Source organism: Helianthus annuus, chromosome 16, assembly GCF_002127325.2.
Source record: "Helianthus annuus cultivar XRQ/B chromosome 16, HanXRQr2.0-SUNRISE, whole genome shotgun sequence".
In the NCBI taxonomy this organism is placed as follows: Eukaryota; Viridiplantae; Streptophyta; class Magnoliopsida; order Asterales; family Asteraceae; genus Helianthus; species Helianthus annuus.
Genome location: NC_035448.2, coordinates 107471656 through 107525052, shown reverse-complemented (window position 1 = coordinate 107525052; position 53397 = coordinate 107471656). Strand labels below are relative to the sequence as shown.

Here is a 53397-nt window from a genome sequence, read left to right as displayed (position 1 = left end):
TTAAGTATAATTAAGTTTTCACTAATAACTCTTCACACCCTCAATTATTCTATTTTACAAAGGTACACCATCTCAATCAATTTCACAGTTTCACCACCAAGTTCACATATTTGACAAGTCTATCACAATTAACAAACAACCACGCAAAGTCACACAACACACTTCATTGTCTCAAAACATATACAATTTCATAACAACTAACTGTGAAATCAGTCAACTAAATAATACAAGAACGTGCAATAAATACGAAATAGAATCTTGGAAATTCGAGTTGTCACATTATCCCCAACTTGAAAGAAATTTCGTCCCGAAATTTGGTACGCACTCACTGAGGAAGCTAGGTAAGTTATATCGTTCACTGGTTTTCCTGGGGTGTCACATCATCCCCCCGTTGATTTGGAATTTCGTCCCGAAATTCAGTAGTAGTAGCTTCAGCCTCAGTAGTGGTTGCATTGGTTTCGAATAACTGGGGTACTTTTCTGTCATCTGGTCTTCGCGTTCCCAGGTGTACTCTGGGCCACGTCGGGAGTTCCAACGAACTCGAACAAGAGGGATTCTCTTGTGTTTGAGGACCTTAACATCCCGGTCCGTGATTCCAACTGGCTCCTCGACGAACTGCAACCGCTCGTCGATAGTAAGTTCCTTAAAAGGAACTGTGAGGGTCTCATCTGACAGGCACTTCTTCAGATTCGACACGTGAAATACATTGTGAACTGCACCGAGTTCAGCTGGTAGGTTCAGTCTGTAGGCTACTGGGCCTATTCTTTCAGTGATTTCGAACGGTCCAACATACCGTGGATTGAGTTTGCCTCGTTTTCCAAAACGAACCACACCCTTCCAGGGTGAGACTTTTAATAAAACCCGGTCCCCGACCTGAAATTCCAAAGGCTTGCTACGCTTGTCTGCGTAGGCTTTTTGACGGTCGTGTGCTGCCGCCATGCGTTGCCGTATCTGTGCAATCTTTTCCGTGGCGTCCACTACAATCTCTGGACCCGTAATCTGACTATCCCCCACCTCTGCCCAACAGAGAGGTGACCGGCATTTACGTTCGTACAATGCCTCGAATGGAGCGGCTTGTATGCTGGTGTGATAACTGTTGTTATACGAAAACTCCACCAAAGGAAGATGCTTTTCCCAGCCGTTGCCGAAATCGATAACGTATGCCCGAAGCATGTCTTTAAGAGTTTGGATCGTTCGCTCAGACTGTCCATCCGTCTGAGGATGATATGCTGTGCTCATGTCTAATCGTGAGCCGGAAGATTTGTGCATCGCCTGCCATAGTTCTGACGTGAATCGTGCATCCCGATCCGAAATAATGGAGGTGGGCACCCCGTGCCTCGAAACAACTTCTTTAAGATAGATGTCTGCGAGAGTTGAGAACTTATCTGTTTCCTTTATAGCCAGGAAGTGTGCAGACTTGGTGAGTCGATCCACGATCACTCATATAGTATCTTTCCCACGCTGGGATCTGGGTAGGCCTGTAACGAAATCCATGGAAATTTCTTCCCATTTCCATTGTGGTATCCTGGGTTGCTGAAGTAGTCTGAGGGTTTCTGGTACTCTGTCTTGACTCTCGCACAAGCCAATCATTTGCAATGTGGGCCTTCATGCTAGGCCACCAATATGTAGTTCTAATGTCGTGGTACATTTTATCCGACCCTGAATGTACCGAGTAGCGAGACTTGTGTGCTTCATCCATCACAAGTTCGCGTAGATCGCCATAGGGTAGGACCCAATACGTCCTGTTACATAGTAGGCGCCGTCTTCCTTTTGTTCTAACCGTTGCCTCGAGCCGCGTAAGGCTTCAGCCTTGACGTTTTCTGGTTTCAATGCTTCTACCTGAGCATTTCGTATCCGTGCAGGAAGATCAGACTAAATAGTGAGCTACAGAGCTCGTACACGCCTAGGTAAAGTGTCTTTTCGACTGAGGGCGTCGGTCACAACATTGGCTTTGCCTGGATGATACTTTATAGCGCATTCGTAATCGTTAAGCAGTTCGATCCATCGTCGTTGACGCATGTTCAACTCCTTCTGCTTGAAGATATGCTCGAGACTCCTGTGATCGGTGTAAATTGCGCACTTGGTACCGTACACGTAGTGTCGCCATATCTTGAGTGCGAAAACAACAGCTCCCAGCTCTAAATTGTGCGTCGAGTAGTTCCGTTCATGAATCTTGAGTTGTCGCGAGCGTAAGCAATAACCTTATCGCGCTGCATCTACACACATCCAAGACCCTGGATGGATGCATCACAGTATACTACAAAATCGTCCGTGCCCTCTGGCAATGAGAGGATAGGTGCACTGCAAAGTCTATCCTTTAAGTGCTGAAAAGCGGTCTCTTGGGAATCTCCCCAACGGTAGGTGACACCTTTCTGTGTCAACATTGTGAGCGGCTGAGCGATCTTCGAGAAGTCTTTGATGAATCGCCTGTAGTAACCCGCCAAACCCAAGAATTGGCGTATTTCTGTCGGTATACGCGGAGCTGGCCAGTTCCTGATCGAATCTTCTTTGGATGGATCAACATGGATCCCGTCCTCGTTCACTACGTGGCCTAAGAAGTGGACTTCACGAAGCCAGAAGTCGCATGCTGAAAACTTTGCGTACAGTTGCTCCTTTCGAAGAAGTTCCAAGATAAGACGTAAGTGCTGCTCGTGCTCCTCCTGACTCTTGGAGTAGATCAGAATGTCGTCGATGAAGACAATGACGAATTTGTCCAGGTAGGGTTTGCACACCCCTGTTCGTAAGGTCCATAAATACGGCAGGTGCGTTCAATAATATCAAACCACCCATCATATCAAACATAAAGTATAGTAGTTAAAAATAATCCATAAAACCCAATACATTTGATGTTCAAACCAAACTTTGTTTGTGTAGCGGAAACATAATAATAAAAACCCAAAATAAGTTATAAATTTAAATATCGTTCATTGCGTCTCCTCGTCCTAACACGAAAGCTTGACCTCTTGCCTCGGTTCCATTGTTGTTGTTGTTTCCCCTGTTGTTGTTGTTGTTGTTGTTGTTCCCGTTGCCCTGGTTATTGTTGTGGTTCTGGTTCAACTGAGGACAATCGCGTTTGTAATGACCTTCTGCCCCACACTGGAAACATCCCCGGTTTCCCCGCTGTGGTTGCTGCTGCTGGTTCTGTGGAGCTGGCGGTGGGAGTTGCTGGTTCTGATTTGCTGGTCGAGAGCTTCTACAATCCTTAGCCTCATGACCCATCTTGAGGCATCTTTGACATTGTTCCCTGCGACATCTTCCGCTGTGGTGTCTGTTGCACTTATTACACAGGGGGTGAATTCCCCGATATCCACCCTGCCCCTGACTGCCAGATGGTTGCTGACTCGGATTCTGGTAGTCATTTGTCTTGCGCTGCTGAGACTGAACAGTAACCGATCCGTTGCTGGAATCCCCCTCCCATTTCCTCTTGTTGTCACTGGGAGTAGTAGAAGTAGTGACAGCAGTAGCAGTAGCCTTGACACGCTTTGGCAGTCTGTTCTGATCCACTGCCTGATCTGTAATACGGTGAGCGAGGCGCTGAATAGCCTGAATGTTGTCAAGATTGGCCGATGTCACATGGCTCTGGATCTCTGGCGCCAATCCCTTGAGATACATCTCAATGCGCTTGTACGGAGGGTCTACCATAGTTGGACACAGCACGGCCAGCTCATTCGACCGTTTAGTATACGCTTCGATCTCTGACCCAACCATTTTCAAATTATACAGCTCATCTTCCAACTTGTGAATATCTTCACGCGTGCAATATTCCCTTTTGATAAGTTCCTTAAAATCGTTCCAGGGTGTGGCGTTAGCAGCTGCCAACCCTAAGATCTGTACTTGCGCGTTCCACCAAGTCAACGCGATTCCTTCCAAAGTGCCAGTGGCGTACTTGACCTTGCGAGCCTCAGGGCACTCGCACATTTCGAATACTGACTCTAGCTTTTCAAACCAATGGAGGAGTCCCACTGCCCCCTCGGTGCCACTGAAAGAATTTGGACGACAGTCCATGAAGTTCTTGAAAGTGCAGACAGGCTGCTGCGCGTGTTGACCTGCTTGAGCCGCAGCAACTGCCGCAGCAACTTGAGCTTGAACGAAAGCCTCTAGCTGGGCTTGTGTCATGCTAATTCTTCCAGACATGATCTTCATGGTAAAAGTAATGTAAGTGAGAGTGGTTCGCGAGTAGGGCGATGACAGAAAAGTGTAAGCACGTAGGTGTTCTCAAGCAATAACAAGTAGTGAGCAAAGTAATGTAAGCATACTACGAGCAAAGTTCTATGCAGTTCTAGCAAGCAGGTAATAAACATAAACCCTATTACCTAGGATGTCGAGTCTTGCACGTGGAGCGAAGCGTCGTTGTGGATCGTTGAGAGCACTGTTCTGGTTATAGTCTGGTTTTAATAAAAACGTTTTCCCGTATTAAAACCAAGTTCTCTATAACCAATGGCTCTGATACCAATCTGTCACACCCCCAAAATCCACCTGCGGAGTATCACCGCTTGGGAGCGTGACTGACCAGGATCAAGCCACCAATCATATCGAACATGTAAGTAATATCAAATATAATAAATGTAAACCAATCATTCAATATGATAGGTGTTCAAAACATAATCATAGTTTATAAGTATAGCGGAAGCATAAGTACGAAAGCCCAAATGTGTAACATAAGTTCAATAAGTTCAAAACATAATCCATGCTCCACAACGACCTGCTCCTCCCTGTGCAAGCTCCATAAATATCTAACGACCTGCAAGGCATGTAACAGAGGATCAACAAACTAGTTGAGCGAGTTCACAGTTAACTGTTCAGTAATAGTACAGTGTGAGTAGTAGTATGTTCGTTCGTTATGTCGTGTATCGTATTAGTTTCCATCGCGGCCTCCCAGGCAGGTATGCGAAGATATTAGGGGATGTTCATCCCGAGTATTCTAGACTAGGTTTATCTGTATCGCGGCCTACCAGGCTGGTGTGCGAAGATTAGTAAGTTCAGTTCACGGCCTTCCAAAGGCAGGTATGCGAAGTCAGTCATAATATCGCGGCCAACCCTTGGCAGGTGTGCGAAGATCAGTTCAATAAGTGTTACTAGTCTAGTCGTAGTTCTATCAGCTGCGTAGGTACAATAGTTCATCAAATCACTTCACTACGTTCCAGTATAGATAAGTACCAGTAAATAATCAACCCCATTCCCACCCTGGGAACCCCATGCCTTGGCTGTGTGAACTCACCTTGGTTTGCTCGGTATGTTATTGCTTCTGGGGTTAGTTAAATGTATAGGTCCGCTACACACGACCTAGGATGCATTGCACGTGATTCAATGTAAGTGTTACATTTAAGTAGGGTTTACATGTTACTTATGTCTAAACAGTTGTGATCTGTGTGAGGGTTGTGTACAGGATGAGATGATAAGAATTGTTCGCACATATAAGATCATGTAGTACCATTCAATAGCATATAGTCACATATAGTACATGCAGTAAGCTTTAACTGTTTGTCCTAACTCAAGTTACACGTCACTTATAAAGTTCAGACAACATTATTTAAGGTCGTGTGTTCATCATCATCAAATTCGTTATTGATTATTAGCAGTTTATTATAATCATTTACTGCATGCATATCATGAAACCGTATATATATATGTATATATATCATTCAGTATTCGATCATCAGAACAATCACACAACATCAGACAATTACACATCAGACAAGTGTGGGGGGGGGTCTCCCCTGTTCAAAACTCGGATAACACATGATATATCATACAAATTCGGTCATGAGATCAACATACAAACTCAGACATAGATTCTCATATTAATTCGGACATGGGTGAGCATATTAATCTCAGTCCACCATTAATCTATTAAACTCGGATCCAAGGTGATCCATTAAACTCGGACCCAAGGTGATCCACTAAACTCGGATCAAAGGTGATCCATTAAACTCGGATCAAAGGTGATCCATTAAACTCGGACCCCTTTAATCATTCAATAAACTCGGACATTCAATTATCAATAAACTCGGACATGGGGGATTTATAAACTCGGTCCACTTTTACTTCATAAACTCGGTCCAAACACATTACATAAACTCGGTCCAAACACATTACTCGGACCATTTGACTTTATTAAACTCGGGCCATTATAAATCAAGAAACTCGGATCATGTTAATAAGCATACAAACTCGGTCATGTGTTAATCAATAAGCTCAGACACATGTTTTATAAATAAATTCAGACATTCAACTATGCGTGCATTCCAAACATTCCACATACTCAACAAGATCAAAGCAGTTACGTTCTGATGTTCATACAATCAACCCTACTTCATACGTTCACAACAGAAATCAATTAAACGATTCACATGCTCATCACATCAAACGGATTGGCATTAGGCAGTCGATCAATCATACAACCATAATCATTTCATAATAAATCAGAATAAACAGGAATCAATCAAAGCTCATAACTATCACATAAAGAATTAGGGTTTTTATGAAACACATAATCAAGATTTGATACAATCAACAATCAATTAACAATGATTACACAATTACCTTGAATGATTCTAGAGAAAGAGGAATCAAGTGTGATGATTATCTTGTGCCAATGATGATGGTGATGATGCTTGCTAGAGGATTAGAGAGTTACAAGTACGTGTTTTGATTTTGAGAGAATGATTAGTGAAAAGGAGATTAGGGTTAAGTATAATTAAGTTTTCACTAATAACTCTTCACACCCTCAATTATTCTATTTTACAAAGGTACACCATCTCAATCAATTTCACAGTTTCACCACCAAGTTCACATATTTGACAAGTCTATCACAATTAACAAACAACCACGCAAAGTCACACAACACACTTCATTGTCTCAAAACATATACAATTTCATAACAACTAACTGTGAAATCAGTCAACTAAATAATACAAGAATGTGCAATAAATACGAAATAGAATCTTGGAAATTCGAGTTGTCACACTGAGTGTCATGGTCGATTTCAGAATTCTTCGGTTATAGTCTGGTTTTATGAAAACGTTTTAAAACCAAGTTCACTATAACCAGTGGCTCTGATACCAAACTGTCACACCCCCAAAATACCACCTAGAGAGTGTCCCTATTAGGCGTGTGACGTACCAACAATGAGCCACTAATCACATTGAACCCATACAAATTTCTAAATAATGTTCTCAATCATTAACAAGTTTAAATGAAAATCCATATGTTCAGCGGAAGCAAATATTAAACCAACTTGAACTGGTTCAAAACCGAAGTATAGTATAAAGAAATCAATCATATAAATCCTTCCAGTCGACCCATGACCACTCCAACTACTCCAGACAGCAAGTTCCCAAGTCCAAGATATCTAACGACCTGCGAGCATGCAACAAGTGTATCAGACAACGCTGGTGAGTTCATAGTTTTGCGAAAACGTTGATTACCAAATGTTTAGTTTAATCCATTGAATTTAATTCCGAAAGTAATGTTGATAATATCTCGATACTGAACAAGACGGCTCCTGATGTATGTTTTGCCCGTTCCCCAGTGCTCCTATCAAAGCACTGGGCCCGACTGGGTCATTAGTTCACACCCGCCCTCTCTCAGGAACGAGGTGAGGATGCCAAACCTAAGTAGCGCTACCAACTAATACCCCGCTACCACCCACGATAGCAAAAGATGGGACTTAAGAGATAGAGAGTGAGAATATTATCCAACATCCCAGTTTACCCAAAAGATTTATCCCTCCCCGGGATACCCACTGACTGTCCCAAACCACCGGGACGCATGCTTAAAAGTAATGAACTCACCTTCGGTTTGCTCGTTTAGACTAAGTGCTTGTTTAACAGTTAACCAATCAATCCTACCGGGTTAACAAAGACGGTTAGTTCCGTGAATTCACGCATTTATTCACATGTAATGCTCAAACAGTAACCATGAAACATATATTGTCACGTATGTCATGCAAGTATTCTGATCATAGTTTATTCACTATACCAGTTAACATAACACACCAATTCACATTCGGATCATATGGGTTTCGTGTTGCCACATCACTGACAAACAACACAATGTATTATTTAGACTCGACCCATTCCGTAGCTCCCAAACCAATCGGCCCAGCCATTAAATCCGTTCGGTCCATCATAAAAAATAACCCAGTTCCCTTTAGATGATCGGTTGGGCCATTCAACTCTTTTAACCCCATCGGCCTAGTACATAAAGTGTTTTGCGGCCCACATTTTAATTATCCTGTTTGATTTAGGTGGCCCGATTATTGGATCTGTTAACATAAGTAATCCATTAACATGGAAGGCCTACTAAATAAGCATATAATTATTAACACACACTTAGTTAACACCAACATATAACCCACTGTTATGTTTTATGAAAATTATTGGTTATTTGATTATGTCCCTGGTGGATTTCATTCCATTTACCCAAACCATGGTACCCGGCCCATTAAACCAACCCAACGGATCAAAGTACTGGATTTGTTTAGGACACACTTCATCATCAATGGCCATATAATATACACAACGATTATGCACAACTGATAACACATTAACACAGAATTATCTACTAACATAATAACAAATCAACCAACATGATCCTGCAATGTCAATCCTTAAACTCGTAAGCATTAACAGTTTCCCTAAGTGCTTATGTCCCATCCATACATGATATAATAACATAAATTAGCCCATCTATAAAATCCATATGTATTCTAGTCTTATCAAAAAGCACATGCAATCTGACACTTCACATGCATTCATTTATGGTCAACAATCACTTTACATGCAGACTGAATTCACAATTACAATGTCACATGCAAGAATAAGAACAAATACAAGGTGATTCTGCCGTATCTCTTGTTTACATCATCTTCTCGAAATAACATTCACATGGGTTGCCAATCATTACTAGTTGTTTATCCAACATAATACTTATTATACCCTTGACTTTCAATGACAACATTATTGGAATACTCAATTGATTTGAATAGGTCAAGACTACACATGGGCCGCCATTTTTATACAAGTTTAGCAACTTTGTCAGTCCACTTTCCTTCAAATGTATTGGACCACAATAGGCTATTGATATATCATAATCAGTTTGCTTGACTTTTTGTGAATTTAGTGGACAAGCATTCCATATTTTCGGTCACTTATAATTTGGCAGCTTACTAAAATGTTAAACAATTATTCAATTCAAATCAGTAACGTATTCAGGCTTCAATCATTTACAATTCATATTTAATAGACGAGTTCCTTATCATGAAGGTAAACTCATCAGCATCTAATAATACATAACCCTAATTCATCGACCATTACTCATCATACACATCCTTCTACATTCATTGCGATACAATCCATATGATCACACAACACTTCAATATATACTATCATTACCCAAAACAATTATTCACACAGGTTAATACACTCACAACATGAACAATGAATATTCAAATTCCACATCATGGGCATACTCACAACATACAATTTAATAAGCGATAATTATAAAAGCATAAACAATTTAGATATAGATCATACCACATGAGTATCCATGCACACTAAATTGAAAAAGGAATGTAACTCCCAAGGCCACCACTACCGTCAATATTGAAAAGGGAAGAATTGTTTTCTTCTTCTTTTTTTTTTGTTTTGTTTGTGCCTCCATTGGGAACAAAACCAACAAAATCCACACCCTAATATGCATATATGCGTTCAAGAGAATGGAATGGGCCGAGCCCACCTGGACTCGAGAAGGGAAGGCAGTTAGACTCGCCACCAATGGGCCCGCCTTCCTTCTTTGGGCTCACATAGATTACGTCAAAGAGAGAGAGTGGTCGAGGAGGGGTGTGCGACCCGAAGATCTTGTGCGATTGGACATGTGACACTAATTCACTTATGTCATTCGAGCAATTCGAACATATATCTAGTACATACAATTTAGTTTACATAATAGCCATCAAATCACAACGTACAACGAAACACAACGCTCAGCGAAACATGAAAAGATCAGTAAAAGAAAGGTTTGGAAATACGAGTTGTCACAGCTATAGTCCCCAACTTTTGCACTTTCGTTCTCAGATAGTCTCTGGCCTGGATGAGAGTTAGTTTTCTTAGTTAAGTTGGTATGAAATGACTATAATGCCCTTACTATTAAAAAATTAATAAATAAAACATTAAAAGATTAAAAAAAATACATGTGGCCCCACTTATCCACCTACCTACCCCACTCCTACCCCGTGTCTTCTTCCCATTTCTTTCTCTTTAACCTGCAATCGAAAGCAGCCAGTTACTTCCGTTGAACCGCACTACGTTTCTGAACATTATTCACATGGATGGTGGTGTTAATTGTCACAACCCCAAATTACCACATGCAGATTTCACCGCGAGGTGTGTGACGTACCAGGATCTAGCCACTAATCACGTTGAACTAATAGTAAAATATTATTAAACACAAACGTCATGTTCAATGATGTGCGTTAGGTGTGATATATTTTAGGTGTATATTTTAAGCCCTTTACACTTTTTAGCCAAGTTTTAAATTTATAAAACACGATATTTACTAACACTAAACACACATATGGGCAAGTGCACCCATTGTGGACGTAGTATAGTGTTGGTAAGATACCGAGGTCGTCCAAGGACACAAGAGCTTTTAATACCGGTTTATCCTCAACGTCTAATCAAATCAAAAAGTTAGAAAAAGGTTTTTAAACTAGAAAAATAAAACTAACTAAAATGCTGAAAAGTAAAATAAAAGTAAAACAGATAGACAAGATGAATCACTTGGATCTGACTCGTGTGTAGTGTATCCTTTGATTATTTCCGCACTTTTGCACTTGTTTAAGAGATTATCTTAGTTATTGTAGTAGGCCCCTCTTTTGAAGGTGACGTTACCCTCAACCTAGTAGTTTGAGTCAGCAAGGATACAATCCTAAAGGGTCGGATTATTGAAAGATAATTAATTAAGTTATTAATGCATAATGTGGTAGGCCCCTCTTTTGAAGGTGACGTTACCCTCGGCTAAGTAGTCTGAGTCAGCAGGGATACAATCCTAAGTAGCCGGGTTAAAGTTTTAATAGTAGTTTAACTTATGAGGGGATCAAAGAGTTTTCCCCGCCATCCAATACCGGTGGGTATTGAAGGAGGTCCTACTAAATTTGACCCAGGTCCTTTGCAGGATCTATACACTGAACAATGGCAAGACTCTTACCAAACCGTTCCCTTAACCCCCGACCAGGTAGCCAACATACCTCCATATAGACCGTGGAGATATGAATGGTGAAAATCTTTTATTTTATATAGACAGTAAAATAATGCCAAGACACCACGGACAAACGATAAGGAGGAATCACCGTCAACATAAGAAACTATTTATTAAAGTCATTAATACATAACCAATTAAAAAGTGCGAAAAGATAAAAAAATAAAAAGTATTACACTAAACACTTGTCTTCACCAAGTGATGTAAGAGACTTAGGCAAACATGGCCTTTGATTGTCAAGAACTCTTACGATCAATCTTGGATCCCGAGACGACTCACACACTCTATGATGGACAATGGATGATGGTGGTGGATGATGATGTTGTGATGGTGGTGGGTGAAGTGTGAGAGAGGTGGTGTGCCAAGGGATGAGTTGCAAGAGCTCCAAGCACTCCTATTTATAGGCTGAACAGAAGCTCGGGCACGGCCCCGTGTCCATTGGGCATGGCACCGTGTCCATCCTCCTCTCTTTATTCATTAATTGCAGTTTGTCTGCATTAGTTGGCCACGCCCCCGTGTCCGCTGAGCACGACCCCGTGTGCAGAAGCATATCTGTACTATCAAGATTTGCCTGGATTCCGCGAATCTTATAGTTGACCACGGCCCCGTGTCCGCTGAGCACGGCCCCGTGGTGGGCGATGGAAGCTTCTACAACTTTGTCTTTTCTGCTGACACTTGGGCACGCCCCCGTGCTCATTGAGCACGGGGCGTGTTCAGCCTTCTGTTCTCTTGTTTTGCTAGGGAAGATGCTGTCGCGAGGTCGGGCATGCCACGTTTGTTCCTTTTCTTGTATTTATGTTAGATTTAGCTGCCTTTTTGCTTCTTTTGTTTATTTGAGCTCATTTAATCCTGAAAATAGAAAAGGAAGACAAAAGCAAACTTTTTCCAACATTAATACTAAAAAAGGGTTAGTTTTAGGCCACAATTGATGTAATTTATATGTTGCATTTTGTGCACATCAAATACCCCCACACTTGAATCTTTGCTTGTCCTCAAGCAAAACTCCTTATAATGTGGCTTTTTCACTCCCAAATGGAATGGGTAGAAGAGAAGGTTTTTGGGCTTGTCACAGAGTGTCAGGATTTCCAAGATTCTTTATTAAGTTTTATTTTTATTTATTTACAATCCTATTCGTCATAATTTATTAAAAACATTACATAAGATAAATTACTTATTAGGGCATAACATGCCTTCTTTAAAAATTTCATTTATATACAAGTTCAGACACCTCACGGGGAATCACTCAACACTCGGCCGAAGATGTATTATAGTGAATCACTTGAGAGCGGCATGGAATTTACTCCTACCATAAGCTTGCCAAGCAATCAATCCTCCTCCTTTTAACTATATACATTTGTAAATATCAAGAGGACTTTTTGGGTGAAGGGTTATGCTTGGGCTAAAGGTGGGTGGTTGGGTTAGTGGTTAGTAAAAGGGTGAAAAGCGTAAAAAGCATCGGTTTTTGAAAGACTTTTTATTTTTGACAATTTATTTTATTTCGATGAACCATTTCTTTCAAACAAAGTTATTTTTGATAAACTTGTTTGTTTATTTGGTTTCATCATATATATATATATATATATATATATATATATGTTCATAAGTCATAAGAAAAACCGAGCTTTGTTACTAAAAGAAAGGGTTAAAATGAAAAAGGGTTTAGGTGGGTAAAAAAGGTGTTTGTTTTGGGTTAAGAAATGAAAAGGTTTAGGCTCAAACGGGTTAACTAGGGGGATTTTGGGTAGGTGGTAAAAAAAAAGAAAAATAATGGTGTAGAAAGAAAAAAGGTTAGTCCTAATGCCTCCATCATTTACTTACTCGGGTTTAAGTTGGTAAGGACCGGGAATGCATTGTCGTGGCAAGTTCTAGAATTGTAAGAACCAAGCGGCTATTCACACAAGAAACGAAAAATGAGCATTTAGTGTAAAGATATGTATTTGTATGCTCAATAAAGGCTCAAAACTCACTTTTGTGGGAATGGGTTTTTATGTGATCAAGTATATATAATCAAATTTTAACTAAGTTTGTCATACCGTTTCATAATTTTCTTATGTTGGTTCTTTTTATCACGACGCTATCGGTTGTAAATTTGTAAAAATATAACCTTTTTAGAACTTGAAATTCCCAAATTAAACTTAGACAAGTAAAAAAATGAAAATTTTTGAAAAAATTTGGGGTGATTAGCGGTTCCAATGGAGTTTTGTGTAAGGCTTGTTGATTAGGACTTGCAAGATTCAAAGTTTTAGCATCCCCCCACACTTAAATTACACATTGTCCTCAATGTGTCCCAAAAATAAGTTTTTAGGTTGATTGAATGTGTAAAAAGGGTGTTAAAAAGCAAAATTTTGTGTTACTGGTGATCGATGTCGTAAGGTCGGTCAAAAATATAATTAAAAAGTGTCCTATTCACCTTTTACTAGTAAAGGGCAAGTAGGGTGTCGAGTCCACGGGGAATCAGTGGAAAGTGTAAAAGCTCGTTGTTTTAATTATCATCTACGTCTAAACTAATTGCTCTTTGCAGTTTTGAGAACGATTGTGAAAACAAAAATAAATTAAAGTTGTAAACAGTTGTGAGACGAGGACCAATCTCCGGGTTTTCAAGTTATGCAGAAAATCAGGTTACTTAGTTACTACTATTTGGAAATCACATAGACATGATTTGATAAACTTGTTTTGATAAATAATTAACGGACAATATATTTGATTGCAATGATCTACGATCGAAACCGAAAGATTGATGCAAATGAATAGTAGTCCAATTAATTACCAATTTCAGATTTCATAAACATTAACAGATTCAATGATTAAAGGTTTAAAACAATGACATCCTAGAATTTAATCCAGGTTGTTGATGAACAAACCAAATAATTGATGAACTAGAATGATTACGATAATCAAATACTGTTTAATCAAAACAAAAACAATAGGAACGATAACCGAATGATTAACCAAATCCTAATCCAAAAGTCGTAACAATAAGTAAACCAAAAGTTCAAACATTAACCCTATTCCCGGAGACGGTCACGGGACGATTAGCCGCTCATGATGTGCGTGCAATCTTCAAAGGCTTGAAAGAATGATGAAGACATGATGATTCGGCTGGTGGTGGATGGATGATGATGTTCTTCGATGATCAGGATGATGAAGGAGCCAAAAAGAATGATGTAGGGCTGCTAAAAGTCGATGGATCAATGATAATGTTACTGCCAAAATAAGTCGATGGGATGATGATATTGGGCCATGAGTGGGGAGCCCAACATAATTAATGTTGGCTGCCCCTCTCGTATGATGCTTTTAAATCAATCCACAACAATCATCATGTGCAGCCCAGCCGTAAATCCTAATTGAATCCGTAAGCCTCATGTAGAAGTTTCTGTTTCTTTTTTTCTTTGTCTTTTGCATGAGCTCTTGCTCACATGTAGATGCAGCCTTTTATCCAATGTTCCCCACTAATGACTTTTAATGTGATTGGACATTAAACAACTTTCCCTCACATGTGCATGTGTCTTTCAAAACCTTGTATATCGGTTCCCTAAGAATCCATGTGATTCTTTATTGTTGTGATGATGAATAATTATTCACATATTATATGGCTACCAATAGAATAATAATAATGGTTCTCAATTAATGCTCCATTGGCTCCCTTTTTACGTGTGATGTTATTTGCATTTAATGTGTTCACATTATAAACTACACTTTGCACCCTGAAAGTTAGATATGAACCGTAAACCCAGACTAACCACCGTAAGCCACAAGTGAAAGTCCCTGTTTCTTTTTGTGAAGGCCTAACCGAAACTGTAAGTTATGGTTTTGAGACCGTAACCGATGGCGCATTTAGCCGCCTTGCTTCCTCCTCACAAATCCACTTTCTCTTTAAACCCCGTAACTTCACTGAATTACATGGTTTACCTGCAAAGAACACAAACACTCGCAGTAAACCAATTCCAAGCATATAATCATATAAAACCGCACAAAACACGTAAGATACGCACTTAAACACTCATGTTTCACACTCTCCATCAACTGGGCGCCTGGACACGGCCCCGTGTCGGGTAGACACGACCCCGTGTTCAGGTGCCAGTAACGAAAACTTACAGAAGGTGGACACGTGGGCGTGTTGGCTGGACACGGCCCCGTGTCTGGCAAAAATGTGCAGAAATAAACAAACAACAGGTCTGGGGGAGTGGGCACGGGGGCGTGTCGACTGGACACGACCCCATGTCGACAAACTGCAAGGTTGAAAAACAGGTTTCTGACTTCGGTTTTCCTGTCCCGGCTTTAGTAGTACTAATATTTCGTACTCTAAGCCTCGTATGTACTTGTCTTATCAATAAACACCATACCAAACCATCACAAACATCCTAAATTACCAAAGTTTATCATCCACATCACAAGGTTAAAAATAAAAACAAATGCAGAAAAATAAAAAGAGTTAGGGAAAGTAAATTGTTCAACACTTCGGCACGCAGGCCGGAAATTGTTTGATAGAAAAGAGGGATTAACCTGTGGGATTACCAACCAGCTGCTCCTGCTCCTACTCCACCCACCTAGTCCATGTCTTCATCATCGTCATCACCTCCTCCTCCATGCCCCGCCATGTACTCCCGGATGTTCCCGATGTCATCTTGAATATCAGAGATGTTTCTCTCAATGGCTCCGACCCGGTTATACGTGTTGTTGGCGAGGTTGTATGTGTTCCTAGTGCACATGAGGTTTTCCTGCAATAAATCATGTAAACTTTGGAAGTTAGGAAAACCACCTCTTTGTGAGGAGGATTGGCCAGGATCACCGTGAGGCTGGTACTGGTAATGATGAGGTTGTTGAACTTGTGGAGCGTGAAGGACTAGCGCCTCTTGCGGGTTCCATGCATGACCTTGCATCCTCTGGAAGCTAACCGACCCATCTTCCGCCTCATAGATTAGGTTCATGGAGCGGCAGATGTGTACATCCACTCTTCCCGACCATGGGCTCCTTTCGAAAGACCTAGGTATGTTCACGAAGTGCTTGAAGAGACGGTATATCCATCCCCCGAAGAAGATAGGGGTTGGTGCACTAGCAAGCCGGTTCCAATGCATGTTTCGGAGCAGGAGATAAGGAACATCGAGGGGTCTTCGGGTATGAATGCAGTGAAGGACTATCAAATCTCTCAACCCAACAACGCCACCGCTATCATGCCTTTGGCTATGAGAGTAACCAAGGACCCTATGGATGTATCGGTAGAGTGGGTCCCTCAACTTAGTTTTAGTGCTGCTTGGGTTGTAGTGCCCTTCACCAATCTGAGCCCACGCGGCTTGGCGTTCGTTCTCATCCAAATCTCGCACCCCTCCGGTGTTCTCTTCATTACCCGAAGCTTCCTCCGTATACAGCCCAACTATTGACCCAAATTGTGCCATTGAGATCGAGTACTTCGTTCCACCGCATCGGAATGTCACCCCATCATTGTCGAAAGGCTTGCACCTTGAATTGAACGTGAAGGTGCTATAGAACTCCATAGTGCACTCGTGGACAGAGCGAAGTCGAGTGGTTAGGGCAATCCTCAGCGGGCCGGTAACGAGGTTGTTAAACCGGTCAAGTTGGTTCACCATGGCTAAGAGATCCGTGCACACTTGTCTTGGGTATTCTTCCGGTCTTGTTTGAAGTACATCATATTTTGCTCTAGCATCGAGCTCATTTGTGTTGAACCTCGTGAACTTCTTCGACATCTGAAAGAATACACCAAAAGTTAGCACGAAATAATGAAATTTTTGAAGAAAACTGAAAACAGTGGTGTCACACCCCGACCGCGTGTAACGTGCAACCGCGGCGGAAACGCCGGGGAGTGTTGTGGACAGAATTAATTGTTTCATAACCATGGAAACCAAAGTTACATTTTATTTATTTAACAAGCGTAATACATTGTCTTAAACAGGAAAACAAAGAGTTCAGAACATAACTAAACTAGTCTATCTTCATTTTTATTCTCTAAGGCACAGGTCCGCCCTAGTGTCATGATCATCATCCTATGGAACAGCTCCTGAAAACACATGTGAAAGTAGGTATGTCAGCATAAAAATGCCTGTGAGATACATAGTTTTTGTGAAAATGGGATTCATGACTTGAGTTTAAAGAAATGTTTAATAACAGTCAGTCATGAACCTTGTAATTTGTCTTGCTTTGTAAACCATTTGAAAAACGATAATATCTGATGATATGTAAACTAAATGTAAGGTTAAAAGGATAACCTAGTAAAATGAGTATGTATAAGATAAGTTGTTTGTAAAATAATGTCTTGTGAAGAATATGTTATTTGTATAAAATGTTCTATGTCTCAAATTGAAATGATTCAAATAACGCTATGATATGTAATACCATACAAACATTTATATATAGGAAGTACCAGCGACGTATCCACCATGTTTGTATAATATTACATACGCTACGTTACTCCAACCATTTACCCAAACCAACCACCATGTAAATTGTTCATGTATAAATCAATTGTCAAGTGTTATTGTGTGAGCCATATCGAAATGTCTATGTTCAATGTAAACCACCAAGTATGTATATCAATGTCAAAATGTTTATGTTTAATGTAGATCATGTAATGTGTACCAAAATATATCTTGTATGGTAAGTGAGATGTATCAACTAAACCATATGTAAAATGCACAAAACAAGGTGTTGAAGTAAAACATGGTTTAAATCAACGTTATGTTTTGTGGGACAATGCATGCTCCACTGATATAAACATTTATGCGGTATTGTGAAATATGCATACATTCAAGCCTTGAGACTGTGGCGATAAACCCTTAAACAAATTAAAGGTTTATCTAAGTTATGTATATCGAATTCGGCCATTCCTTCCAATCCAAACAAACCCAGGATTTCTGGAACGGGAGTTGTCAATTCCTATGGTACCACTACCTACTAACGAATGGCGTGATCAATGTTAATGAATGTATTGTTCCATGTTAAACAAACCAAATGTCATACCAAAATGAAGGCATGTGATGTAAACAATTGTACAAAGTATGCACACAATGGGCATAAATAGCATGAAAGGTAATGTGAAACAATGTACTAAGTACACACACAATGGGCATAAATAGCATGAAATGTAATGTGAAACAATGTACTAAGTACGCACACAATGGGCATACATAACATGAAATGTAATGTAAAGCAATGTACTAAGTACGCACACAATGGGCATACATAGCATGAAATGTAATGTAAAGCAATGTACTAAGTACGCACACAATGGGCATACATAGCATGAAATGTAATGAAATCATGTACTATAATGTACTAACGAACATAGCAGGTATATGATGTGAAAACATGGAAAGCATGAAAGTAACAAGTAGGCACACGTGTTTCACCCCAAAACAGTTTGTAAAACAGTAGAAAATGGGGTTCTATGTACTCACCTGAGATTGCTTTGAATTCCTTGTGTAATAATCACACAATGCTAGAGATCACGGGATATCAAACGACACCTAATAGGTAGCTATATCAATATACCGGACCAAAATCGGAAGGATCGGATAGTATGCGGGTTCGTAAACCAAACGAGTATGGAAACTCGTGTAATATGGTTTAACAAAGCCTACATACTAAAATGAAACCTAACCTAAGTGCTTGCGACCCATTACGACCCGTTTAGGTAGCTTATGCTACCTTAATGCGTCGTTCGCGTAGAACGCGTTTGGAACGCCTAACATCGTGGCCATAAGGTATAACCTCACAAGGTTATAGCTATGGTCACCTAATGTGTTTGGTCGGATCTTAATGATCGACCAAATGGGTCGGGTTCGAAAGTATAAGCGATGGTTTAGATCGCTTGCCTTACGACCCTATATATGCACTAAACTAAAAGTGACGAGCTAAGCATGTTAGAACATGCTTAACTAAGTTTAGAAAACAGGTTTGGCATCAAAACAAACGGCTTTGATGCTCACGAGTAGTTTGGTTACAAAATACGCAAGAATGCGCATTTTGGCCGAAACTACGACTCGTCACTGAGCCTAGATAACGTGGTAATCAGTAGGTATAGTCACTACGGACTATAACCATGGTGATCACGCTCACGTTATGAAGTTCCATGAACTTCGTGTTGACCATAGGCTGGTCACACAGAAAGTCAAACAAAGTTTGACTTTCGGACTCGAAAAGCGATAAAACAACGAAGGAACACTTACAAAGGATCCCCGAATGCTAATCTCGATCCAAGGAACTCAGGTATGAAGCAATGGCTCCAACTTAGAGTTTTAGATCAGATTCTTGTGGGTTTTACACCAAATGGGGGTGTATTTATAGGAAAAGTAGAGCCGTTAGGATCGTTTCTTGAATATCGTGCCACGATCTCGCCCGTACACTTGTCGAATTGTTGTGGTACATCTGATCTTGCCCCTTATTGGCTGGAAGAGACAAGGGCAAGATTGGCCTTTCACTTTATGAAGAGGAAACTGCATTTAAAGCTGAATCTGCTATACTGGGGATGCCTTACGGACCGTATGGGTGATGGATTACGGTCCGTAAGCCCTTAGTTTGGCAGATTTACAGTTTTGGTCCCTGCAGCCCCAAAACTTGGTATTTGATGCATTTTTGACACGTTTAAGCCCTGTTAACCCCATTTCAAAGCTCTAAAATGAAGTTAAAGTATACGGAACTTAAAATGTGCTCAAAAATATCCCGGATGTCGGTTCGTTTGGCCGTACGGTCGCGATGTTCGGTTAATTACGACGGAATGCGCATAAGCGCGAAAGACGATCCAAATTGCGCGACGAATGGATTTTTCTCATGCCAAACACTAAGGCATAATATAAGGATGCTTACATAAATTTTTGGATGTCCGGATGTATTCAGAACGTAAGTTATGCGCGAAAGTGCAAACTTGTGCACTTTTTGACACTTTTAGCCCCTGAATGATCCAAAAGTTTATTTTTGCATACCAAACCCCTCAAAGCCTATTTCTAAGCTATGTAAAGGATATTTATGGTATGTTTAACTTATGGACATGTTCCGGAATGTTTGTTACAGTTCAAATTGGCATACTTTCGCAGTTTGTCAAGTTTAGTCCCTGTGAGCGAATTAACTTGTTTTTGCCATACCAAAGCCTTCAAAACTTATTTCTAAGTTATGCAAAGGTTATTTAAGGCATGTTGAGTATATGTTGATGTTCCGGAGTATTTGTCGCATTAAACTGAGTACGTTTACGCATCAGTTTGCGTATAATTCTCTAGAAAGTGATGTAGAGTTTGGAATTGAATAAATGTCAAAACATGAAAAATGTAAAACACAACCAAACAAACATTGGGATCAAATAACATTGTTTTATTGATAACTGAACTGTTCACAATGATTATAAGCACAAATGTTACAAGTGGGCTGGACACGGCCCCGTGCTCAGCGGGCACGACCCCGTGTCCAGGCGTCTGTTACTCAAAATTTTCATTTTTCGACCCGGTCCCGAAAACTTGAAAATTTTTGGTCAAGTAGGTGCAGTTTTCCCCGAAAATGAAACCCCAAGTGCCGTTTTTCCCAAAACAAACCGTTTACCCCTTCAATTTTATCTTTTTTGGTTCAAAAACAAGGGTTTGGGGTTTTTGTGAGAAAGGGCAAATCTATGAACAATACAAATGAATTTACTTCCCATAACACTAATCTAAACTAATGCTAACAGATTTATGCAAAAATTTGAGGTTCGATCCGGATGAACTTCAAGAACCCTAGACTTTTCCCCAAATTTTTGATGTTTTAACTACATGCAAGTAACTAATCTAACTACTAATGGTGATAGAATCATACCTTGATGTTGATAGAACAAGAGGAGACATTGAATTTCTGCGGAAAATCGCCCGGACCAGAGCGTTTTGTGGGGAAACGGGGCGTGTTGAAATGAAGAAACTGTTTTGAAAAGGGGTTTTATCCCGACAGTTGCGCGGACACGGCCCCGTGTCCAGCGGACACGACCCCGTGCCGAGCAACTTTTTTTTAAGTGCTCGTGTGAGTGCCCCGTTTTCCCAAAACTCGGTTGGAAGACTTACCATTTCGATGCTCATCCGCTTGTTCGTAACTTACCAGGTATGATGTTGATGCATTTACTCGTCGACCGTTTGAAGCGAGATTTCTTCCTCCTCATCCTCAATAAATCCTTGATAGAGTTTCAGCCGTTGGCCGTTGACTTTGAATGGAATTCCATTCTGAGATTTAATTTCTACTGCACCATGAGGAAAAAATATGGGTGATGGAAAAAGGTCCTGACCACCTAGATTTTAGTTTACCCGGAAATAATCGAAGTCGTGAATTAAACAAAAGAACTTGATCTCCTACTCGAAATTCATTAGATTTAATATATTTATCATGCAAATTTTTCATTCTTTCCTTATAAATTTCAGAGTTAGAGTATGCATAATTCCTTAATTCGTCTAATTCATTTATTTGATAGAATCGATTTTTACCGGCAAATTCTAAATCTAAGTTTACATTTTTTATTGCCCAGTAGGCCTTGTGAACTATTTCTACCGGCAAATGATAACTTTTTCCATAGACGAGCTTATATGGGGTTGTGCCTATCGTTGTTTTATAATCAGTTCGAAAAGCCCATAAAGCATCATCTAATTTATCGGCCGATTCCTTTTTATTTAATCCTACGGGTTTTTCAAGTATTCGTTTTAAACCTCTATTAGTCACTTCGGCTTGTCCGTTTGTTTGAGGGTGATATGCTGTTGAGAACCGTTGATAGACCCCATATCTTGTTAAGATTTTTTCAAGTTGATGATTACAAAAATGGGTACCTCTATCCCTAATTAATGCTTTAGGTGTTCCAAAACGAGAGAATAATTTTTTTCAGAAATCTTACCACGACTCTTCCATCATTTGTTGGAAGTGCCTCGGCCTCGGCCCATTTAGACAGGTAACCGACCGCCACAAGTATATATTTGTTTCCTTTCGACGGTGGGAAAGATCCCATGAAGTCGAGTCCCCATACATCAAAAATTTCACAAACAAGAATGTCATTTTGTGGCATTTCGTTTTTGGAAGAAATATTACTTGTTCTTTGGCAAGCGTCACATGTCTTGACAAGACTTTGGGCGTTTTTGTAAATGGTCGGCCAATAAAATCCTGAATTAAATACCTTTCGTGCGGTACTAGCGGCACCATGATGTCCTCTGTATGGACCTTCATGACAATGGCGGAGAATTCTTCTTGCTTCACTACCATGTACGCACCTTCGGATGAGTTGGTCGGCACACATTTTGAAAAGATAAGGATCTTCCCAAAAATGATGCTTTACATCAGCAAAGAATTTCTTTCTTTGGTGATGTGGCAATCCTTTGGCGACTGTACCGCTAGCTAAGTAATTAGCATAGTCGGCATACCATGGTTCTTGCCTATATTCCACCATTTCTAAGGACTCCGTTGGAAATTTTTCGTTGATTTGCTCGTCCCTAGTTGCCTCCAAAGCTGGGTCTTCTAAGCGTGAAAGATGATCTGCTGCGGTGTTTTTTGCTCCTCTTTTGTCTTTGATTTCAATATCAAATTCTTGGAGGAGTAAAATCCACCTAATCAAACGGGGTTTTGCGTCATGTTTCTTGAAAAGGTATCGAATGGTTGCATGATCTGTATAGACTATTGTTTTAGAAAGAACAAGATAAGAACGAAATTTATCAAAAGCAAATACCATAGCTAGTAACTCTTTTTTAGTTGTTGTGTAATTTTCTTGTGCATCATTAAGTGTTTTACTAGCATAATAAATTGGGTGAAAATGCTTTTCTTTTCGTTGTCCCAAGACTGCTCCAACTGCAAAGTCACTTGCATCACACATGATTTCGAAAGGTAATTTCCAATCAGGCGCTATCATGATAGGTGCAATGACTAGCATTTCCTTAAGTGTAAGAAATGCTTGATTGCAATCCTTATCAAAGATGAAAGGGGCTTCTTTTTCAAGTAATTTCATTAGAGGTCTTGAAATTTTAGAAAAGTCTTTGATAAATCGCCTATAAAATCCGGCATGCCCTAAGAAACTTCTGATTGCTCTAAAGGAGGATGGTGGAGGTAATCGAGAAATAGTGTCTATTTTTGCTCGATCAACTTCCATTCCTTCGCTTGAGATCTTGTGACCGAGTACTATTCCCTCCGTTACCATGAAATGGCATTTTTCCCAATTAAGGGCGAGGTTAGTTTCCTCACATCGGGATAGCATTCATTCAAGGTTATCGAGGCATTGGTCGTATGAATCTCCAAAGATAGAAAAGTTGTCCATGAAGACTTCCATTGTTTTTTCTATCATGTCATGGAAGATGGCCAACGTTGGAATGTTGCAGGGGCATTACATAGACCAAATGGCATGCGTCGATAAGCAAAAGTTCCATAGGGACATGTGAAAGTTGTCTTTTCTTCGTCTTCGGGTGCTATCGGGATTTGAAAGTAACCTGAAAAACCATCCAAGAAACAATAAAATTTATAACCGGATAATTTTTCTAACATTTGATCAATGAAGGGCAAAGGAAAGTGATCTTTCCTTGTTACTTCATTTAATCGCCTATAGTCTATACATACTCTCCATCATGTGACGGTTCTTGTTGGTATTAATTCATTCTTTTCATTAGTTATCACCGTCATACCTCCCTTCTTTGGAACTACTTGGACGGGGCTTACCCAAGGACTATCGAAGATAGGGTAGATAAGTCCAGCGTCAAGTAATTTGATGACTTCGTTTTTAACCACTTCTTGGACATTTGGATTGACTCTTTGTTGTGGTTGTATTACCGATTTGTAGTCATCATTCATTAAAATTTTGTGCGTGCACATGGAAGGACTTATTCCTTTAATATCTACAAGCTTCCAAGCGATCGCATTTTTATGTTTTTTCAAAAGTTTAATTAATTTTTCTTTTAATTTAGACGAATTAATTATAGGAGATTTACCATCTTTGTCTAGAAAAGCATATTCCAAACCTTTTGGAAGTTCTTTGAGCTCAAGAGGCGGGTCTTTAGGAGACTCCTTATTTGGTTGCTCATATTGATCAAGAACCTTAAAAGTTTGTTCTATGGCGACCTCTTCTTCAACAAAGTGGTCAATCTTTTCACTTGTATCGGGTGGCTCATCTTCATCTTCAATTAGCGGGTCATTATTGCCAAAAGGATATTTCATTGAGCGCTCAAGATCTATGCTCCTTTTGAATGCCCCTAATTGAAGAGGTAGGTTGTTGTATTTCCGGTTTTTCAAAGCTTCATGAGTTTTTACAAAAGTTCGTCCCAACACTAGAGGAGCGTCATCAAGGATGACAAAGTCGGTTGGGATTACCATTTGATTTGTTTGAACCAAGACATCCTCAACTACACTGATTGATTTTATTACTTTCCGATTAGATAGAAAAATGGGTATTTGAAGTGGAGAAAAATCACTAATACTTAATTTTTCGAAAATGTAATTAGGCATTATGTTAACACAAAGATCTTTATCAATTGTGGCATTACTAATAAATGAATTTTGAAAAAACAGGGAACCGGTGTAATGTTGATTTCAAAAGGGTCTTCTTTTATTAGTGAAGTTTGATCATTAGTTAACCTAACGCTTACCGTTTCGTCAAGTTTAGTGTTAGTGTTTAACTCTTTTAAAAACTTAGCATGAGTGGGTACTAAACAATGATTTTCAAAAGAAGGTGAAAAGAGATTAATTTCTTCAAAATTAGACTCTTCTTGAATTTTAACGTTAACGGACTCACCTCTTTCGTTGTTTAACTCATGTGTCAGTTTTTCACTTATTTGTTCTTCCATTTTACCTCTTCAACTATCTCTTCTTTATTACAAGTTAATTCTTCTCTTGCGCGGGACTCCTCTTCCCTTGTGCGAGATTCTTTTATGTATTGCTCGATAGTTTTAAGGTGTTCTAATATCCTATCGGTCACTTCGGTGATAGAGAAAGGATCGGGATTTTCAAAGCTTGAATCCGGTTGTTCCATCCTTGGTTCCTCATAGTACTCATATGAAGTAGATGGTTCATACCATTGTTCTTCATTGTAAGTGTATGATGGATAAGGGTCGTAATTTTGTTCTTCATAGTATTCATATGAGGTGGGTTGTTCACGCCATGGTTCCTCATAATAAGAGTATGAAGGTGGTGGCTCATATCTTGGTCCCTCAAAGTATGAGTATGAAGGCTCATACCTTGGTTCATCAAAATATGAGTATGAGGGAGAAGGTTCATACCTTTGGTCTTCATAGGATGTGTACGAAGTCGATGGCTCGTACCTGGGCTCCTCATAATAGTTGTATGAAGTGGATGGTTGAGATGAGTTGTAATATTGAACAGAGTGCGGGTTACCACAACTAGTGCAATAGTCTCTCCTATAATCATCCTCCTCATAGGTGTAGTTGTAGCCTCCTGAGTATTGATCCATAAGAATCACTCAACAGACCACAACAGAGTCTCAGGACAAGAAAGCAAAAATTAAAAACGGAAATAGAGGCTGGACACGGCCCCGTGTTCAGGGTCTGTATCTGGCTGTTTAATTAAAAGTTACTAGCCTTGTTTGAGCACGGGGGCGTGTTCAGTGAGCACGACCCCGTGTTCAGACTCTGTATCTGGGTGTTTTATGAAAAATATGTAGCACGGCCCCGTGTTCAGGCTACTGTAAATGCAAACTAAACTAAAATGCAGAAAAATGTGCACGCGTTTTGAAAAGGTTTTGAAAAACTGATTAGGCCGTCGATTTTAAGCTTTCTTAAAATCCTTGTGTCCCCGGCAACGGCGCCAAAAACTTTATGTGCGTTAGGTGTGATATATTTTAGGTGTATATTTTAAGCCCTTTTACACTTTTTAGCCAAGTTTTAAATTTATAAAACATGATATTTACTAACACTAAACACACATATGGGCAAGTGCACCCATCGTGGACGTAGTATAGTGTTGGTAAGATACCGAGGTCGTCCAAGGACACAAGAGCTTTTAATACCGGTTTATCCTCAACGTCTAATCAAATCAAAAAGTTAGAAAAAAGTTTTTAAACTAGAAAAATAAAGCTAACTAAAATGCTGAAAAATAAAATAAAAGTAAAACAGATAGACAAGATGAATCACTTGGATCCGACTCGTGTGTAGTGTAACCTTTGATTATTTCCGCACTTTTGCACTTGTTTAAGAGATTATCTTAGTTATTGTAGTAGGGCCCTCTTTTGAAGGTGACGTTACCCTCAACCCAGTAGTTTGAGTCAGCAAGGATACAATCCTAAAGGGTCGGATTATTGAAAGATAATTAATTAAGTTATTAATGCATAATGTGGTAGGCCCCTCTTTTGAAGGTGACGTTACCCTCGGCTAAGTAGTCTGAGTCAGCAAGGATACAGTCCTATGTAGCCGGGTTAAAGTTTTAATAGTAGTTTAACTTATGAAGGGATCAAAGAGTTTGGACCCCCACCATCCAATACCGGTGGGTATTGAAGGAGGTCCTACTAAATTTGACCCACGTCCTTTGTAGGATCTATACACTGAACAATGGCAAGACTCTTACCAAACCGTTCCCTTAACCCCCGACCAGGTAGCCAACATACCTCCATATAGACCGTGGAGATATGCATGGTGAAAATCTTTTATTTTATATAGACAGTAAAATAATGCCAAGACACCACAGACAAACGATAAGGAAGAATCACCTTCAACATAAGAAACTAGTTATTAAAGTCATTAATACATAACCAATTAAAAAGTGCGAAAAGATAAAAAAATAAAAAGTATTACACTAAACACTTGTCTTCACCAAGTGATGTAAGAGACTTAGGCAAACATGGCCTTTGATTGTCAAGAACTCTTACGATCAATCTTGGATCCCGAGACGACTCACACACTCTATGATGGACAATGGATGATGGTGGTGGATGATGATGTTGTGATGGTGGTGGGTGAAGTGTGAGAGAGGTGGTGTGCCAAGGGATGAGTTGCAAGAGCTCCAAGCACTCCAATTTATAGGCTGAACAGAAGCTCGGGCACGGCCCCGTGTCCATTGGGCATGGCACCGTGTCCATCCTCCTCTCTTTCTTCATTAATTGCAGTTTGTCTGCATTAGTTGACCACGCCCCCGTGTCCGCTGAGCACGACCCCATGTGCAGAAGCATATCTGTACTATCAAGATTTGCCTGGATTCCTTGAATCTTATAGTTGACCACGGCCCCGTGTCCGCTGAGCACGGCCCCGTGGTGGGCGATGGAAGCTTCTACAACTTTGTCTTTTCTGCTGACACTTGGGCACGCCCCCGTGCTCATTGAGCACGGGGCGTGTTCAGCCTTCTGTTCTCTTGTTTTGCTTGGGAAGATGCTGTCGCGAGGTCGGGCATGCCACGTTTGTTCCTTTTCTTGTATTTATGTTAGATTTAGCTGCCTTTTTGCTTCTTTTGTTATTTTTTTGAGCTCATTTAATCCTGAAAATACAAAAGGATTTTTTAAAAGTTTGGTTCTATCAATTGGTGGTTCAAACTGAATTACTTTCTCTTTTAGTTTAGAAACTCCCTGTTTTGATTGTATTATCTTAGAACAATCCTTGGCAATATGACCAACTGTGTTGCATTGGAAACAGGTTCTCGTTTCTTTCTTTTGAACAGTTTTTTTCATTTCTTCTTTCTTCTTTGCAAGGAAATCTTTGTTCGATTGATTTCTGAACAGTTTTTCTTTCTCTTCTTCAGAAGATGTACCTGAAAAAAATGTCATCTTTGAGTTAAGATCTCGAACATATTTTTCGTTTTTATAATTTTCTGGTGGAATAAAACCTAATCCTTTCTTTTTGAAATTACCGTTATGGTTTGGTTTCTTTCGATAACCAGAACCAGAACTGTAACCTTTTTTTCTTGTTTTCTCTTTGTTGAACTCTTGAGGTGTATTTTTTAGGTTTATCAGTAAGATTTACATCTTTTATTTCAGAAATATTAATTTCTGTTAGTTTGAAAACCTTTTTTTATCATTTCTAGTTTTACACCTCTTATTGGAAATTCATCATCAGAATATAATTTGTCAGAATCATTCAAAGTATATGCTACTTTAAACGTTTCATCATCCAAATTAGATTTTGATAACAGAAATTCAGTATTGTAAATTCTTTTGCCCTATTTTTCGGTTTGACTCGGAGTATCTGACTCAGACTTTGACTCTGACATAGACTCCGACTTTGACTCCTCGGTTTCATCATTATCTAACACATGATCCACCACTTTCTTCATCAATTGAGATTGTTGATCAGTGTCAGACGATGTAAACATAACATCAATGTTTTCTGGTACATTAACTGATGACTCTGACTCCCACTGTAAGTTTGTTGCCTTTTGGACTCTTTCAGAATTTGGATTTCTGGGCAAATATCCATTTTCCAGCGGGGGTGGACACTTTTTGTAACTGACACCTTGTTTCTTACCAGATGTCTTTACTTTGTATCCTTCTTCTTTTCTTTCTTCTTTTCAGAAGTCTTTTCTTCAGAAATCTTCTGTTCTTCAGTTACTTCATCATCCTCAAATGCCTTCATGCCTTCAACAGTTGGATAAATCCTGTCAATGACATAAGAAGTACATGAGTAACTTTTCAACAAACAATTAACTCTTTCAGTTTCAATTCTTTGAGCTTCCAGTTTCTGTTCTAAAGCAGCACACTTTTCGATGTAGTTGTTCACAACTTTTTGCTTTATCATAAACGCTCCTTGAAGTGTCTTCATTGTTGTTGCCTGTTCTTCACTTGTATCATTGTACATATTCATGGCTTTGTTTAGCACATCATACGATTCCTTCAACCTATTCATGTTGTTAATCAGTTCACTGTTTTTGTTTTTCAAAATCTCACAGGTTTCACAATTTGCTGGAATCTTTCGTGCATCAACTTCTTCATCAACTTTGAACTTCGGAACTTCTTTCGCTTTTCTTCTGACCACCAGAACATCTTCATCATCACTGCTGACCGGTGTTTTGACCTTTTTCTTTTTCTGTTTAGCTTTTTCATCTTCACTGTCACTTTCTGCCATCATTTTCAAATGATCTCTCATTCTTTTTGCATAATACTCAGTGTCATCATCACTATCTTCTTCAATTCGAGCAACAAAAGCTGTGTGAACTGGAGTTTTGTTAGGATCATAATCATCCCAATTGAAAATTTCCCAGTTAAACTCTTCAGGTAACTTTTCATCGTCTTGGTCTATCACACATGCTTTACCGTCAACTGAGATATATTTGTCCCAGTTGAATCCTGTTGATGACTTCTTCTCATCTTGATTCACCATACAAGCTCTCTTTGAAGATTCTTCAATCATATTCCTTCCATGTGCTGTTTGTGGCTGTTGTTGATTTGGTTGTTGAGCAACTTGATGGTAGATGGCCTTCCGGTAGTAATCATTGTTGTTGAATGGATTTTGAGCTCCACTTGCTTCGCGATTAGTGCACTCCCTCTTAAAGTGTCCTTTTTCCCTGCAACGAAAACAAGTGACTTTAGATGTATCAAAACCTAAAGTAGAAATATTTGCCTCACGTAGATCATCTCTTCCTGTAATCTGTTTGAATTTCTCAGCTCTTCTCAACACACTCACCAAACACCATTTTATATCCATCAATTCCATCTCTTCAGCATCTATTTGATCGTAATCCTCTTTTGTAAGCATTGGATTCCCGATCCTTCCGGCTACAAAACTTCCATATGACTCTAAAACAGTCCCCAACAAAGACATGTGGCTTTTTGCAACTTCTTCTGTATAAACTTGATCATCCTCAAGATTCAAAACAATATTGCACTGTAATTTCCTGCCATTCTTTGTTGTTGCCAAATTCAGATCAAATGATGGATATGATGAAAAACTCGTTTTGCTGCTTGATCCTTTAGAAGACCCTCCCGATGAACTCTTTGTGTTGAATGCAGTTTCAATTTTTGGTGACATATTGGTTTTATCATTCAGCCCTGCTTTGTAGTACAAACCGATGTCTTGTTCACCATTAAACACTTTCATTCCTGAAATCTTTATTTGTTCCATTTCCTATGCTTCAAGCTTCTCAATAAACTTGCTCAATGTTAGATTGTTGAATCCTTTCTTGTTTCTTAGCATCATCAAGTATGTGCCCCAAGTCTCATGTGGCAATGCATCAGCCAGTTTTTCAATCAACTCTTCATTATCTTTGTTGATGCTAACCATCTTCATGTTTACCAACAGATTGCAATATCTTTCAATTATATGCTTTGTGCTTTCATTTTTCAAACCACGGAATAAATCAAACTCTTTTTTCAGAAGTGATTTCTTGTTTTTGATCATCTCTTGGCTTCCAACAAACTTAGATCGTAATGCTTTCCAAATCGAATATGCACTCCCAGTGTGTTGCAGTAAGACTAAAATATCCTCTTTCACAGCCTGTAGTAGTAAGCTGATCATCATCTTTTCGTTTTTGTATTTCTTTTTCTCATCGGCACTAAGATCTTTGATAGCAATCACCTCTTCGTCATCATTCGTTGGTCTAACGTATTTCGTTTCAATGCATTCCCAAGCATCCAAATAATTTGCTTGTACCCAGTTCTCAAACCGTTCCTCCCAACCTTTATACTCCTCAATGTTCATGAGCTTAGGCGGTTTTTGCATCGTCCCTGTTTCATTTTCCAACATTGTCTGCTGAGTAACTGTGATCGGGGTAGCAAAGGCGTTATAAAATTCCTCTTCCATGTTTCGGTTTTCTAAGTTACACAAAATCAGTAAGTTCAAACGAAATTACTTCCAAACGAAATCACCCTGGTGCGAAATTACCCAGTACAAACGAGATCACAACCTTCAAACGGAATTACCCTAATTCCATACGAAATAACCACTTTTCAAATGGAATCACTAATTCCGTGCGGAATTTCCAAACGAAATCACAACTTTGAAACGGAATTACTAATTCCGCATGAGATTTCAAACGGAATTACACTTTTGGAGCGGAATTAAGTAATTTTGTGCGAAATTACACCTAATTTTGTGCGGAATCTGCTGATGTCATCAAGTTCGATGCGAAATTTGTCATATTGACCTAGTTCTAGCCCGATTTTAGTTCTAAAACTTTCTAGGGTTTGTTAATACACAAAAACGTACATGATGTATGAAATTCAAAACATTTTGACCGTGAAAACAAGTTCAATTTGAAAAGAAGGTGTAAAAATCAGAATTTACAGCTGAATTGGTATGAACTCTTCCTCCTGAGCTCTGATACCACATGTAGGATCGTTTTCTGACCCGAACGAGTCGATCAGAAGAGTTTATCCTTGAAACGAAAGGCGGAAACAGACGAAACAATGTCAATTCAGCAAGATATACTCATAAACTGCCTTTTTGGTTGATTTGATGACAAAATACAGCGAGACGGCACTTCGGCAGCACTTCGTTACACTGATCGGAAAAAATCTACCTGATTTGATTTCGCATGAACAGGCCTATATATAGCCTTCTAATTCCGCATGAAAAGGTTTCACACGAGATTAGATTCCATGCGGAATCTAATTCCGTGCGAAATTACATTCAAGAGACTTTCAAGCGGAATTGCTGTCCCATGCGAAATTACCTAAATCTCGAAATACGTGCCCTGTTCAATCTATCTACATATAAGACTCGATACAAGACGAAGTCGACAGACGCATGCACTAACAGTACTCAAACTTGTATGCTCTACAATACTTTTGTATTGAACTATTCTTTAAAACGTGTTGCAGGATTTTGATGATGATGATGACGCGCATAATCTAGTAGGATGCCTAGAAACGCACTTTAAACTTTAAATACTTGTTATATTTTACTTTGTTTCAAACTTGTTGTAATTTTATTTCAAACAATGTACTTGATGTTAGCAATGAAATGAAATTTGTTTATTAAATACTTGTCACATTTAGTGTTATGAAGTCTCGAGCAATCTCGTTCGTCTCACTTCGATGTTTCCGCCATCGGTTGGAGTGTGACACTTTCTTTTTTCTATGTTTAAAAATCTATACCCGGTAGGCTATATAGCCTTTTACTTCAAATAAAATCTATAGATACATTTAGTGATGACGGTGGTTGTATTAATTGTATATTTATATTTAAAGATATATAAATGTTAAATAATGTTTTCTTTTTCTATAGAAATTCTCTTTCTTTACAGGTTTTATATGTTTGAAAATATAGTTTTTCAGTGGTTTAATGCTACGCAATGTGCATGTTAGGTTTTACTTTTTCTTCTATAAAGTTTTCGTTGAGACATGCTTATTTCTATCTACGGTTTTTTCTTAATTATGTTAAAAAGCAGTCTTTCCCCGTTGTGGAGCGCAGGTCCTCCTACTAGTTAGGGTTAAAGTAAAAAAAGTGCCCGCGTTTAACCTCTTCCATCGTTCATTCCTTTGCATCGCCCCCTATTCCAAAACAAAAGAAGGTCGAACCGCATCTGAAAAAGTGAACCCACTAGAAAAGAATCATGGATCCGGCACTGCTTCAAGTTCATATAATTTGGTATTTATACATCTATACCATAACAATCATTACTATTAAGTGTTTTTATATACATACAATACAACAATTTCATCGTGTAGAAAGCAACATCACCTCTGTAGTTCTGTTTCAAATGGCACAGTCAAACTGCTTGCATCAGAAACCGAATCACCATATGGATGATAAAGGTCCCCAACTATTCCATTATACATGTACAACAATTGTAATATGCTGTTAAAAATAAATATTTTTAACTATTATATCTAGAAAAGATATACATATATATTTGTGAAACAAATATATACAATTGAACCGAACATATTTATACATGTGAACGAGGTTCACTATACTTAAAATATATATTTGAAGAATATATATAACTCATAATAACGAACTTATACCGTGCGCGGCACGGAGACGCTTATAGGCTAGGCCCACTTACACCGTGTGGAACACGGAGACTCAAAGGGGCTAGGCCCATTCTTACTTTCGTGAGGCACAAAGACACTCATGGGCTAGGCCCACTCATACTCGTGCTAAGCACGAAGACTCATGAAGGGCGAGGCCCATTCATACACATTACAAATGCAATATACATATATATATAAGATGTACATATATATTAAAAACAAACATACGAAACAAATACCAACATATTAAAAATACACAAGGGTTCCAAATACATAACAAATACAAATCTAACAACGTTCAAGATGAGCAACGCATACACGGTCTAGTAGAGACCTAAGTGTCTAATGAGTTAGAACACTTGTAGGTTGATTCGCGCATTTGGATACCCTGCTTGCTAGCACTCACTTTTTACGGACGCAATACTGTGAGTTCATGAACCCCTTTTCTTTTAAACGTTTTCGGTTTTACAACTCTCGGGGGGGAATACATGTTATGATGGTATGATTAAGCTATGGAATGAAACAACTAGATCATGTGCTAGGATGAAACTTAAGCGCCAGTAATCTTTTATAAGACCAAGGAACAAGAGGGGTAGATCTATCGGGTATGGGCGAGCCCCACTCATGGGTCCTTGTGTGGCCGGATATAGTGCTTTTGTTGTCCCAGCCGAAGTGAATCGGTGCTAAATCGTCAAGGGTTGAGTGCTTCCTATGTCGTCACACATATTAATGTCCTTGCAAAACATTAATGATCAACGATTTCATAGATGCTTTACATACCACACTTTTACGTAACGAACTTTCTAATGTTTTTAAGATTTATTTGATATGAACTCAAAACACATGAATTCACCAACTTTTGTTGATGTTTTAAACTCACATGTATTTCAGGTAATTAAGTGGATCTTGGCGCATATGGTTATCATGAAGAATGTGTTTGTCAAGTTGGCGATGTCATCCATTTTGAAGGGTTTGATCCATATATCTCGTCCTCGAGTGAGATATAGGATGCAAAGCCTTGGTATTCAAAAACTCTATTTTGGAACAAGTCTTTTGTAAAACTTTATAACTTATATTGTCTTTTACTTTTGAACAACTTATGACTTGTATCTTAATTTCATGGTTGAATGGATGAACATCGTGCTTTTTATTCATATAGTTTGTTTACTTATATCGTATACAATGAAAACCAATCAAGTTCACACCATGTGCTTCCGCCTATGAGCGGGTGTGACACTATATAGAAAATATAAAGTGAACCCATAAATACATTATGGGTGAACCCATAACAAATAATCTGAAGTGGTAAACTGGTATAACACTCCTTTTCTAATCGCGTAGATCATTTGTATCCGTGTTGAATATTACGTCGCTGGTCTCAGGTTCGAGGTTGTCCCTTTCTTTTTTCTATGTTTAAAAATCCATACCCCTGTAGGCTATATAGCCTTTACTTCAAATAAAATCTATACATACATTTAGTGATGATGATGGTTGTATTAGTTGTATATTTATATTTATAGATATATAAATGTTAAACAGTGTTTTTTTTTTTTTTTTATAGAAATTCTCTTTCTTTACAGGTTTTTTATGTTTGGAAATATTAGTTTTTCAACGTTTTAATGCTACGCGATGTGCGTGTTAGGTTTTACTTTTTCTTCTATAAAGTTTTCATTGAAACATGCTTACTTCTATCTACGGTTTTTTGTTAATTATGTTAAAAAGCAGTGTTTCCCCGTTGTGGAGCGCATGTCCTCTTACTAGTTAGGATTAAAGTAAAAAAGTGCCCGCCTTTAACCTCTTCCATCGTTCATTCCTTCGCATCGCCCCCTATTCCAAAACAAAAGAAGGCTGACCTGAATCGTCGAACCGACCCGAAATTGTTTATGTTCGGTCCTATGAAATTAGAGCATCTGAAAAAGTGAACCCACTAGAAAAGAATCATGGATCCGACACTACTTCAAGTCCATATAATTTGATATGTATACCATAAATACCATAACAATCATTATTATTAAGTGTTTTTATATACATACAATACAATACAACAATTTCATCGTGCAGAAAGCAGCATCACCTCCGTAGTTCTGTTTCAAATGGCACAGTCAAACTACTTGCATCAGAAACCGAATCACCATATGGATGATAAAGGTCCCCAACTATTCCAGTATTTTGACTTGAGAAAGTCAAAGACGAGTCACCACCGGTGCTTAAAACGGCCAAATCTATAATGTTTTCGATCTCTCTCACAACTTCTCCCATTTTGGGACGGTCAACTCCTAACTTTTCGACACAACTCATGGCTAAGTCAACAAACTTGGTCAAACCTGGAAGTGTTTGGAATGAGCCAAGAGCCGGGTCAAGAACCGTGTAGAGTCCATTTGGATGCCCTGACTTGTCAATGGCGTCTTGAACCTCTATGACGATGTATTTGCCGTTTTTTATCGGTGATCTTGCAGTTACCAGCTCTAATAATACAACCCCAAAACTGTAAACATCACTCTTTTCTGTCACTCGATGGGTCTCGAAGTATTCAGGATCCATGTAACCCTGCATTTAGAAATTACATGTTTACTTATGAACCGATCTATACTTTTTTAATCTCAAATGGGTCAACTAAAAGAGAGGATTGGGCACTTACTATTGTCCCCTGTATTTGAGTAGAAATATTTGAATCATCTCCCAACAGTTTGGACAACCCAAAATCAGCAACCTTTGCAGTCAAATGATCATCCAGCAGAATATTACTGGATTTGATGTCCCTGTGTAGGATGGGAGGGTCTGCATGCTCATGCAAGTATGTCACACCTTTGGCAGAATCAAGAGCTATTTTAAGTCTCTTCATCCAATCTAACTTGATTCTTGCCTCACCTGCATGCAGGATTTCAGTAACTGAAAATCTATGTTGAACTTTGAAAGGTCTTGGATGTGTCCATATGTATGAGATGGAAAGATGTAATTTGTTCATGAATCTTGCTATATGATTAGAGGTGGCAAGACAGGTGGGCCGAGCGGGTTGGGTAACGGGTCAAACCAGATCATTTTGAAATAAAAAAGTAGCCTTTTCGAAAGGAAAAAAAAAACATTTTTATGATTACGGTGTCGTATATGATTATGGTTTGACATTCTAGAGAAAAAACTTCATAGAATTCACCGGTTCATAAGTAAATGGATAGAAATTGCCTCAGCTAATGTATAACGCTTGGAAATAAGTACATTTACCTGTAAGATTATCTCTTAAAGTACCGTTTGAAATGTACTCGTAGACCAGCATTTGTTCACCTTTCTCATAACAGAAACCCACAAGAGCTACAACGTTTTTATGATGAACACGCGAAAGTTTCTCTATTTCATTTTTAAACTGTTGAGCACCCTGCAATGACCCTTGTTGAGCTCTTTTGATTGCAACCACATGACCAGTGTCAAGAGTCCCTTTGTACACCTGTCAGTTACCATCTTAACCATTTTAGAACCCGGTCAGTGGTATATTAGGAAGCTTATAAGATTAAGATACCTTCCCGTAGCCTCCGGATCCAATCATGTTATCTTCTGAAAAGTTGTCGGTGCATCTTCTGAGTTCTTCAAATGAACACCATCTTGCTTCTTTCAGTTGAGGAACATCACCCGCCTCACTGCCGTTATCCAACCCCCAAGTTGCTACATTTTCTCAAGATGTAAGCACATGAAACGTCGTAAAATACGATAACTTTTATGTTTTAAATGTGACTACATGCACTTTGTCTTACCAAAAGGAGTATTTTGTTTCGCTTTTGTTGCTTGTCTTTTCTGATAAATCCCGTAAGTTACAGCCGAGGCTATTAGCAACAGGATCACAAAACCACCAACGACAGACCCGATAACGATGCCACTATTTGATGACTTGTTTTCTGTGGATACTCAAAATCAGAAACAAATAGCTCATAACGTAGAATTATCTTTCGCGTAATGAAACTGGACAAATACCTGGAAAGCAACAATAGTTTTCATCCAGAAAAAATAAGGGCCCATAAAACGGAAGAGGAAAGAGTTGGCGGTTGATTACGGTCCCAATTGAAGCCACGGATGAACGATTAAAATAGTCTTGACTTGACGGGAAAATGTGCAGTCTATACTGAAGGTAATTATATTCATCAAGAGTTGCATTAGAAAGAGATATTGAGTCCACTGGAAGTTGAATGGATTGAAAGGCAGACATTAAAGTATTATGTAGAGTTGTATAGTAGGTTGTATTATCCAAGTTTGAGAAGGAATGCGAGTAAAATAAGACGGTTCCTGTGTATGGTATTTTGCATTTACAGTTGGGACTAACAACTTTAGACGAACCACACTTCACAGGTGGACACCTATTTGATGGTAAAGTAATTGGTACATAGGGCTTTCGGGTTGTACAATATCTTCCTGTTGATCCACCTTCACAAATTGGATTATTGTCAATGCTGCACATTTGTAGAAATATATTTCCATAAGATTGTGAAACACATTTAGCATGTTCCATTTTTAGTAATTTTTTATTTGAACCGTTTGAATAAAAATAACTAATTATACACTTATATAAGAAAACCGGTCAACAAAAGTGACTGTGAGAACCTATTAGGGAAAACTCACGGCCCCACCAATACCCTGCTAACCAGGTAAAGCAAGCTTACTTTGGGCAAGTGGCCTTCAAGGAACTTCGAAATTGTCATACTTTGGATAGTTATAAGGATGGAAAGTAGAAAGATAAAAGACGCTTAAGATCTTACTTTAAGCTCAAATTATATCCAGAATTTTGTACGAAGTTGGCGATGGAGTTGTTTTTGAGATCAACGATCAAGTTAGTGCTATAGCTGTTACCAATATCCAGGGTTCCATTAAGATTGTTGTTGCTTAGCACCCTGTCAATAGATAGCCAAAACAAAAAAAGAACAAAAGAATCTTCTGATACTCAGTGCCACATTTCACAACTAAAGATGCAGATATTTTGTATATGATTCTAGAAACATAAAACATGTGTCATGTTTTATCATTTGAAATATTGGAAATATACCCTAATGTGGCCGCATATATTTAAAGTGTCATCATCATCAGACTCAGTAAATCCCACCAATAGCAAAGCTAAGGTAGGGTTTGAGAGGGTAAGATGTAGACAACTTTATCTCTACTCCGTAGGAATAGAGAGACTGCCCTTCTAGTGAGACCCCCGGCTCGATAGTAGTTTTGCATCAGGCCTTGGACATAAGGCAAATAACACTTAGATTGAGACAAATGCTGATTAGTGCATGTAGCCATGTACCCCCTTGTCTTTCGGCTATCAACGCCACCACATCATGCATGATATCGCATATATGACTTCATGCTTATAATTAATTACCAAATTGCCAATGTTTATTTCCTAAATATTTCACTGTTGCAATAATTTATTATACGGGTTAACTCTAAAAAGAAAGCATTCAGTTGATACTCACAAACTCTCCAATTGCGGGTGGAATACATCTGATGGGATTTCTCCTTGGAGCTGTGTGTTTTCCATCAATCTGTCAGGAGAAGATTAAGAAACACCTAAAAACTTTAGTACTCTCAAGAAAATTCAGACGTTGGTTCATAAGTAAATGGCTTGAAATTGCCACGTCTATTAAAAAGGAATGTATCCAAATAATAAAAAAAGAATCGTTACATTGTGTTCAATGATAGACGTGTAAACCATGTAGGAATATCAGACTTGTCAAAACTATTGTTGCTCATGTCCCTGCAAGTGATTAGGTATGTCATGTTAGAAAGTTAAATGAAACTACTAAGAAAAAAGTTTAAACCAACTTACACATAAAAGAGCGAGCTCATTCCTAACAGATTTGGAACCGGTCCACTCAGTTTATTGTTTGACAAGTACCTGAAAATTGAATAAATCTGCCATTTAAAAAATAAAACAAAAATATGGTTGGATTTGCTCTTATCACTTACAACTCGGTGACACTTTTGAGATCTGAGAGATTCTGAGGCACTGTCCCGCTCAAGGAATTCGAGTCCAGGCGTCTGTGACATAAATTATGCGAATATAGACACAGAGGTAAATAAATTGAATATATTTAGTTCAGATGGAATTTTCCATAATGTTTAATGATTATTAATCACTGATACTTACACCACCTCAAGAGTCTTTACGGTTCCTATAGTAGAAGGGATCGTTCCAGATAACTGGTTGTTGTTAACTATACTGTTAAAAGATAAGTATTACCAAGTCAGCAAAGTAAAGTCTCGGATATCTTCTGCGGCAAATGCAATACTTACACATGTATCAGGCTCATGTTTGAGTTGAAAAGTTTAGGCGGAATGGGACCTGATAACCGATTATTTGCCAAATGGCTGCATAATGACCAAAATATAGCATCCATAAGTACAATTAATCAATTCGAAAGTTGGAAAAGTGAAAATGTGGAATATTAGAGATAGAATGTACAAGTGTTTTGCTTTCAGTAGGTTGTCAAGACCAGGAGATGTTGCATTAGAGACGGGAATGGATCCTGTAAGCTGATTCTGACTTAGATCCAACCATGATAAATTAGTTAGATTACCAATAGATGGTGGGATGGATCCAATAAAGCTGTTATTATTGAGACCTCTGCAACAAAAAGGATCAAAACAGGAAGTATGTTAGGCTTTGGATGACTTGCAACAAGTTCGACCATTTGACCCATTTCCTTATTAGCCAATGTCTAGGTGGTCGAAGAGTCTAGGCACACTCAAGGGTGAACCTTGGGCCTAGGCACAAGACGCTTAAAAAAAGAAGGGCTTTTAAGCAAGGCGCACAGTTAAACATTCCATATTTAGGGGTTTTAAGTGCTTAGACATGTTCAAACCGGAATTTGAAGAATTGGCCGGTATCTTGCCGGACGTTGGCTGTAATTTGGCTTGAGCGCCTTGGACTGCGCAAGGCGGTTTTGCTGCGCTAGGCGTGCGCACCTTTGGCGCTTTTGACTACTACTATGACTACTATTTATAATTTGACCCTTTTGAGATAAAACACAAACCAAATCCTCCCATAGGGCATGGATTGAAATTCCCAACTCTAAAAATAAGACGACGTAAGTCTTAATAAGAAAATAATGATACACTTTCAGACTTGTGTCAGGAGTATCTAGTTCAGAAGGTGACATGTTTCTCAGACTACAACGTGATCAGTTCCAAAAGACGCGTAAGATAAGTAAAATACAGAACACTTACAAAAAGACTAGCTGCTTGAGGGACCCTATTGAATCCGGGATTGGACCCCTAAAACTGCAACCAACCAGGATTCTGCAGGCATAGAGTAGTTGGTGAAACAATAACGAAAAGCGAGACAAATAAGTTTGCTACATTGAGAAACAAAATGGAACTCTTACAACGTCGTTAAGTTCTTCAAATTCTGAATAGATGGTGGAAGAATGGCCCTAATCCCCTTGTTGTTAGAAAGATCTCTACATGCAAAATCACAACCAAAATGAAATCTAAAGGTTCAAATATTAGAAAAGTTAAGTATTGGGAATGTAAAACCTACAAATATTGCAACATGGAAAGTGATGGAATGTCTCCAATGCCATTAGTTCTCACCCCTATGCCTGCCAATATCCTGTAATCATGAAGGGGTCAGTCAAACATACATAGACTAGTTGTATAAGACTGAAACACCCACAACTTACAAGGTTGTTACGCGTGAGTTGGTACAGTTGATTCCTTCCCATTTTCTTCCACATGGATCCGAACCCTTCCATTTCCGTGGTAGATTCTTCCAGCTGGACTTGAGAGCACTTAGGACCGCAACTACATGTATCGTATTTGAATATATATTATGAAGAGTATTTGAGTATCTCAATCAAGCAACAAAACAAATGTGACATATCTTTTGAATTCTTATTTCGGTCAGGAGATCATATAATTATAAACTCTACAAACAGGTAGGTTATCATAACAACTTACCATCGTTTGGATCTGTGACCGTCGCAATTAACACGATCTGAGTGCAAATAATCATCACCCATAACCAAATTCTGGAATCCATTTCTCTAGACTAAACAATATTTTCTTCCGTTGCAAATGGTGACATCTGGTACATCTATAGAGCCTCATCCTTTATGTAACACTTGAATAAAAAACTAGTAACTGATGATGACACATGTAGCTAGCAGACCGGGTCATCGTGCAACGTCTGTTACGAAGACCAACTGTTAGATGAAAACAGACATCAGACAAGAAGACCATTTCAATTGTATTTGGTGTTGACATCACTTGAGAAGGATTCTTTTGCTGATGATGGGAGTAATGGATAATGTATAGTAGGTGATGAATGTCACCTGCTCCCACAAAAGTCTAATTCTGTAACTTAAGTTATTTCCTTCCTGGTGTAATATTTTTTTCAATGGCCAGACTGCGCCAACTCTATTCACTCAACTATGCAATTTACCATATTACCCCCTTTTTATATAATAATCTAAAAAGATTTATTGGGTGTTAATAAAAACACATGGTAAAATTTATTTTAATATGGTGTATACGGGGCCGTATATGGTTATGTGGGCCCGTATAACCTTATACGGCCCGTATACACCATGTTAAAATTAACTTTGGTCGTCTACAACGTATACGATGGTTTTATACGGGCCGTATAATATTATACAACCTGTATAGATCGGATTTCTTTTTTTTTTTTTAGTTAATATTCACACATTAGGATTTCGATCTAGCAGTCTATATAGTGTTCAGAACCATCAAATCGAACGGCTTCTGTCGTCCGATCACATTACCCTACCTCATCGGATTTCCGATGAGGTAGGGTAATGGTTCTGAACACTATATAGACTACCAGATCACACATTAGAGAGAATTAGCCATTCTCATCTTTCACCAACAAGATCCAGATAGTCTATGTTCAACACCAAATCTGATTTGACCAACAATCAAGATGGTGGACCGCAACACTGCAACGGGTTCCACCAATTTCCCTTGCACCGACCGACGAAAGGCGACTTTTAACTATCAAGGAAAACTGGTTTCAGTTTTCTTTTTACTTTGAAACAAATCCCATTTCATCAAAGAGAAAGAAAAATCAGACAAACGACCAGTTGATAAACATAAAGCAAGCATGGAAGACTCAATAGCAGTAGTTGAATCATTATTATTGTACAGTTTCAACATTACTTTTCCTTCAATTTCCAGAACATTTTCCCCAAACGAACATTCTTGATATCAGAACATCGTTTAAGCAAGAATCTAGGCTCAAAGAGACCATACGCGACAAGGTGGTGGTTTTGGAGGGAAGAGATTCACAGTTACGAGATTTTAGTTGGCTTACAAATGGGTTGTATCGGTTATTCAGATCTCTATTCGGTAATCTTTCCAAACTCCAACACACGAATATGTGGTTCCCAATTTGTAACGTATCATCACAAATCTCCTGTGTTTACATGCAGTATACCGTGTTCTAATATCACCATAATGGTATAATATTAACTAATTCAAACAAAGTTCGTAGTTCTAAATCCTCAATGTTACTGCGTTTTTGTCAATTCCACATATAATAATTAAAAAAAGGCTGGTTAATTGTATACGGGTCGTATAACGTTATACGGCCCGTATACAAGACATAAAACAGTGCTCGTATATTGAGTATACAAGCGAATAAAAAATTATAAAGGTTGTATACGACCCGTATAACTTTATACGGGCCGTATACAGTCTTGCAATTAGTCAGCAGTCATTATTTCTTAATGAACTCAAATTCAGGAAATGATGAGGAATGTAAGGAGAAGCGTTGGGATTCAAGGGTTTAGACGTCATGTCGCGTGGGGATGGGTACAGAAAATACAAGACGCAAGAATTCGTGGATTTAGACCCAGAAAGTTGCTATCACAGTTACAAATGTAAAAGCTGCTATCAAGTTTTTTATACGGACATGAAAGTATATTTAATGGTGTTCAGAACTCCACTCCACTCCCACACTTCAAATTTTCAACCTCAGTTTCCAACATAACACGTTTCATTTCATCTTTTTTACTCTTTTCTTGGATTTCAACAAATCTTTTCAACAATCAGTAAGCAAATACACAAATTTAGCCCTAACAAAAACCCTAGATAATCAATAAGCAAATACACAACGTTTCTCCAATTCCAGATCAGCGTTGTTTATCACCCTATGTGAGCATTGGAAGCCTGAAAAACAGTCTTGCAATTAGTCAGCAGTCATTACTTCTTAATGAACTCAAATTCAAGAAATGATGAGTAATGTAAGGAGAAGCGTTGGGATTCAAAGGTTTAGACGCCATGGCGCGAGGATGGGTACATAAACCACCAAGGGGATATTGGATATTATATAAATACCAAAAGCTTCAGCCATGACGGTTTGTTTTCCGGCGGAAGATTGTTGATTTTTCAGTGGAAGAAGGTGAAGAGTGTGGGTGAAATGGTGTGTGTGGGTGGATGGATGGGTGAGTGGGTATATATGTGTAACAAAAGGGGGTTGAGTTGTTTCATGGTTCATGGACATTAATTTGGAATAATGGATATGGTAATTGTCACACCCCCAAAATCCACCCGTGGAGTACCACCGCTTGGAGGCGTGACATGACCAAGATCAAGCCACCAATCATATCGAACATAATAAGTAATAATAAACGTAAATGTATATCAACCCACAATATGAAAGGTGTTCAAGTAACATAGTTTAAGTAGCGGAAGCATAGTATAAAATCCAACGTAATTAATAAGTTTTCAACTGTCATAAGTGTTTATCAAAACGTCCACGATCCATGTCCACAACGACTGTGCCTCCCGTGCAAGCTCCATGTATACCTAAGGTCCTGCAAGGCATGTAACAGAGAGTCAACAACTAGTTAAGCGAGTTCACAGTAAGTAAGTTCGTAATAGTAATTCCGTTGCATCACCATGCATTATTAACTAAGTCAATTGTAGGTTCATTTAGTGGGGGCTTCCCATGTATATAGGTACTATTAGTGGGGGCTTCCCATGATTATATTTACTAGACTATTTGTAACCATAAATGTTCTTCCTAACTCGAGAACAGGAGTACGTACGAAGTTTACGTAGGCTTTACGTAAGTGCCCTTCTTTACCCGAGGACAGTGGTACGCGTGGGGTTTACGTAGGTTTTACGTAAGTGTCCTTCCTAACCCGGAAGACAGTAGCATGTGTGAGTTTACGTAAGTTTTACGTAAGTGCCCTTCGTACTTTGAGGACAGTGGTAAGTACTTGTTTACGTAGGTTTTACGTAAGTGCCCTACTTAACCCGAGGACGATGGTAGATAGTCTAGTAGCCGTGTAAGTACGAGTAACTGTTCAATCCCATTATTCAAACCCGTTCCCAACCCACCGGGAATCCCATGCCTTGGTAAGAGTGTGAACTCACCTTGGTTTGCTCGGCAGATTACACGAAAGGTTACCTGAACTAAGAGTGGTCAACCACATCCTAACAGGGTTACCATACAAGTCAGGTCTAGGTTCAAGTAATGTACGTAGGATACACATAAGCTAACAGGTTACGAGCACGTATAGATCATGGCGAATACATAACAGTCAAGTAACAATTCCAACTTGTGCGATTTATCAAGGAACCCATATAAACCCGGCCCAACATGTTGTGCGATCCACAACATGTTATGCGATCCAACATAAATCCGGCCCAATATCATAAACAGTCCAACAGTATACTCGGCCCAAATATCAACAAGTAGGGATCTTGTGCGATCCGGGTAGCTTGTGCGACTGACCAATCCTTGTGCGACTGGGATTGGGCTGTGAGGCCCAATCAGTGTAACAGTTTTAAGTAGTTTGTGTGTGGCCCAACATCTTGTGCGATCGGCACCAGCTTGTGCGATCCATAATATGTTGTGCGATCATGCATAACCTGGTTGTACATTGTGCTTATCTATACATGCATTCCTGTTGTGCGATCGTGTTGTGCGAGTGGCCTTGTGCGATCAGGCCTAGTCTTGTGCGTTCAGATCAGATCTTCCATGATCTGATCATGTGCGATTGGTTTTAAATTCCGAATATTATGGCAATCAATTACATAACATTTATCTTGCAAATCAATTACAAGGTTTCCATTTATTCGATCAATCAACACAATCAACAGTTTCAAACTTAATCAATATTCGATCAAACAAGGGTTTTTATCACACATTCATATGAATCCTAATCATAATCAAAGCATGAACAAAATCATAACACTTAAACATATTAACATGATTCATATTCTTGATCACTAGCATACATACTAACATAACAATCACAACATTCATCCGATTGTTAATATATTCCAGCTGATTATCATGTATTCGGTTCTTTAGAATCATACACATGTGAATCAATTTTTCATGAACATCATACTACATAAGTTTTTCATCACAATCAAACATCTACCAACCCTAACCCATCATGTAATACATATGAATCATAACATCATTCAATCATGAAATCAACAATAAACACACTAACCAATTAAGAGGTAACACAAGGGTGATCCGGTTTAGAAAGCTTCACGAGATGGCTTCGGCTTTGGGAACCGTCGTCGGCTTCAAGAGAGGAAAAGAGGGAGTAGGGTTTTGTGTGTGAAGTGTTTGCAAAATAATGAGGAGTATACCCCCTTTCTCCTAAGGTTATGCGTGCAAAGAGGGGTGGGCCGAACCCATCATGGGCTGCCCTTGATCCGAATACAAAGAGTAAGGCCCGAATGGGCTTGTGCGATCGGGTGTGTGTTGTGCGTTTGGGCTCGTTTACGTACATACATGCATACACATATTCTCATAACATAACAACACATAATTCATTAATCATCAACGTTCACATGATCACGTATAGTTCAAACAAGTTACATCGAAGCACACAACAAGAGGTTTGAAACACGAGTTGTCACATTATCCCCAACTTAAAAGAAATTTCGTCCCGAAATTTGGTACGTACTCACTGAGGAAGCTAGTTAAGTTGCATGGTTTTCCTGGGGTGTCACATCTTCCCCCCGTTGATCTGTCCCGAAATTCCGTGGTAGCTTCAGCCTCAGTAGTGGTTGTACTGTTCGCGAACAACTGGGATACTTTTCTTTCATTTGATCTTCTCGTTCCCAGGTGAACTCTGGGCCACGACGGGAATTCCAACGAACTCGAACAAGCGGTATTCTGGTGCGCTTGAGGACCTTAACATCCCGGTCCGTGATTTCTACTGGTTCCTCAACGAAGTGTAACTGTTCGTCGATAGTGAGCTCCTTCAAAGGAACTATGAGGGTCTCATCTGACAGGCACTTCTTCAGATTCGACACATGAAAAACATTGTGAACTGCACCGAGTTCTGCTGGTAGGTTCAGTTTGTAGGCCACTTTGCCTATTCTTTCTATAATCTCGAATGGTCCGACATACCGCGGATTGAGTTTGCCCCTTTTGCCAAAACGAACCACACCCTTCCAGGGTGAGACTTTGAGTAGCACTCGATCCCCGACTTGGAACTCGAGTGGTTTCCTACGCTTATCAGCGTAACTTTTCTGACGGTCACGAGCCACCGCCATGCGTTGCCGTATCTGTGCAATCCGTTCAGTAGCATCAACTACCATCTCTGGACCTGTGATTTGACTATCCCCCACCTCTGCCCAACAGAGGGGTGACCGGCATTTATGTCCGTACAATGCCTCGAATGGAGCGGCTTGGATGCTGGTATGGTAACTGTTATTGTATGAAAACTCCACTAAAGGGAGATGTTTTTCCCAGCTGCTGTCGAAATCGATAACACATGCCCGATGCATGTCTTCTAGGTTTTGAATAGTGCGTTCAGACTGCCCATCCGTCTGAGGGTGATATGCTGTGCTCATTGACGGGTGGTCTGTAGGACAACCCTTAAAAGGTTTAATACAACGCATATTCTACACTTTATTCGGTTAATTGCTTGAAATAGATAACCACTTTGTGTTGGGTTATGCAGGTGCTAAAGTGCTCAAAAGGTGGGTTTTAGGAGGCACGGATGTATACTAGAAGTTGCGGGACTTAAAAAGAGCGAAAGAATGGAAAGATGGAGAAGTCATGGAAGGAAATAAAGCTCAGGACCGTAAGCTACGCCACCAGGCCGTAGCTTACGGCCCCCATCCAATGCCAAAATGACCTGCCGTAAGACAGGAGCAACGTGGCGTAAAGGTTCACTGCCAGCCGTAAGCTACGACTGGGAGCCGTAGCTTACGGCTCCTAGCTGACTTGTTGACTTGCTGACTGCCGTAAGCTACGGCTGGGGGCCGTAGCTTACGGCTCCTACTGATCCCATCTTGTAACATTCGCATTTATTGGCCATTTTAAGGAGATTTATGATGCCTAATCATGCAATTTCGGTTACTACTTGGCTAGAACGAGTTGGGAAGTATATGAAGAGCACTTGGAAGCTAAGAAACACATCTTGGAACTATCTTTTCACTAAATTCTTGTCTAGTTTTTGTTGGTGAACAATATTTTCCATTTCTTGCATTATGTCAGTTAAAGCCATGAGTGGCTAGATATTTGGGTGATTATCTTGTGTTGAAGGTTTGAGTAAGACTATGTGTTTTCATTTCATATTTCTAGAATAACAATTGCTTTTTATTTGAATTGCTTGTTATGGTGTATGATTGATTGTTAGTAACTTGTTGATTCTTATGTTGAACTAATTAGAAACCATACGTTCTTGGTGCCGTTGGCAATCGGGATATCATGGGTATAGTTAGGTTTGGGTAAGGGTTGATTGATCATCGGGTGATAACCTCACGTTCTCGGAATCTGAGTACTTAGTCCCCTTTCATCACTGCAATTGATTATACATGAACTATGTCTATGTAGTTCTTTCTAGTGAAATATTAACACAGACATCGAACCAAACCGGAAACTCAAGATAGTCTTTTGTCTCTCAACTGTTTACAATCCAAATTTTCATTTTGCAAATTAGTTAATTAATCTTAGTTTTTAAAACCAATCAAATCAAACCAACTCTTGAATTTTATTTTTCTTGCAATTAGTTTAATTTAGTTAACTTAGAGAAGCACTTCAAATAGCACATTTTCCACAAACTCCCTGTGTTCGATACCCACTTGCCACTATTTACATAGTTGTTCTTGGGATTAAATTTGCGTGACCACGACATCACGTCAAATTTTGGTGCCGTTGCCGGGGAGTAGTGCGCAACGTGTGTTATTTTTGTTCTTGTTTTGAGTTTGTTATTTTTCTGGTTTACGCTGGGTGTGTTAGTGTGCAGGTATTGACAGGTGCATGCGTACTAGGAGCTCTCACAAGCTATCACCATTAGCGTTTGATCCGGAAATCGAGCGAACTTTGCGAGCAAACAAAATTTTGCTAAGGGAAAATACAATCAGCAGTTCACCAACAACACCAATTACACCGATTACACCACTTCGATACATGGATCCACCACCACCACCACCCACTACGGGTGAATCCACCTCATCATTTATACCAACATCCACTCAACCCTCACCAAATACTACCATTCCACCAAATACTACCGAACCCACCATACTTCAAAATGTCACACCAACCAACACCACACAGCCCATTACTACACAAGAAGAACCAACCGTCACATTTAACCCTTCCACTACTATACCACCATTATCCCATTTTTTTCCGGGTGCGGGTCCGTCATATTCGAGCCATACTATAGCACCAATTTCGTCTATTGTCCATGCTACACCGTATCGACCATCAAATCAATCGGGTTTCCAATACTCGACTCTTCCATTTGGGCAATCATCGGGAATTCAAGGAGATGGGTATGATGAAGGTTATGAGGAGTTTGAAGGTTTTGATGAAGATGGGTACGGTTATGGGGGTGATGGAGAGCAAGGGGAGTACGGTTATATGCAAGGCCAAGTGCAAGTAATTCCAAATGTTGGTGAGGTGCAACAACAACAACTCGTACCTCAACCTATTAGGCCAAGGCCACAAGGGCCGCAATTGCAACGTCCGGTTCCTTTGCAACAAGTTCGACCACAACATGTGCAACCGCCATTCCAAAGGCCAATTCAACACCCACCGGTGCCACAACAACAACTACAACAACCAATTGCACCACAAGGGCCTAGGCAAAGACCAATGGGTCAAGTTCGTCCACGAGGTCGGTTTGGTGTACCAAGGAGGCATCTTAGAGAAAATGCAAGGGGTATTGAAGCGCATTTTAGGCCGGTGATTACTCACAATCCTTCACCGGTGGTTATTCCTCATAACAACCAAGGGAGAACTTTTGAAGTAAGAACCAATTCTTTACAAAGTTTACCGAAATACAAGGGGCTAGCAACGGAGGAGCCTTATTTCCATTTGGAGGCATATGACTCAATTTGCAATACTCTTGGGAGTCAAGGTTTTTCGGCCGATGATATCAAGTTGGTATTATTTCAATTTTCTTTGGAGGACAAGGCAAAGAAGTGGTTCTACACTTTGCCTTCGGCATCTATTTATACTTGGGCGGAAATGCAACAAATTTTCCTAGACGAGTTTTATACCGCCCAAAAGACCAATGATGCTAGGAAGGGGTTGAGGAGTTTCCAACAACAACAAGGCGAAATGTTCCATGAAGCCTTCGAGCGCTTTAATATGATGATCAAAAATTGTCCTCATCATGGGATTGAACTTTGGGAGTTGACGAATGCCTTCCACGAGGGGTTATGTGCCGAGGATGCACGTGATTTAATGTCCATCACAAATGGGACTTTTGGCACAAATTATGAAGATGAGGATTGGGAGTTCTTGGAACAAATGGCCATTACCTCAAAGAGGAAAGCCCAAGCATCAAGGAGAGCACGACCGGCTGTCACGAGATCGCAAGTTCATGCAGTTGACGATGGTAATGTTCAAACTACTAATCAAATTTATGATGTTTGTACTATTTGCAATGAAATAGGTCATGCGGCTGAAAATTGCCAAGGAGGTGATGGGCAATATGAAGAGGTTCATGCTGTGCAAGGTCAAGGAGGGGGTGGTAGAAACTATAATATGAATTCTAACACTTACCACCCCGGGTTGAGAAACCACCCAAACTTTCGGTATGGGAACCCGTCAAATCAAGCTAACCCGAATTTCCAAGGAAACCAAGGATTTCAAAGGCAATATCAAACGGGTCAAAGCTCTTCGGGTGGAAACGAAGTGATGGAGATGTTGAAGGCAATGCAAGTTGAAATGCAACGAATGAATCAACGTGATGAGGTTCGGATGCAAAAGGATGAGGCCCGTGATAAAGCTATTCAAACTTTGACTACTCAAATGGGTCAACTTGCGAGTGTAGTGGCGATTTTAAAAAAAGCAAAAGGCCAGCTACCAAGTGATACGGTGACAAATCCCAAGAACATAAAAAGCGTTAATATCAATGTGGTAAGCACCGTTCCTAGTACCGAATTTAATGAAAAATGTCTAACCTCTTCGTGTCAAATAAATGCAGGTTTGAAAAAGGATGCCGAAGTTGAAATGGACAGAGAGCATGGAGCACCAATTGTGCCTATCCGTGTGGGAAAATTAAAAATCCCTCATGCATTGTTGGATTATGGGGCAAGCATGAGTGTGCTACCGGGCGATTTATATGACATGTATGATTTCGGTCCGCTTGAAGATGTAGACACCATGGTGAGCTTGGCGGATGAGAGTTGGAGGCGTCCACGAGGAATAATTAAGAATGTTATGATTCAGTTGGGAGAGTTTGAATACCCGGTGGATTTCCTAGTTTTGGACTATGCTTCTACCAACATGGCATCACAACAAAGGGTAATTTTAGGTCGACCGTTTCTATACACGGCAAATGCTCAAATTAATTGTAGAGACGAGATTATTACCATGACCGAAAAGAACCGTAAGTTGTCTTTTGATGTTCAAACTAGAGTGATTAGTTATGAGTCCATTGAGGGGAAGGGTGGTGAGTCTAGTGATTGTATGAAAAACGTGTTTCAAAGAATGAGAAAAAAGCACCCACCGGACCGTGAAGAAACACATATGGGGTCAAGCAAGAGCGTAGTTGATTACCCACCGAGTCAAAACAAGATGGATGCATTTTGCTCAATGGCACAAGGAAGTGATGGAAGTGATAGGAACCGGTTCTTTGAGCCACCATAAATGGGGTTGGCACGGTCTGGCTGAAGACCTGAAAACTTAGCGCTGATCGGGAGGCAACCCGAGGTTTTTCACTGATCTTGTTATTTCTTTAGTTTTCTATGTTTCAGGGCCATGGCAACACTCAAGTGTGGGGAAGATGTGCGGAGATTGGTGTGAAGGTAGTGATAGGAAGTCGGATTTTCTACAACATTTGTTGTATCAAACTTCACCAGGTCAATGTACTCTTTCCTTAGTCTTGTTGTGTTCTTTAGCTTTGAAATATTGTTAGTTAGTTGTTTGCTTTAGTTTATGGTTGGGAGGTAGGGTGGTGTTTTGATGTTGATGTGTTTGTTGGGTTGTGAAAGTTGGTGGTGTTTTTAGAAATTTAAAAAAAAAAGCAAATGTGGGTGTTTTTGTTGAAAGCGATCTTTCCTTCAAAACCATACATTGGGACAATGTATCTCAAGTGTGGGGATGGGGGAAATTTTTGAGAAATTCGAAAATTTTTGCAAATCCAAGCGAAAAGTGTAAAAATTTGAAAACTTGATATTGTACCATATAACACACCGACACCCGTTCTTAGTTTTTTCTTGGTGAGAATTGAACCACATATGAGAATTAATTCTTTGCTTGAGTGGCGGTGTGTGTAGTGTGTAAATAGAACTTGTGTGTGAATGCTTGTTAAATCCTAGAGTTGGCATGCTTTTGAAGATGATAAGGGACTTTTAGGATGCTTCGTCTAGATGTGTGAGAGTGCGGGAATTGGTGGGTTGGACCTCATACTTTACATATATGAGCTTGGTATTGTGAGGGGTGGGGGTTTGGTCTTTAGAAAGCTATGTTTGATCCTTAAGCCATTCGATTGAAGCCCAAAGCCTACTTCCCATATAAACTATACCCTATTGAGATGACCCGGTTTAGGAATTTAGCTTGTGATTGTGATATCTTTGTATATATGAGTCTTATGTGAAAAAAAAAACAGAGAAAAATATGAAAAAAAAAAGTCATTAGTTGCAAGAGTAGTGTAGAAGTTTATGACGTTTTGTACATAGTCGTTTGCTTTGTTTAGTAGTGGAAATAAAACCGGGTCAAATCAATTAGCCTTCTTATATATATGTTCCACCATTTTCCTACCTTTGCACCTAGCCCCATAACAACCCATAAGTTCCTTTGATTCAAAAGCATGTTAGATATTGGTTAGGAGGAAACTTGATTTTCATACAAGCTTATTGTCGCACACACACACATATACGCATTGAGTGGTTTAGCATAACTTGCTAATTTTTCTTGTCACCGAGAGTTTTTGTGAGGGGTGTGTTTTGTGGTATGATAAAAAGTTAGTAAAAAGGACGGCACTTTAGTTTGGTTCGCACGATTGGTCGCTTATGGTTAAAAATAGTTTGTGAAGTGGTTGCTTGGGACAAGCAACGGGTAAGTGTGGGGATGTGACGGGTGGTCTGTAGGACAACCCTTAAAAGGTTTAATACAACGCATATTCTACACTTTATTCGGTTAATTGCTTGAAATAGATAACCACTTTGTGTTGGGTTATGCAGGTGCTAAAGTGCTCAAAAGGTGGGTTTTAGGAGGCACGGATGGATACTAGAAGTTGCGGGACTTAAAAAGAGCGAAAGAATGGAAAGATGGAGAAGTCATGGAAGGAAATAAAGCTCAGGACCGTAAGCTACGCCACCAGGCCGTAGCTTACGGCCCCCATCCAATGCCAAAATGACCTGCCGTAAGACAGGAGCAACGTGGCGTAAAGGTTCACTGCCAGCCGTAAGCTACGGCTGGGAGCCGTAGCTTACGGCTCCTAGCTGACTTGTTGACTTGCTGACTGCCGTAAGCTACGGCTGGGGGCCGTAGCTTACGGCTCCGACTGATCCCATCTTGTAACATTCGCATTTATTGGCCATTTTAAGGAGATTTATGATGCCTAATCATGCAATTTCGGTTACTACTTGGCTAGAACGAGTTGGGAAGTATATGAAGAGCACTTGGAAGCTAAGAAACACATCTTGGAACTATCTTTTCACTAAATTCTTGTCTAGTTTTTGTTGGTGAACAATATTTTCCATTTCTTGCATTATGTCAGTTAAAGCCATGAGTGGCTAGATATTTGGGTGATTATCTTGTGTTGAAGGTTTGAGTAAGACTATGTGTTTTCATTTCATATTTCTAGAATAACAATTGCTTTTTATTTGAATTGCTTGTTATGGTGTATGATTGATTGTTAGTAACTTGTTGATTC

The 53397-nt window shown here is 39.4% G+C and overlaps 1 protein-coding gene and 1 non-coding gene across 2 annotated transcripts; both read right to left on the bottom strand.

Moving 5' to 3' along the window:
- Positions 1–35059: 35059 nt before the first annotated feature.
- On the bottom strand, positions 35060–41328 carry LOC110915744 (probable leucine-rich repeat receptor-like protein kinase At5g49770). The gene is made up of 19 exons (XM_022160494.2): positions 41015–41328; positions 40738–40858; positions 40596–40667; positions 40441–40515; positions 40283–40354; positions 39519–39680; positions 39350–39424; positions 39204–39275; positions 39023–39094; positions 38883–38951; positions 38739–38810; positions 38530–38598; positions 37828–37959; positions 37049–37521; positions 36832–36972; positions 36600–36742; positions 36308–36527; positions 35727–35956; positions 35060–35635 (listed from the first exon to the last, which is right to left on the bottom strand). The coding sequence occupies exons 1-19, from the start codon at positions 41094–41096 to the stop codon at positions 35159–35161; spliced, it is 2829 nt and encodes a 942-aa protein (XP_022016186.1). The 5' UTR covers positions 41097–41328; the 3' UTR covers positions 35060–35158.
- Positions 41329–49587: 8259 nt separating this feature from the next.
- LOC118488614 lies at positions 49588–49693 on the bottom strand. The gene has a single exon (XR_004885158.1). It is a non-coding gene; the product is annotated as a small nucleolar RNA R71 (small nucleolar RNA).
- Between the last annotated feature and the right edge of the window lie 3704 nt (positions 49694–53397).

What these genes read in the sequence shown, in the direction of transcription:
- LOC110915744 (XM_022160494.2), bottom strand. Translation starts at nt 41,096, where the DNA reads ATGGATTCCAGAATTTGGTTATGGGTGATGATTATTTGCACTCAGATC. An exon ending in CTCAAGCAGCTAGTCTTTTT is followed by an intron (nt 39,681 to 40,282) that starts GTAAGTGTTCTG and finishes TTTTTGTTGCAG; the next exon opens with AGGTCTCAATAATAACAGCT. An exon ending in GTAAAGACTCTTGAGGTGGT is followed by an intron (nt 39,095 to 39,203) that starts GTAAGTATCAGT and finishes TTTATGTCACAG; the next exon opens with ACGCCTGGACTCGAATTCCT.